Source organism: Pinus tabuliformis, chromosome 4_2 (genome assembly GCF_031772625.1).
Source record: "Pinus tabuliformis cultivar Carrire ecotype Pingquan chromosome 4_2, CPIR1, whole genome shotgun sequence".
Lineage (NCBI taxonomy): Eukaryota > Viridiplantae > Streptophyta > Pinopsida > Pinales > Pinaceae > Pinus > Pinus tabuliformis.
The window spans coordinates 508,256,002-508,328,090 of record NC_142304.1 but is presented as its reverse complement, the minus strand read 5'-3'; the positions used below and the strand labels follow the sequence as shown (position 1 = coordinate 508,328,090).

Here is a 72,089-nt window from a genome sequence, read left to right as displayed (position 1 = left end):
CTTTTACATATTTCCTTTCTTTGCAAATTTAGCAAAATGATTCAATAATCATATTTTGTCTCTCGTTGATGCAGCTGAAAATTATTTCTTGACTCTTTCTTATTTGGATTTATCACAAGCAAAGGAAAATTGCATAAAAATCTTGCAGCAAGTTTTTTTTAACCAGAATTTAAAGTGTGCTCTTAGGTTATCTGACTCTTGGGTTTATGTTATATCGGAGGCATTTGAAAACACATTCCGAGATTTTTCTCCGATATCCATGAGGCCTATTTTATTTCCTTGCTCAAAGTCATATTGAACTACTATCGTATCTGAGTTCCAATATTATGTATTTATCCAATATTAATTTTGGGCTTCCTTTTATCAGAACTCTTATTTGAAAGCTTTATAAGAAATATTTATATCGAGACTTCCGATATCAGAACTGAAGACAATTAAAATCTCCGAAAAGGAATTCCGCGGAAAACATTTTAATAGCAAAGCCTTTATTTATCGGAAATTTGTCTATGGGATAATTTTTCTCATTTCGAAATTCTTGTTTATCAGAGCTCTTACCTTTTGTTTTGATTCTCTCAGAACCCCGTAACCTTAGGATTTTGGTTGTTATCATTAATCAATTTAAATTTCTTCTCGAAATTTCCTTTTCACCTCTTTTCATTTCAGAACTTCGAAATATTGGGTTAAGTATCTTCGTAGGCCTCTGGTCAATTCATTTATTGTTAAATAGTATGATCTGTCACTATGCTCACATGGAGTCCTATTTGATTATCTTTGTATATATATGTTGACTTTCATGTTATCATGGTGTTCGAGAGCTTGGATGTATTTTAAATTATAATTTCATCAAACCCCGAGCTTTCATTTCTCTGGGTGACTAAGTGACTTTTAAGAATATCCATTCTTCATGGTGTGTGCAATGGATCTTATCATTATGCCTTCATTATAGAGTTGGTCCTTCTTGGTAATCTTCCTGAGTTCATCACCTATGGCTTGATTACATTTTCATCTTAATCTTATTATCATATGCTCATCCCATCATCCTGATCATATTTTAGCATGCATCTTTTATTTTCTTTTCAAAGATACTTTTCAGCAGCCACTATGATGATGCAACCAACTAGTAGGAATTTGGAACAGGTAAAAATAATGGATCATGGTTAATGAAAACACAACGCCCCCATTTTTTACTTATTTATTTCAAATAATGGGGATCCTTTTTGTAAATTTTATTTCAAATAATGGGGATCCTTTTTGTAAATTTTGACTTAATCACCTCTTAATATTTTTCTTTTGCTCAAGTGTCCTACAATTTTGTGAGATTTTCATTTTCTTCTTATTTCTATTCTGATTGCTTCATTTCACTCTAAATTCCGCTAGCATTCCATCAATTCTCGTTTCATATCATTTGGTTGCACAATTCGCAAATGGCACTCCTCCTAAGTTTGATCATTTTTACTCCGTGAGCTAAAAAATGTACAAAATGTATATTACTTTAATTTTTGTAAATTAATTGTAAATATTGATTTTTAATTCATTTTTTCTAATTAATTCATTTTTTTTCTAACGACCCTATAAAACTGCCACAGCCAATTTGTAGAACAATTAAAATTATGGTGTTTTTTGATTTCACAAGCCTATGTTAAATCCTTATTTAAAAGAAATTATGAGATCCTAAATCTCAAAATTACCAAGTGGTTGTAGTTTTCTTTCACCTTGGGACTTTTATTATCAAGTGGTTGTAGTTTATTATAGAAGGGACGCACTCCACGCGAGCCCCACTTCACCTGACCTCACCTCCCTTACTTCTTCATTTCTCCCTCTTATATCATATCGGAACATTTTTGCATCGGAGCTCTTTTTAATAAAGCCCTAATGTCATGCTTCTTCCGATACTCCTAGCTTCGTTCTCCTTCGATACTCATCATCCCATCGAAACCTCGGATCATTATAGTATCATAACCTGATTTTCAAAATCCTCTAATAAATTCATTCTTCAATGTATTATTCAACCCCGATGGCTTGTATTAAATGTTGTCATTGTTGCATAAGGATGGTTCTTTTAGTTAATCCTCGACACATCATGGTATCGAAAATCCTTTTTATAAACCCCCAATATCATTAAACCTTTGATGCCACCTCGAAACTTTACCATCGGAACTTTTTTTCAATAGAACCTTCAATCACCTTTCCATATCGAAACTCGGAGCTCGATGGTATCGTAACATTTATTTCATCGACCTTTGATATCCCATTCTTCTGATATTCTGAATTCCTCTCTCTCATCCCTCCTTCACTCCTTATCCCTCCACGTTCCCTTATAACTCCTCCAATATGTTGAAGAATCTAGGGTAATTAGAATTAAAGAGATTCTTCTAGTCATGATAATTATTTGTGAGGTGTTTTTAACTTTTTCATCTTAGCACAATCTTCACTTGTTATTATTAGAGTGTGTCTTATTAATTCATCAAATAGCTACCAAACCAAAAGAGACAAGAACACAAGATATTGGCTTTCTGCCAAGGCCAAAACCTCTCACTCTTTGAGAGGAAAAACCACACAAAATCATTCTTATAGAGATTCCAATTGATGAATACCAAGACCATGACCCTTGACCTATTTAGCCACACCAAGACCAAGATACCAATCCTCTTATTTTTCATTGTTGAGATCATCATCATTGCTACAACATTGAGGCCATCTCTACTACACCATCGAGATCATGATTGCTATTACATCTTTGTTGCACCTTGCTACACTGATATCATTGCTACATCGAGATCTTCATTAGAACACCACCGAGACCATGAGTGCAACTATATTGGGATCATGAGTGTGTCTAGAAGGAATGTCGACATTGAATGATCACATAGATCATCTTCATCATAAATGCACTAGGGCTGTGAGACGGTGATCACTAAGACTGTGACTACATCTGATATATATGTCGAGGCAGTGACTATTACCAAGATCCTTCTTCTAACATGTATTCTGAGACTATGACCTTGTCTTTAGAATGCGATATCTTCATCATTAAGAATGCACTATGGACAGTAATCACCAAGACTGTACCAAGGCATTCGCATACTGCACCACAGACAGACTTTTGAAGTTTCATCATTGTGGCATCTGAGATTGTCTACCCTTCTGTAATGCGGATTTTAGACTTGTACCCATCTGAAGAATTCTGAGAATCTGATTTTTTGTGCCTCTATTTTGCGCAAACCCTAGCTGGGTATATATAGTATTTTGTCATCCATATTTAGCTAACATGAACCAACGAAGAGTTGTGTCATCTTATTTGAGCCGACATGACTGCATTTTATTCATTTTGTTGGCTGACTTCTTCAAGAGGATTGTGCTTGTCTTTGGAGGGTTGTTAGACATTTTTATAGACTTGTATACATTACACATAGGCTCAAGAAGAGCTTCTTCATACATGACATTGACTCTTTGACTTATTAATAAATCCTAAGGCTCTCAATGGGAGCCACTAACAAATAAACTTCTTGCTCATGAAACCCATGTAGCAAGGCATACAAAAATAATTGTATTTCTTTCATTTCATTGTTTACAAATATCCTGTTATTATGAAGATCAAATGTAGTTACACTTTCTTCAACATGATATTCCTCTCCACTTCTTATGCCTCCACTTTATTATAATAAAGTCCCTTATGCCTCCCACTTATCCACCATGGCTCATACGTTGAGCCAAAAGCCACTAGGCCCATTCACTTGGGACCAATAGCTGCTTCATACATGTCTCATGTTGTTTTAAAAATTAATTAATTTATTTTAATTTAAAATTAATTTAAATTTTAATTACTTTAATTAATTTAATTTCAATTATAATATAATTGTAATTTCATAATTATAATTAGTTTGTAAATTAATTTATTTTTTTAATTAATTTGTATATAATTAATTAATTTTATAATTGTAATTAATTAATAATCGTATATTTAAATAAGAATAGATTTTTTAATTAAATTTTCCTAATTTTGGCCCAGACAGAATTTTCTCCAGAATTCTGGCAATTTTGACACTTCAACTTTGAAGGCTCATAAGTTGAGTTTTACTCTGCCAAATGAGGCCTAGGAAGGCTCATTAGATAGATAAAATCATGGAGAATATTTCTGAAGTGGTTACATGACCAAATTTGATCAATAACTGAGTCTAAAATTTAGCAGAAAATTAAGCTCTGAATTTGTAACCAAAACTAATATTCTGAGTTTAGTTTTTTCATTTTCATTTGCCCAAAGTCTCTATTGCTTGCAGATCCATTCAATTTTTTTCTCTTTGATCAACTAGATCTTTATAAGGATCAATGGGAAGCTCAAATTTCTATTTTTTTTATTTAATTAAATTTTGATTGGAGATGTTTGTTTTCCCAAATTTGGTATTTCTGATTTTGATTTGCAATTTAATTTACTTTTGATTGGTTTTTGGCGGGAGATCAGTTGGGGAGATGAGGAAGAGAAGACTTAGATAAAGGGAATTGTTCCAACAAAAGAGGAAAAGAATTTTGGCCAATCAAAATTGTTAAAGCAAATCTATTTCTCCAACAACTCTCTCATGTTAATTTTCTATTGTAATTATAAATATAGCTTTTGTAGAATTGAAAGGGGGGGTTCTAGATCTGAAACATGGAGAGGAAATTCTCTGCAAAGAGTGGATTTTTTGCACTACTATAGGGAGAAAGATTTTTGTAGGGAATTAGCTAATTGGACCAGAGTTATAGAGATTAAAAGAGATGCATTCCATCTCTGAAATTTTCATGCTATCATGAAATTTTCTGAGAATTTCATGCACTCAAAGGTTGTAATCAAATCTTTAATTCTTGTACATTATTGTGAGAGATATAGGATGATTGGTGGCCTACAATTAATAAAATTTGAGTCAATTCTTGATCTAGATAAGTATGTGTTTGTGAACTTTTGCATTATTGTAAATTCATTTAATTACATGTTTGTCTTAATCACTTGAAAGCTATATTTTAATGATGGATCTAATTTCTATCAAGTTATATTATGAATTCGAATAAATAAACAGGACATAGTTGTTAACTATTTAGCAAATTCATGTCAATTTTATCTTGATTTTAATAATGATTATTTTATGAGAACTATTTCCTTAATGCAGTCATATATTTTTTAGTTTGAATTCATTTTTATTTGAATTTGGATGTATGTGTGCAAGAGATCTGATGACTATTCATCAGATAGTTGAATACATGTACTTGCTTGAACTAGTAATAAGTTTTAGAATTATTTCCTTGGCTTATTGACTTCAATTTTATTCCAAATTCAAAATTGGTCCAAATCCCCTTTTACCTTGCTCTTGGTTGAGAGGGGGACTAATCATTCTTTCAATCAAAATAGATTTAGGATTTATTTTCTATTAATTAGAGTAGATTTTCATTTAGCTTTTATTATTGCGTTCTTGAAGTCCTCTTACACAAGGGGTCGACTTCAGAGTGGTCTCGATGAGCCATTAATTCAACTTAAGGATCACTTTCTTGCATGAGCTCTACAAGAGGGAATATTTGATGTATATTTCCTATTGGCAAGTAATAGACATACTATAAGCCAGCAAAGAAGGAGAGAGGATAATTGGACTCAATTGAACCAATTGGAACCACCATTCCAAATGGAAAAGGAGATGCTTTAAGTTCTCAATCGAGTGGTCTCCCTTACATGTTGATATGGTCATTTTGAACCATCAATAGTGTGGTACACCAACATCTTCAAACTCTAAAGAATTTCACACCAAAAGTTCAAAAAGGGTGTGACACAATTATTTTCATGGAGAAAGTAAAATAGATGCAACAAAGGATTTTATGAAAGACGGGGATGCATAAGACAATTTTTTATGAGTGCATAAGACCAACTTTACACTTTTCCTCATTCAATCAACAAATTCTCCCTCTTATTTGGCCTCATATAGGTAAACTTAAGATATCTTTCAAATAATTGTGTTAGTCTTAATGTTAAATGCATAAATGTTGTATCTCACTCGACATTTCTCAACAAACAATACAATTTATATAGGTGTAACTTGAAGGGATAACACTACAATGTATTGTTTGATTAAAGTAATTTTGAATAAATGTGATGTAAAGCACAAAAAGAAACTTTTATCAAATATGTTGTCTCACAACAACAATAAATTTTAGTGCAATATGACACATCATGACAAAAGTAACTTTCAATACAATATGAAGTTTCATGATGAAAGGTATTTTGAGTGTGATATGGCACAAGAAAGAAAATTCCAATGATGTGATAAAGGAAAGTTTTCCCTAGAAAATATTTCTCTAATGATTTGATGAAAGAAATTTTTCCTTAGAAAGTATTTAACTTTGAAGTTTCTCTTTGTCACCATGAATGGAAGTTTATAGCAATGCAATATGTCATGACTAAAAGAGTTAAAATGTGATACACATGCAGTGTCAAAATAAAATAGGTGCGATACGTGATAAAACTAGGAGTGTTAAGTCCCACGTCACAACTATTTTATCCTTAGCTACAAGACACCTATGTCTTTGGAATAATTCCTGCACTCATAAAAATTGGTCTTATGCACCATTGTAAAATTTGATATTTATGCATCCCCATATTTCACAAAATCCCTTTGTTGCCCCCATTTTACTTTCTAAATGAAATTCCTTGTGTTGTACCATTTTAACTTTTTGTACGAGAAATGTTTTAGAATTCAGATATCTTTGTACGTCGCGCAAAAAAACATTTGTGGTGTGACATGTTCTATGTGTAACACCTCCCACCTCCTCATGACATCTCAAGTTATGGGAGTGATACCATCTTAATCTAATACAATTTTATGACATACCCAATTCCTAATGCCGAATTAAGGAGCTACCATCTTGCTCTAATATTACTTTTTCACATACCCAGTTCCTAATGCCTAATTCAGGAAACATGGTAAATCATTTCCCGATTACCACATAACTTACTCTATGTTTATTAACATGCGGTTGTAACTTAAACAAAATTATATTTACTATGTAAATCCTTTACCTATAATTATTATCTCTCTTCCCATAATTGTACTATTTTATTACTTCATATCCACTTTATAATCATGTCAAATTCCAACGAAGATAAATAATCCTTTATTGTCTCTTTTTAATTTACTCACTAAAACTTTATTATTTATCATTTACACCCAAATATAAATACCTCAACCCATTCCCAAAACAATTATAAATTAAACACATAATCTAACTAATAGACAAAATGGCTTTTTTCGCAGCATTTTTTTGGTTAATTTTAACCAAAATTCGACAGATATTTTTAAAAACTTGAATTTAAGTTGTTTAATCTGTATAATTCGAGTTTCCTAGGGGTTTTTTAGGGTATTGAATCCATTTATGCGTTCAAAAATGTATTTTAGACAACAAAAACTCACAATATTGCTTTAAATTGTATCGTCGGATTTCGATGAAAAATATTATTTCATCTATAAGTTTGAATGTGCCTCAATTAAAGACTTCTTTTTTGCCCTACCTTGTACAGAGAAATAGAACTTACCCTTTTACCTCTACACATGCTTTACCTCCACACATACTTTACTTCCGCATAGGATTAACCTCTACACAAGCTTTACTTCCGCAAGATTTAGACTTAATAAGATTGTTCAAGCAGGGAGACTTATCACACATGCCTATAAACATTAATATATACATATTTATTTTCTTTATTGGAATTAATAAATCTTATTTATAGAGATTAAAAGTTCACCTCGTAAGTATAAACTCCTCTTCAATTTTTACCAAGTAAAAAACTGAAAATTGTATTTGAACATACTGTTGGGAACGAGATCCCCCAAGGACAGTTTTGGGGCTAAAAGCCCATGTTTTGGGTCAAGTTTTGTAATAAAGTGTAAAGTCTCCGCATTTTGTGGTCGCGGAGCGCGAAGGTGTCATGATTCATAAAGGGTTGTCCGCCTTTACTTTGTAGTGTAAAGTCGGTTGTAAAAGATCTACCCATGGTCCGCAGACCATGGGATTGTATAAAGGAGCTAAGTAAGATCTAAGAAGTAAAAAGTTTTTGCAGAACTAGGTAGAGGCTCTGCAGCTGAGTGTGCAAAGGCCTAGGGTAGAAGTCTGCAGCTGAGTGCGCGGACCCCTACAGTTGTGTGCGCAGGGCGGATAGAGTCTGTAATCATCTGAAGATATCAATAAAGAGAAGTATTCTACAAATTTGGTGTCTTTGTTTCCTGTCAATGCATCTTGTCCTATTGTGTATGAATTTCATTTATAATGCTTATGTGGTGTGTGAATGTATGTAATTACATTGGTCAATTGAACACAAGTAAGGAAATCTACTTACGCAATTCTAACTGTGATTGTTTAGTAAGATAATTAAACACTTAAAGATAACTTGGAAACCTATTCTATACGTTGCTTTAGCACCGTGAAAGTCCCTGAACCACAGGTTTGTGCGAAGGCCAATCGTACCCCCTCGCGGAGGTACTGAAGGGCGGAATAAAGGGTTAGACAGACAGAGCCCTAGAACTTAACGACCTATGTGAAAGCAGGAATAGGAGGAATAAACTGACATCACGACCATCTCAGGGTGCAGAAACTTGGTTCCAATATCCCTCCATACTGCTTTGGGTGAGACTTCGATCCGCACTCCGCGAGCTGATGCTGAAAGGGCCAGTAGTGTAGGGATTTTTTTGGCTAGCTAACGCTGAACCTGGGTCAAGCCCCACGCAGCCAAAAAATGGTTCCGTTGTCGGGACCAGAATCTGCATAAGAGATGTGTGATGTCGTATCACTGGAATCCAACTAAGAAAGGGATCAGAGACTGGTTGGATAGGAAGATCCACGAATTCACGGCGTAGGAGAATAGAAATCCGCTACTAGCAAAGGAACAGTGGTTGGACAAGTACCTATATACAGAAATCCACAAGATCTTTTTCTGTTCCTTTTCAATTGAGCTATACGAGTGGATTGTGAAGCTAAAGGATAGCCAAGGAAGGTGGAGACTTGACAATCTTATTCTGTAGACCCTAGAGTTAGTACAGAGAATGGAAGCCTCTGAGGATAAGATCGCTTGCATTGTCAATCATTGGCTCGATCACATCATAGCAGGATTTGTGAATGAATTCGCGGTCGATACCTCAGTCAGCTATAGCGAGGCAGAGTGACGCTTTTTCAAAGGTCCACGAGGTAAGTACTTAAAGTCTTTAAATACCTGGATTAAAATTTTATTCTACGAAAAACAGGTTATGCAACTACCTTGATGTTCAGAACTATGCGAAGCGGAAAAACTTACAGGAACGAAGGAGGAAAGGGTCCTGAATATAGTCCATTGATTTCACCTCCACGAGGTGACGAAGAGAGAGTAGCGTAGGCCTCTTCGTGAAGTGTTACTCAGTTAATAAGACAAGGATTCCCGCGACTGCCACCTCCACCCACACCACCTCCAACTTCACCACCATCACCTATGACTTCACCTGTACCACATCCACCTCCACCGCAGTTTAGCATGGCAAACTCAGTGAAGCTGCCTTTGTTTAAAGGCTTGGGAAATGAGGACCCAAACCAGTTCTGTTTCATCGTGAAAGTTGTATGGGAAGCTCAAGGTGTGACAGATGATCACATGAAGAAGGCGACATTGGTTAGTGCACTATAGGATCGCGCTCTAACCTAGGACATTAAATACTCTAATGATAACCCAAATGTTGCAGTGACGGACATCTAGACCGCGCTGAATGATGAATTTAGTAGGCCTAAATCCGAGGCACAGTCGATTGTGGAGTTCTAGGAAATCGCAATGGAACCAGGCAAGACACCTTGGGAATTTGATCAGAGGTTGAAGTGTAAAATCCGCGAAGCTAATATGAACTAAACAGATGGACAGTATTGTGAGTGGTTTGTGGCTTCACTCCTGCCACACCTAATGGTTGGACTGTCATAACAAAAGATAACGACTCAGGCAGAGGCCTTGGATATCGCGATGAGACTGCATGAAACACCGATGTAGGATCTGAATCTGGGGGTTCAGGAGATCCATGTGCAGTTGCAAAATCTTTGCTTTGAAATGCAAAGTTTGAAGCAGGACATGATAGTTCAGCTGGAAGTGTGTGAAGAGGTATGGTGCCTAAAATGCAAGGTTCAAGGGCATGACAAAGACCATTGTCCGATATTTTCAAACTATATTGCAGGAGGAGGACTGATTCCTTTGAGGCCAAAAGCTCAAGCAGGATAAGCGCGATGCCTACATTGTGGTGTGCTATATGTCAAGTAGCGGGAAAACATACGAAAGATAATTATCATTTGCTGTAGAAGTTTGTACAAACATCGCAACAACTATTCTACAACTTCTGTAGGTCAGTAGGGCATGATGAGCGCAACTGCAGAAGTTGTGAATTGATTATGGATAGAACACCCACCTATAGGGTTCAGGCAGAAACACGATGCCCTGACTAGAGTGCACGGATGGCGCGAACAAGCTTTCAGGGGCACGGACAAGGCGAGGCAGAGGAGGACCTAGCAGAGGTCAGCGACAGCTAATCTGCTACAATTATGGAGGACCAGGACACTATGCCCACAATTTCACTAACCCAACACGTCCATCGTGTAAATATTGCACCCTGTTTGATCATGAAACGAAGGACTGTCCTACGCTGATAGCAACGATACGAGAAAAAGGGGAACTACCACCTCAGCCGACTCAGAACCTACATATGATGAGGTATGAGCCTCACGAAGAGGATCCAAATGTGAATATAGTGCTCCAAAGTGGAGTTGCAACAAGGGATGATAAGGGGAAATAGCCTGAAGACAGCACATGGGTTCGCAAAGCTCTGGCAAAGGAGGTTGAATTTGATTTGGAGCGCGCATGTGAAACGTTCATGGAGGCAAAGAAGAGATTTGTTGAGGCCTCTACCTCAATAAGCAAGGATAATATGGATCAAGAAATGGACCCTTCTATGCTTACGACCTTTCTAGACACCAGCATGAAGTTGTTGCGCGACAACAAGGCCGTGAAGGGGTTACATGAGCTTATAAATAGATGTGCCACAAACACTCCTGGCGAACCGCACACGATACGAAAGATTGGTAAGCATAAAACAAGGACAGGACGAGGGATGAGACTGATCGCACAGATAGGAGAGTATGAAATGGAACAGGTTATTTTGGATCTAGGGTCAAACGTGAACATCCTACCAAAGCAGACTTGGGAACGAATGGGAAGACCCACACTGCAGTGGTCTCTGATTCAGTTACAGATGGAAAATCACCAAAAGATCATCCCCATGGGGCGGCTACAAGGGGTGACTGTAGATATGGAAGGCACAAGCACGTAGGCTGACTTTGAAGTAATAGAAATTGTGGATGACAGTAACCCCTACCCTGCGTTCCTTGGCATTGATTAGGCTATTGCTATGAATAAGGTAATCAACCTAAAGAAGCGAAAGATGGTATTTGAAATGAATCACTTCGCGTAATAGTACCCCTAGATCCTGCTGAAGGATCACGCTATACTAAATCAGTTTGTGATTATGAGAGTGATAACGATCTAGATTGTATCTATAAGATAATAGTGTGAGACCAAGATTGGGTGAATCCAACAGCAAATGGACGAATTACATGGGATCGCGCGAGTTCCTGCACCTCGGACTCTAATGAAGAATTAGAGCGCTAGTAGAATCGGTTACATGAAGTAACCACGCTAAGTTGTAACACGATGGCCCAGTCACTACGGTGTGTGTCATCAGAGGTAATAAATCTACCCACTTATGATGGCTTGAATGATGTAGATATATTTTTGGATGCATTCGAATGAGAGGTACCAGTGAAGCAGCGCTTCCAGGCTTTGTTCTGGGCACTACGCGCTATGCCCACAAGGTGGTGGGGTACGCGCAAGGGTAGCTTTGATGACTGGCGCGAATTTAGGAGGATGATGAGAACACACTTTGGGAAGCCGAAGGTATGAATGACAGATAAGTATGATGGGAAGGATGATCCGCACGAGCACTTGGCCAAGTGGGCTCAGGTTTATGGAGTGAAGCCCCAACCTGAATGGGTGAACTTGTTCTGTCACACCCTGGACGTCATCCCGATAAACTGGTACTTAAAAACAGAGCTCCGCCATGGTACAGGTGAATGGGATATTTTGCATGAAGGATTCATAATGACATTCAGCTTTGAGGACGGGTTTGATTGTACTGACGAGGCGCTACAAGAAGTGAAAGCAGCAATCTTTAGGATAGCGCAGGATCTTTTGGACCTGATTCAACCCGATTGGACTACTCAGCTGAGCCACGCACTGGAATGCTATAACGTAACCACTGAAGAAGAAGATGAGGATCCACGAAATATTAACATCCTTGAAACGGAAGGTCACCGCGAGGTTGAAGGACCACAAATTAAGAATCATGATATAACCGCGCCACTGAAAATGAAATAGGTGAATATTGGTATGGAGGCGGAGCCCAAATTCACAAAGATTGAAGATTACTGAGATCATGCGACGGTGGATAAAGTCACTGAATTTCTCCACGAATACCAGGATTTATTCCCTACCAAGTTTATGGATCTAAAAGGTATAATAGGAGACCTAGTTGTTATGAAGATCACGTGGAAGCTCGACGCGAAACCGGTTAAGCAAAGGCCTTGCCGTCTCAATCTGAAGTATAAGGAGAAGGTTTGCTTAGAGCTAGACAAGATGCTCGCAGTAGGAATCATTGAACCCGTAGAAGAATCTGATTGGGTAAGCCCAATGGTGGTACAGGAAAAGAAGTAGAAGGATGAAATAAGGATATGCGTAGATCTCAGGAAGTTGAATGATGCTTGTGTACATGATCCTTTCTCGACTCCGTTCCCTGATGAAGTTTTGGACAATGTAGGTGGCCAGGAAGCATATTCCTTCACTGTTGGGTTCTCTGGGTACCATCAAATCAAAATCGCGCTGGAGGATAGGAGCAAGACGACCTTCGCGACTGAGTGGGGGTATTTTCAGTGCATTGTGATGCCTTTCAGATTAAAGAATGCGCCTTCAATTTTCTCATGCGTAGTCATTGCTGTGTTCAAGGAATTTATTCACAAATTCCTAGAAGTATAATTTGATGACTGGACTGTGTTTGGGTTGGTGAAACGCCATGTGGAAAGTTTGCGCCTGATGCTGGATACCTGTCGAAGATACCAGATCGCACTCAATCTGAAGAAATGTCTATTTTGTGTTCCTTTTGGGACCCTATTGGGGTCATGTGGTTTGTAGGTAGTGATTGATGGTAGATCCTGCGAAGATCGCGGTGATATTTAACTTAGAAGTGTCAAGGAGTGTGAAACAGTTGTGCGCTACCCTAGGACATACTAGATATTACGAAAAGTTTATCAAAGGCTATGCCCAGATCACCGCGCCTATGGAGAAGTTGTTGAAAAAGGATGTTCTGCTGGAACGAGGATTGTAATGAAAGTTTGGATGTATTGAAAGAAAAGATGGTCACCGCGCCGATTTTAGTCTTCCCGGATTGGAAGGAGTTTCATGTACATGTTGACACGTCATGTTTAGCGCTAGGAGCAGTACTAACATAGGCTGGCGAAGGAGACTTAGACCATCCTATAGTGTTCGCACACTAAAGGTTATCCAAGGTGGAGAAGAACTATTCCACCACCAAGTGCGAAGCGTTAGCCATGGTATACGTGCTCCAGAAGTTTAGACACTATTTACTAGGTGGCCATTTTAAGATGTATACGAACCATTCCGCGTTGAAATAATTAGTCAATAAGCCTGTGTTGGGGGCGGGGGGGGTGGGGGCAGGGGAATCTACAAGTGGCTTTTATTGTTCGAGGAGTACGATTTTGAAGTTATTGTGAAACCTGGATGACTTAACGCGGGAACAGACCACCTATCGCGCATCGAAACAGGGGAAGAGCCCACTAATTTGGAGGAGGGATTGCCTGACGCGCAGCTATTTGCAGTGCGTGTCACGGATGGTCATTTTGAAGATATCATACACTTCCTAATGATAGGAACTGCCCCGGAAGGATACATCATCCAGTAGAAGGAGTTAGTGGTGCGTGCAGTAGATTTTTCTATCATTGCTGGGCATCTGTACAAAATGGGGTCTGATGCAATATTGCGATGATATGTACCGAAGTTTGAAAGGAGAAGTATCCTCGCAGACGCTCACGGGGGCGTCGCAGGAGGGAATTATGTAGGGAGAGCAACCGCGCAAAAGATTCTACGCACAGGGTTGTGGTGGCCAACCCTCCATCAGGTTTCAAATGCTTACTGCAAAGTGTGTAATGTGTGTAAAAGAACTAGCAGACCATCGTGAAGGGATGAGATGCCTCTAAATCCACAGATGATTTTACAACCCTTTGAGAAATGGGCGATAGATATTGTGGGACCCATTCAGCCCCAAGGGAAGAAGATAGGATTGAGATACATTATCACCACGAAAAAGTATTTGACTCGATGGGTGGTGGCACAGCATGTAAAGGATTGTACAGGCGCAACTGCTGCAAAGTTTCTCTTTGAGTATGTACTAACGCAATTTGGGTATCCAAATATTTTGATGAGTGATTACAGTACGCACTTTCTGAATGAAACGATCAGCGTGCTAACGGAGGAATTTCAAGTATATCACCAGAAGAGCACGCCTTATCACCCACAGGCTAACGGGATGGTGGAAGCATTCAATGAAGTGCTAGAAAATGCACTGACCAACGTTTGCAATGCTCAACGAAGTGATTGGGACCTACGCATACCCACAGTACTATGGCCCTATCCGACGATGTGCAAGAAGTTCACTGGACAAACACCCTTTAGGCTTGTCTATGGTGTTGAAGTGGTGATGCCCATGGAATACATTGTGCCTAGTCTGCGCAAAGCGGCACTCACAGGTATGACGAATCGCGGAGCCCTGGAAGAGAGGCTCGCGTAGCTCGCTGAGCTTGAGGAAGAGAGATTTTTAGCTGGATTTCACCAACAAGTCCAAAAGCAGTGCGAAAAAGCATGGCACGATTGGCACATTAAGTTGCACACCTTTGAGGTAAATGACCTAGTTTTGTTATATGACAGCAAGTTTGATAAATTTCTAAGGAGATTCAGAATGCACTAGTTAGGGCCCTATGTCATTAAGGAGATTATTGACACAGGAGTGGTTCAGTTGGTTAAATTGAATGGAGACCTCTTCCTAGGAAAGGTGAATGGCAGTCGATTGAAGCCATACACCGGTGGTCTGTCCATGTGATTATATGAAGGTAGCACAGTTTTAGCGCTCCAAGCAGCTGAAAGGAGGCACGGGAATATAAACTACACTACCTGGGTTGGGAGCTGCACGATTGGAGGATTGTGTGAAGCAAGGAAGTGTCACAGGGTTCATGGCAGTGCGAAGGGAGTTGCGCTACCTAGGAAGAAATCGCGTAGGTTGGATGGAAAGTAACCGTTAAAGTCATTGTTCATGATTTGATGGTAGAAATTCAGCCAAATGGAGTAGGCGTCCGGCATTTAAGATAGAATTTATGGGGCAGATCCTTGAAAATTTGCTGCCAATCCGACATTAATGAATTGAATGTTGGATTTGAATTCAAAATTCCCTATAAATTACAAGTGGCTGCCCAGCGAAAAAAACTTTGCATTTTGAGCTTTGAGTTGTTGATCTCTCAAGTGCACAAGAACCAAGACTTCTTCGAGGCTTTGATAGCGAGTCCAGCGTTTGCGAAATTACCAGAGACGTCACTAGCACTATTGGAAATCATTATGTCGGCACCCACAGAAGCTATAGATACCGAAGAAGTAGCTAAGGATTCGGTGCCGAAATTTTTTATGGACGAAGAAGAAGTTGTTCCAGAGGTTGCCGAAGTGTTCGTGGAAGTCCCTAAATCACCAAGGTCAAAGAGACCAAAGCCCACCCCAACCAAGGAGAGCGGAAAGGATAAGAAGGGCAAGCAGCCTGCAATACCGATGTGCACATCGCCGAGAACAAACCCACGGAAGGACAAGCCCACCACACAGGAAAAGGGCAAAGCCATCAATCTAGAGCCGGAGGAGGAAGAAATCGAATACATCCCGATGGATGAGGAGGATGTGGGGATAGACGTGGAGGAATTTGAAGCCCAAGGTGTTGACCCTATCACTCGGTTGCCTAAGTACATCCCTCTGCGCAAGGGAAAGACCAAGGTACCGAAAGATATCGACAAAAGCAAGGTCCCCTTGCAAACCCCTCTACTGTTGGATGAAATTGTTTTTGAAGGACTGTGCTTGGCACGGGTTCCTCTATTAAAACTTGAACACTGGGACTTGGCTAACCACGAGAAGTTCCCACACTTGGAGACCGAGCAACTTATGTGCCTCATTATCAATACAACCACCAAAATGACCGCATTGCAGCCGCGAAGGTGGCTGAGAGGAGTAGACAAGACAGGTATGCTCAACATGTTATGGGTGTCACACTACAACTGCACCCCAATTACAGTCTTGGTCATCAAGTAGCTGCTATGCTTGGTGCATGATGGGTGTTTGTGGATAGAGAAGCCAATACCCATCACTAACAGGTTGATGCACAAGATCACGCGGTTTCCCTACATAGGAGAAAATCCGGCCATGAAATTTGGCGGAAAAGGTGGTGAGCAGGCCCTCGCGGAGGCCATGAAAGAAAAGTTTAAGCTGGTGAAGAAGCCGCGCGGATATGCCATATCCAGCATCTGTGACCCTGTTGTAAAGGTGGCTACGCAGATTTTAGTAGGGAAGGTGATGAGGAAGTGTTGTGTCGATGAGGTTTCGGCGCATGTCGTCGCGCTAACAGCTCAGTGCGCCGAAGGAGTTCAGTTCAATTGGGAAAACTATCTCTGCGGTGAGTTCCTTTCGAACTGCCCCGAGGCACAGGAACTCAGCAAGACGTTCCACTACGCATGGCTCTTGCTGTCTATTGTGTTGGTAGCATGGGAGCTGCTAGAGGACATTCAATTCCCTTCAGTCATGCCAGACCTACTAGAAGCAACGAAGTATGCTTCGCTGTGGGCGACCAAGGATGCACAACGCAAGGACAGCAAGATCTTCTAGATCTTCATGGAGATGAACATCCGCATGGCCATCAATCGCAAACCGCGGTTGTCGCCTACAATGTTTGCCAACCTGCAGGGCTATGCGGAGTTTAAAGCAAATTTTCACCATGTGTCCATCAAGGCGCAGAAGGACCCTGCGCAAACATGGTATGAATTGCCTTACTTGGCAACGGATGACACCATTGACGCAATACTTGATCGCTAGCCGGCAAAATGGCGCACTACAGCAGACTTGGCAGTGGGAGGGAGCAAGTCCATCACGTAGAGAAAGAAGGAGGAGGCCAAGCTCAAGATTACGCAACTAGCCGAAAAGAGAAAGAAGGAGGCCGCTGACAAGGCCCAGGAAAAGCGCGATGCCACTTAGTAGATGATGAAGCAAACAGGAGGAACAAAGTGGGGCTCTAACAAAGACGCAAGGTCGCCTTCACCCAAGATAGAAGAAGAGACAGACGAGCAGACCGAGCAGCACAGCGCAGACCCACAGGCGACATCCACCTGCATCAAGCATCCAAGGGAGAAAGAGAAAGGAGGGTCCATGAAGAAATCCAAGGCCACTAAGACATCGCTGGACCCAATCACCCTCACAAAGGGCGATTTGCATGACATCGGTGACACGGTGCGGGATGTCACTGCAGAGGCCCTACAACAGTTTGAGCAGCAATAGCAACTAATCTTTGGGGCTATCCAGACAAATCTGCAAGAGCTACAGACTCACACGTCATAGGCTAGTACGGTGTCCACCAGCCTTGCTATCGGAACTTCAGAAGCCGTAGAGATGTTATGCACAAAGGTCTCCATCGCGATAGTGCTGCCTGAGGGAGCACTGACCATGAAGAATGAAGCTAACAAGCCCACTGTCAGCGCCCTCAAGGGAGTAGGGTTGAATCTGGCATCGCTCCCTAGTGAAGCACTCCACCTCTTATATTGCAAAGATGAGGGCCCGTGAGCACCATGCCCTACAAGTGATCAGCGAGCAACAGATTAACAATGAGAAGATGGCACTACAGCAAGACTCTTCCATCGTCGTTGTGACCGAGGCGACCAAACAAAACAAGCTTATAATGCAGGTCGTCAAGGAGGCATGTTGAATGGTCCTAGAGTTGGCCATTCCTAAGGAAGAACCAATTGAGGTGTGCATCTGCAAAACTGGCTACAGGGGTGTGCGACGCTCATACAAAAATGGTGAGGGTTTAGTTGGAGTTGAACCTGCAGATCACAGAGTTACAATTGAAGGCCCAGCCTTCAACTCCACCAGAAGTGAAGGAGCACTGTGCAATCGTTGTCACAGAGGAAATAGCGGCGGTTGATAGTGCAATAGCAGACTGCACACAAATTTTTGAGCAGTCTTTCAAGGTCCTGACAAGCTTGTAAGAAGACCCTAATGTACAACAGCTGGAGATAGAAGTGCACGAGCTAGAGCACCTCTATGATGAGGTCAAAGGCACAGCATGAACCGTGGCGCTCACACAGAGACTGGCAAAGCTGAAGGAGGCCAAGCAGCTGAAAGAACAGGTGGATGCAGCGTTGCACAAGGAAGTTTTGCTGAAGGCGCAACTGAAGCCCTGGCTGGATGAGGCTTACACAGTCACAGCCTCTATTAAAGGAAATCTCGTGACTCTGCAAGCAACTTAACAAAAGCTTTAGGCTGACAGTTTAGGAGCAGTGACCGAGCAAATGGTGGAAGACACGAAGCAAGCGGCCACACACTGCACTGCCGAGGTTGCGGTCATAAGGGTTGAGTTGGGAGGTATTCGCACTAAGATCTCCGCACCTGTCGAGTGACTCGAGGGTGAGTCACAATGTTTGTGTTGGGGGCCTGTTGGGAACGGGATCCCCCAAGGATAGTTTTGGGGCTAAAATCCCATGTTTTGGGTCAAATTTTGTAATAAAGTGTAAAGTCTCTGCATTTTGTGGTTGCGAAACGCAAAGGTGTCATGAATCATAAAGGATTGTCCACCCTTATTTTGTAAGGTGTAAAGTCAGTTGTAAAATATCTACCCATGGTCGACGGACCATGGGATTGTATAAAAAGAGCTAAGTAATCTCTAAGAAGTAATAAATTTTTGTAGAAGAAGTCTTGAGTGATAAGGAGAGAAGTCGAAGTTTGGGTCATAGCGTAGGTAGAGGCTTTGCAGCTGAGTGCACAGAGGCCTAGGGTAGAAGTCCACAGCTAAATGCGCAGACCCCTGCAGTTGTGTGTGCAGGGCGGATAGAGTCGGTAATCATCTGAAGATATCAATAAAGAGAAGTATTCTACAAATTCTATGTCTTTGTTTCTTGTTAATGCATCTCGTCCTATTGTGTATGAATTTCTTTTATAATGCTTATGTGGTGCGTGAATGTATGTAATTACGTTGTTCAATTGAACACGAGTAAGGAAATTTGTTTATGCAGTGCTAACTTTGTTTTTTTGGTAAGATAATTAAACACTTAAAGATAACTTGGAAACTTGTTCTATACGCTGCTTTAGCAGCGCAAAAGTACCTGAACCGCAGGTTAGGACTGCGCGAAGGCCAATCGTACCCCCTTGCGGAGGTACTGAAGGGTGGAATAAAGGGTTAGACATACAAAGCCCTAGAACTTAACGACCTGCGCGAAAGCAGGAATAGGAGGAATAAACCGACATCACAACCATCTCAGGGTGCGGAAACTTGGTTCTAGCATCTCCCCATACTGCATCGGGTGAGACTTCGGTCCGCGCTCCGCGGGCTGATGATGAAAGGGCCAGTAGTGTAGGGATCTATTTGGCTAACTAACGTTGACCCTGGGTCAAGCCCCACATAGCCAACACATACTACCTTCTTTCACAAATCGAATTAAATCTAGCACACCAAAAGTATATGGGAAAAATGAAATATGTCCACCAAATGAGGGAGAGTGTTATTATTGGCTTTATGTTTAAATTTTATATAAATACCATTGAAAATATTTTCGTGTGGACTACATCAAATTTAATAAATTATTCCAATTAAATAATTAATGTGAATTTAAGCCCAATTAGCTACTTTAAGCTCTATATTTGTCTTGCATGCATCAAAGTAACTTTATTTCTCTCCACGTAAAGCAGAAAGGAATAGAAATTTACTACTATTGATTGAGTCTTAACTTCTCCCAATATTTTGACATATCTTATGACATTTAATTTGGATTTTATCATGAAAAAGAAAACAAAATAAACCATTTATATCACCAAAGAACATTTACACTAATATTCCATGCTTGTATTTCTATAAAGGTAACTATTATTAATTAAATATGGATGATCATTCATAGATTCATAATAGTCCAAATGGCTCTTAAACTTTATGACAACTCAAAATGTTTTTAAACTTCCCATATGGAACAGAAGTTATGCTCCATGGTTGTGCCTACAATTACTCGCCAATATTTATTTAAACAACTCTACAGGCCACAAATTAATTTTATTGCAAACTTACATACTTCCATCTTAACATTGGTTCAAAATAACCTAATGGAAATTGAAGAAGGGACAATTAGTCTCCACCCAACTATAGGCTAGCTACATAGCAACTTTCTTGCAATTGATCACCCTTGAGACAAATCCATTGTTTTGGGAGATGCTTGTTCAAGGATTTCACACAAAAAGCTTGGTTAAACACTCAAAAGATGGAATCCATTGTCTAAGTGGTTTATCAACTGCTCTCTAACAGCAAGCACCAAGGTGGTTTATCAGTTGTACCTACAACAAGCACCAAGGTGGTTTATGAGCTATTTTTAGCAATAACCACCATAGTGACTCACTCTTTCCTCTAAATTAATTCACAAGGATTCACCCAAGGTTCAGATAGGGTATTTCTCAGCCTCAGTAGTTAGAATACTATCCAGGTGGTTTATCAGCTATCTTTTCATAGCAAGCAACATAGGCATCTACAACTCACTATCCAGGTGGTTTATCAACTACTCAGTAAGCACCACATTGACTCAGCTTGCCCTATCCAGGTGGTTTATCAGCGATGCAACAAGTACCATAGTGATTTAGTCATCCACTGAGCCTCCCAATGACCACACAAGCTTAGACAACATAGTCTAGTGGGCTCACACATTTCACAGGGATTGCACCCAAATTTGCAAGGGTTTAATTATTGCATAAGCTCTGCATAATAGTTGAAAGCCACTCTATCTTCCACTGTCAATAATCCACTCAACAACGAGTGCATTTTGTTTTTAGAGAGAGAGAGAGAGAGAGAGAGAGAGAGAGTCTTCTCTTCATTTGTGCACTCATATAAATTTTCTCTCAGTGTCTGATGCTTTTTTGAAAGCTCTTTAACATGGATTCTTGATGTGCAAGGGGGATGGGCACCGTCCTCTTCCCCACCACCCCAATCCCATCCCATAAATTAACATGTCAAACATGTGGCTTGATTGGGTCTACACCACCTCCAGTCACATATCGTAAATTAGCATCTCAGCTAATTAACTCATCCAAGTCTACAAATGATAGTACAACATTAAATTCAAGGTTGTGTTTGGTGGTCTTTAAAGGCACACAATCTCCCTTAGACATGGAATCCTTAAGGCATCCCTTTATTCAGGCTAACATTAAAATAAACATTTGATTTATTGTATTTACAATCAAGTTTCCTTAACTAATTGTGGCTTCCATGCTAGCTTTCACAGTTATAATTAAATTTACAAAAACAGGGGATAAAAGTGAGGGATGTCACACCATGTCACAATCCTTTAATTTTATGTGCGCCATTTCACATCTTTTGAAACTATAATGATGTGATAAGTTCTATGTGCCATGGCCTTTTGAAACTTTGGAAGTTTCACAATATCACACTTAATTAAACTTTGTGTGTAAAATATGTCTAATTCTTCATGGAGCTTTGTCACTTTGTGTACTTGTTTATGACCTTATTGTTTGTGCTCCCCTTAATACTTTGGAATGATGTGAACCAAAAGAGACCTTGCTTGGAGTTTATTGCATTGGAAATGTTTTGAGTGTGATATGTTTTTTAAACCTTGAAAGCATTGTGCATTGCATGGAAAAGATTTTGGAGAAATAAGGTGTATAGCACAAAATTGTATTTACGCATAATGTGGAAAAGGGTGCTCCAAATTTTGAGAAGATGCAATATATTAAAAAGAAGAAAACTTTTGATTAGTGTGATCTGTCATGATCAAGGAAATTTTGAAGAAATGTGACATAGAACACAAAAGGAATATTTTATGCAATGCATTGTATCGTGACAAAAATAAATTTGAGTGAGATACAATATATTGAAATTTATCTAGATTACATCATTATATTATTTGTATCCATCTTGATGCTTTTATAGTGGAAAATTTGGAGGAATCAACTCACAAGACCATATTTACTAGCAAATCCAAGTTTGGAAAATTGGGGTTTTAAACCTTCTTGAGGCAGCTTGAGGAATTTCTTGATGTTTTTTGGAGTCCAAAATCTCTTTCTTGGGCCATATCCCCTGATATTGTTCTGCACTAGGATATCTTTTCAACGAAACAAGAAACACCTTAAACAGAGATGCCACCCGAAAGTAGACCTTCTTGTTTTCACAACCATGATTTGAGAGGATGCCACATCAACCACATTACTACTATAAATAGGGGTAACTATGTCACCATTGTGAAGACAAATTTAGAAGAGTCGATTTGTAACTCATATTAAGGGTTGAATGGATCAAATTTAACCCATAGTCAGCTATTAGGTTATGTTATAACCGAGCCACTAGGAGAAAAAGGGGTTTGATTCTATTCTAGTGCATTTTTTTCCATTGTTGAACAAAGTCGCTGAGAATGGATAGAGAGAGGGAAGAATAGATAGGGTTTGTGTTATTTAGTATGCTAAGGTCCATAGGTTTTACCCCTTTGTATTTGCACCATTTTCCATTTAGAGAAAGAGAGAACAGAGCAACCTCACCTTCTAGTTGATTTTTCTCCCGAGAGGGTTTTCTATATCATATGTTGGTGTCTTATGGTTTGTGAGATTTTTTTTATATATTTTTTATTTTCTACATTTTTACATTTGGTACACATAAACAAAACAAAATAACTTAATAATCCTTAAATCTAAGGAAAAATTAACCTTGAGAAGAAATTTCATATTCCAGTAAATTTTTATTAGATCTATTATCCACAATAGTTTATGGATCATATTGGCGTCAATATAGGTTTCTTTGGGTATATTATGGGGAATTGCATGGGATATGGATCAGTGAAGCTGAGTTACAAAATATTAACCATGGTCGATGAATCTATCAATAACCATCAAGTTCCGATATATGAGAAATTTGCAAGGCTAGAAAAGCAAGTTGCGGATATCAACCATAATATAAACATTCTCATGGAAGCTTTGGAAAATAAGCTTGGGATAGAAAAACACGGAAGTTACAACTAGGAGGCCATATTAGAGGTAAAATGGGGGGATCAAGTAGAGCCAGAGGAGTCATCTAAGTGAGAACCTAAAAAGGAAAAACCAAGTTCGAGTTCATGAACCATTCACAATGCTTATTCAAAATGGAAGCGAAGGTTGACATCAAGCCATAGCAAGGTGAGGTTGACACTTTGAAATTGAATTATTGGTTGCAATAGCTAAATATTTATTTGAGTATTCATCACATAGAGGATGAATAGAAAATTTCATTTACCCATTTGAAATTAGAGATCTATGCCCTAACCTAGTATAAAATCCATATGGAGACCCTAAGGCTAGAGGGAGATCCTCTAGTGACTAACTAGGGGGATTTCAAAACTCTCATAAAGTCCTAGTTCTACCCTATTGGGTATATAAAGGAATAGTGGATCTCGTGACATTACTTCGAATAGAGACAAGGGTAGATTGTACAAAAGTACACCATAGAATTTAAGAAGATGGTAATAATGCTTGTTATCTCTCCCAAGAACCTAAACGTACTCCTCAAGTATCTGGAGGGTTTACATAGCCATTTGTGGAAGCAAGTGACAAAGTTAAAACCTAGAGATGGATGAGCCTTGTGTAGAGGCACAATACCTGAAAAACATAGGCGAAGAAAAGGAAATAAAGTGGGTCAAAACAAAGGAACGCCAAGAAGATTCTAAAGAAGAGAGGAAAAAATGGAAAAGGGGGAAGGAAAAAAGAACAACAGCCACATGACACCAATGCAAAGATCACATCAACCATTATAACATTGATGGTCATACAAAAGAGAAGTATTGGAAACTACATCTAGAGCTCAACTCGAAGAAACAGAAGAAGAATGGGAAGAAGAAAAATGTCATGGCCACCAATTGGAGTAATCACGAGAAAAGTGGTGCGGATGTGGATGAGAATATTGTTTGCACATTAGTGCAGAAGAGGGTGAATATGAGTAGCCTTCAACAAAAAGAAGATAAGGAGATGACCAAACTCTTCTATATAAAAATACAGGTTAAGAAGATGAAAATTGATGCTCTGTTCAACTCATGATCATAAGCAAATCTCATTGCAGCAAATCCGGTCAACAAAATGAGGTTAGAGGTTTGTGATCATCCAACCCCATATCCATTAAGATGGGTAAATAAGGATACACAAATAAAGATAACCAAATAGTGCAAAATCATATTTTTTATCACCATTGATTTTATTGATGAAATAAAATTGGATGTAGCTCCCCTTGATGTATATGGAGTTGTTTCTGAGAGTCTCTATATATACATATGGGATACAACCTTCATGTGGAGAGCCAACCAGTACCACCTCATCAAGGATGGAAAATCCCTCACCATCAACACGTGTAAGGGAAAGTCCAAAATTTTGTTTTTAGGTGCCAAGAAACTGATCAATTCTAGCAATATGTATGTTTTATTGTTTTTTAGAGAAACTTGGTCTTTAGGAGAGTTAGAGAGAGCAAAGTCATCCCTGGAGGGATGCACTAGGGAACAAAGACAACAACTAGAAGAGTTGCTACAAGTATACAAGGGAGTTTTATACGAACCTAAAGGGATACCACCCAAGAGATGGGAAGTGGAGCATGAGATACAATTGTTTCCACTCTTCATTGCCAAATATTTGGTTATATAGACATCTGCAATAGAAACAAGCAAAAAGAGAAAACAGTTGCAACAACTACTAAAGCAAAGTTTCATCTGACCAACAACCTCGCCATGTGGGTCACCCATCATAACTGTACCTAAGAAGAATGGGACTTGGAATATGTGTATTTATAGGGCATTAAACAAAATTATGCTAAAAAACAGTGATCTCCTACTATGGATAGATGATTTGTTGGACTAGTCCCAACAAGCAAAATACTTCAGCAAGCTAGACTTACAATCAAAATGTCATCGATTTCGAAACAAAGAAGAAGATAACTGGAAAATTTCTTTCAAATCCAGAGAAAGTTTGTATGAGTGGTTAATCATGACGTTTGGTTTATGCAATGCACCAACTACATTCATGAGGTTAATGAATGACATATTGCACATTTTTTTATATTAATTTGTTCTTGTTTATTTGGATGATATACTGGTATACAATGCTACCCGGAAGGAACACATCTCATTTTTGATGCAACTGCTAGAGACATTGAAAAGCACCAACGATTGGAAAATCTCAAAAAAATTGAGATTGCACAGCAATTTTGGGGTATTTAGGATATGTGATTGGTGGAGGATAGCCAAGATGGATGCCATAATTAAGTGGACAATACCTACAATGTTTATGAAATTAGGAGTTTCGTTGAGGTAACATAGTGCCTAAGGTAAATCACAGTCTCATTTTTAGTGATAACAACACTACTCCACGACATAACAACGGGTGGCAATAGTTTTTAATGGAAAAAGGGTCAAGAGAAAGCCTTTGAGTTACAGAGAAAAATCAATAAAACACTAGTTATTACATCACTGAACTTGCATCAGCGTGTTTAAGTGGAAACAAATGCAAGTGGGTATGTTATGGGAGTGGTGTTGACGCAGGGAAAAAGACATGTATGCTACCATTCTGAAGTATTTCATGAAGCGGTTCTTAACTACCTTACCTATGACAAAGAACTCTATGCTCTAATGCAAGCTGTGAAAAAGTGGAAACATTATCTGATGGGAAAAAAGACAATAATCCACACAGATCACCAACAACTATATTACCTATAGCCCAGAATAAGTTATAGTAAACCAAGCATTACAAGCGGATGTTGTTTTTACAACAATTTCATTTCGTGATCAAGTACAAGAAAAGTAACACAAACAAGTTGATGACATGCTTACAAGGCCACCCACAGTAAAAAACACAGTTTTGGGAACTCTTATGCACATGGATTTTTTCACCCATGATGCATATAGAGAGGCATACACAAAGGATGAGGTCTTGAAAGAGGTGTTTCGGTAGTTGCAAAGAAAGAATCAGATGCACGATGGTGACAACACAGTTGACTACCATCTCAAGAATCGGTCACCCTACAATCTAGATAAGTAGTGTTCTAATGAGAGTCTCACACCTCCAAGGTCATAGGGCATTTTAGTGTAGGAAAGACAATGACCAACCTCTAGAGCAATGTGTATTGTCCCAAGAAGTAAGAAGATGTTGCTAGGTTCATAAGATGTATACAGTGTTGTACCAACAAGCCTAGTAACAAAGAACAAAGTCTACACCATCCCTTACATGTACCCACTTGTCCTTGGAAAAGAATTTCCATGAAATTTCTTGAAGGTTTACCAACAACCACGAAGGGGCATGACTACATGTTCATGGTAGTTGACAAGTTCAGTAACATGTGTGTCCTTATGCCCTATAAAAATACTATCAATGGGAAAGATACAACAAATTTGGTTCTTTGGACATGTCTAGGTGCACTTCAGAATCTCAAGAAACATCATTTCAAATAGAGCACAAGATTTCTCAATACATTTTGGAATACAGCATGGGAGAAGAATGGACATGAAGTTGTAAGCGATCTACAACATTCCATTCATATGCAGATGGGCAAATAGAATTGGTCAATAGGACTTTGATGTAGCTTTTGCGAGATTACAATCAGAAGCATCTGAAGAATTGAGATGAAAATCTAGTATATATACAACACTCTTATAACAAAGTAGTTCATCCTTCTACTAATAAGTTCCCATTTAAAACTTAATTTGGATATTTACCACTTTCAATTTTGGAAACTGCATATAGACAACAAGATGGAGTGAAAGAGGATCCTACAAGGGATGCTTTAAGGGTAGAATTTTTTTTGAGAAAAAGCATATCCATCTAAAGGTACAGCAGACATTGCAAAGGCCACATGAAAAATACAAGGCTAGGGATGATCAACATAGAACAGATAAATCATTCAAAGTGGAAGATAGAGTATGGTTACAGTTGAACAAGAAGAGGTTATAAAATCCTGCCAAAAAATGAAAGCTTTGTGATATGGTCTTTTTGATATACTAAAAAAGTGAGAGATGATGCCTATAAACTCAGTGTACCCCAATACATGCAATTTTACTCAGTGGCGAATGTAGAAAATTTAGAACCCTATCAACCTTCCATGTTAGAGAAGCCATGTAACAACCCTAGTTGATTTCCTATGTAAATAAAAAAATAAAAATAAGACCAAGGTCATGGGACATGTATTCCAAGCTGAATGTTGAGCTAATGGGATATCAATGATGATTAATTAATGGCTATGGAAATTGGCAAAGGTAAAGTGGCAATAATTAAAATTTTATTTATGAAATAAAAGAAAATAAGAGAAAAGGGAGATGAAGAGTCATAGATTTGCATGTGAGGAGAATTGAAGGAAAAATGAAGAAAATAAAGGCCTCAATGATAAAAAGGTTTCTGGGGATCAGTTGGCAACCTTTTGTTAGTTCAGTCTTTGGCTCTCTCAATCTATTCTCTCACTCTCTCATATTCTTGCACACTTAGAGTATTCTTTGAGCACTTTGGCATACATCAAATTTGGAGAAAGAAGGCAAGGGAACGCAGGAAAGCACAAGGGGACAATGGGATTAGCAACTACAACTAGATTTCTTTGAAGGTAATAGGTTACATGTGTGATCTCCTTGTTGATTTATGGATGCATGGTATATGCATGTGATTATTTGGTTATGAGTTGTCATTGGCATGTAGGATTGTCTGGATTGACAATGGTTTATAGCCTTGCCTTATCATTTCTTAGATAGCCATGGTGTTGTTGGTTTTTCCATTTGATTGTTTTCTAGTTGGTGCTCATAATTCCTTATGGATGTGGGTTGGGACAAACGCTATGAAAGCCCTGGAACAACTTGGGTTGAGTTACTGGTCCTAGAGCCTAGGTTGGGACAAACACTTTGGAGCTCTTGATGGGTTGAGTTACTAATCCCTGGAGTCGGATTAGACAAACACTCTGGAGCCCTGGAAAGTTGTGGGTTGAGTTACTAGTTCCTAGAGCCCTAGACAACTTGGGTAGAGATCGATCTAGTCGGTGTTAGTGATCTCTGACAGTGAAATGAAATACTTGGTTGAGGGTTGTGGTGGTTTGGCCTCTGGAAGCCCTAGTTTGGTTTTGTTTGGTTTATTCCATGAGATCTCACATTCATTAGTAGAATATGGCGCAGAGGTGATTGGCTGAAAGAGAGATTTGGTTCAACCCAATCTATGGTTGGTTGATACGTGGAAGTCCCTAACTTGGTTGGCATTTTCATATGTTAATATGAAGTATTTTCCTATTTTGATCTATGAATGTGTTGATTATGATGGTTATCTTATGGTTGTGTTGCCATGGTTTCTAAATTGTTTATTTGTTGATTATATGTTGGTTATATGATGTATATTCTCTATGGCTCTAGACATGTTTGATGAATATAATGGTCGATGAATGCATGGACTAACAAGTGTTATTGCAACTAGCTAGAGAAGATTTAGAGTCTTCTCGATGATTCTCGAGTGAAGACTATCAATGTATGATCAAATATGCATTCATGACCTGTAGCTTACATGTTCTCCATGTATTTAACGAAATGTTTATTATGTAATATGCAATCTAGGTCAAGTTTTGCCTTCAAGTTGTCATGTTTAGCCTTATTGTCATGTAATTAATTATTCTGAGAAGTTTCAAGGATTTATGGACAACAGTCTAGAGGTTGGCCTTGAATTTAGGCTCAAATCTCAGAACTGCACCCTCTAAACTAGACAATTTGTGTCACAACCGCACCCAAGCAAGCTTGTATGTGTGGTTGCAAGCCTATAACCACATGGAGGCCTTGTCATGCATGCGATTGAGGGTTAAAGTGTGTGAAAAGGAGCCCCAACTTAGGATTTGGTCACCTAGAGTGGTTCTTTGGCCCCTGAGTGCCCTGTAAACCTGAGTGATGAGGTGAGTTGTCAATTTGTGGTCAGTTTGTCGGCCCCACTTCCATCATTGAAACTTGGAGGTCGAGTTATGTCATTGTAACTCTTCGTCTCATGTTTACCGTGTAAAGCTAATAAAATTGGGTAAATGTGGGACGGGTGGTTACAAGTCATATCTTTTTTAGAGGATATAACACCATATGCTCAAGCAGAGTTGACAAATGATACAATTTTTCACAAGAGATCTAGAACTACAAGATAGGGGCAACATGACCTTTGACAAATTGGGTTGAAATGACAGCTTCCAAACAAGGCTAAATGGTACTTCAGGGACAAGATAAAGGAAAATTTTCTCATTTCATTCAGTAAAATATTTTGTAGACCAAAAGCCTCACAAAATAAGGGGGGTGCATGTATGATCCATATTGAATCATTGTATTATTTTTTATCGATCTTGATGCTTTCCAAGTGGAAGATTTGGAGGAATCAGCTTACATGGTGATTTTTATCAACGGGTATAGTTTAGCGAATTGGGATTTTTAAACCTTCCGAAGGAAGTTTTAGGCATTCCCTGAAGGCTTTTTTGGGTCCAAAAACTTTGATGTTTGTACAAGACCCGCTAGCGTTGTTCTACACTTGGATACCTTTCCAATGGCACAAGAGAAACCACAAACAAAGCCCATATCCAAAATTTATGCCTCCAAAAGTTGACCTCCTTGTTTTGACCACCATGATTCAAGAGGATGCCATGGCAATCACATTACTACTAGAAAATGGAAGAAGAATGTAGAAGAGTTGAGTTGTATCTCATATTAAGGGTTGAAAGGAACAAACTTAACTCCTAGTTAGCTATCAAATTGTGTTATAATCGAGCCACTAGAAGGAAAAGGGGCTCGACTCTATTCTAGTTCATTTTGTTCCATAGTTGAGCAAAGTCATTGAAAGTGGATCGAGAGAGGGTAGACCAAAGAGAGTTTGTGTTTTTAGTTCTTACTCCTTTATATTTGCACCATTTTCCATTCAGTGAAAGAGAGAGCATAACAACCTCACCTTCCAATTGGTTTTTTTCCCAAATGGGTTTCCTAAATCATATCTTGTTCTCGTATGGTTTGTGAGTGATTTCTTTTATCTGTTTTATATTTTCAACATTTTTATATTTTGCACATACAAGTAAAACACAATAACTTTATAATCCATAAATCTAAAGAAAATTAACCCTCATTATATATATTTCTAATTTCAATAATTTTTTATTAACTCTTTTGTGACAAGCTGTACAATGGAATATCCACAACAATTAACACATCAACAAAAGTAACTTTCACTACAATATGTTGTTTTTTACCAAAGACACTTTGAGTGCCATACATTGTTAACAAGGAAACATCCCAATGAAGTATTGCGGGAAAAGTTCGACTTTAAAAAGAAAAAATAAAACACTCACTTAGAAGTTCATCCTTGTCGTGATGAATGGAAATTCGTAGCAACACAATGTATTATGATTAAAAAGAGTTAATGTGCAATATACACGATGTCACGAGAAAAGACAAATTAGGCATGATTAGCATCCTTTAAGTACTCATAATCGATGATGACTTCTTTGGTATAACCATTTACAAAACACCTCACCACAAAGCTATTCTCATCATTATCCCTCATTGATTTATGGCAATCAACTTCATGGTGTCACACTGAAGTGTATCTTCATCTTGTTGCTTCAACAAGCTTGAATATTGAAGTTACTAGAGTAGAAAGGTGGGGTCAACTCATTTTGATAAATTTAATAATGAGATATAGATTTCTTTGATTGGCAATAATGAGATATGGATTTTTTTATTGGCAAGTGTTTTTAACTAGTCATACACATATATTATTTTAACTATGTGAACATAGGCTTCATCCATCTCATTTCAAATTTACCAAGTATCGAGGGGTCAAATCTCTTGAGATGCAAACCTTTTTTCGAGTGAAAAGAGATTTGATCCCTCTTGACACGGGGTAGATCTAGCTTGAGATGCAAACCTTTTTTCGAGTGAAAAGAGATTTGATCCCTCTTGACACGGGGTAGATCTAAAGTTAAAATAGATCTACTCTGTGAATACACACAATTCTAGAGTTAAAATAGATCTAGACTTGTTTAATTTCCCCTCTAAATAAATTATATTCCACATTAATACAAAAAATTATTTTTATTTTTATTTTATTTTTATAAGATTACTTTTATTTTATTCTTTTTATTTTTATTTTATTTTTACCAAATTAAAATATTTATATTACATTACATTCTGGTAGAATTAACTGGAGAACCCCTCTTACTTTTAATGCAATTAAGATTCATACTAATGCAATTATTTTAAATTCATACACTACTTAGATAGGAGATGATATCAAATACAAGAAAGAATAGAATTTGAAATCCAAGGAAAAGTGTTTGTTTATTTGGTTGGTGGCTAAAAAAACCATGTATTATTTACTCTCTTCATGTAGACAGCTGCAAGTGTACTAAAGCCGATCATTCAGATTTGGCATCCAAACTTTGTTGTAGTGGACAACAATCAAAGAACGTAACCCTACAGGACATATGCTTCCTTGCTGGTATGACCATCTTCAACCAACCGTTGGCTGTTACTTTTTCGGAAAGCGCAACGAATGACCGTTAGGGCTATGTCTAACGGGAAAATATAGACTCACAGAATAAAAACGTCCATTTTCAATGCTTTAAATATACGCAACGTGGCTCTCCATTCAAACGGCCTAAAACTAGGCGGTGACCACGCGCCAATGAGGAAAAGTATTAGACTTGCGAATTACGATGAGACAACGACATATATAATCGTTTTGCTTAACTGTATAACGGTTTCTTCGGATCCCATTTTATTAACAATAATGATAGTTAGCTGTAATTTTATTTATATTGTTAACAAATTCAGAAACTCTTAAAAAAGGCACTTTCTTGCATGCACGTTTTGCTTACCCTTGCGTCATGTACAGCTGGCCTCGGCCTCTCCTTTCATGTGCGGCTGTTACAGGTACAGCTGGACTACAGGTTAAATTTTACGTACCGTCCTTTAAATGCAGCAGCGGCCCAGCACTAACATCCATTCATTTGATCTGACTGCTTTTATGATGGGAATGAGAAAGTTTGTCTTAAATAAAAAACAATCAGCGGAGGATCAGTGCCCTTGTATTATTTTGGGGTAACAAACCCCACAGCTGATCGTATCAGTGATGCTATTTAAATCTGTCAGGCCCCTTGATGAGTGAATAATCTGCGACCTTCCATTCCTGAACACAGATATGTAAGACAAATGGCTACAGATGTAAGGAACCTATAATTTATCCAAAAGAAATGGCACCGACACTTTCAGACTTTTCACGGCATTCACTATATAAATTATTTTTAATTTGAAAGTTGTTTCTCATAATCAATTTTATTAATATAAACAAAAAATGCCATAGACCAGGCGGATCTCAAAACGTGGAAACAATAAGAAGAAGATTGAATATATTGGTTAAAAAATTGCCTAAATTAGGCGTTGGAATGAAGACCTTAAATGTGCAATATATGCACACAAGATTGCAGCAATGTCTGCAGAAAACAACTATACATTTCCAAGATTGCCACATTTTTATGTGTAACAAACTGCAGTTAGGAAGACATTCCACTCGCAGGCTGCCCAGTTTAACATCTGAATGTCCTCTCAGGTTTTACCATTATAGGTTAAGCCTCCACAATTCTTGTGGCAGCCAACAAAGGGCACTGCACAGGTTCCTTGGTGCAAGTTCATGGAATAATAAACAATCTTCTAGTAAATCTACTCACTGATATTGCATAGCTGCAAAAATATGTGATCATATTTCACGTACTTAGTCCAGTAATGTCTGTACTTAGGGATGGCTATATCGAGCCATGGTTTCATATTGCCATTGTAATGTATCACTGCTGCTCTTTCAATTTCAGTTGAATCAACATTAGGGTTATAACCAAGACCCAGAACATGCCAAGATTTCTCCAAGACGAATGTCAGGTGATAGAAAGTGATCAGCCCAGGAGGCAGGGTACCCAACTTCCATAACTGTCTATCTTTGTTCTGAGATAAACGCAAGCACGGAGAACAGATAGAATGTTAAATCCAGAGGACAGATTGAAAAAATTAGGCAATAAGCAAAATGTAGAAGGTTAGCATGTACTTACTAGATTTTGCCATTGATGGTAAATCCCTGTTATTCCCTGTTTCCTCCATTCTTCCAGATCAAATATATTCATTCCATATGCCCATCCACAAGCATTTGGATCAAAGTTCTTTGCAATGAGTGCGTTGGAAAAATTGAGATATTTGTCAAACCTATGAAAGCTTTCTCCACAGGTTTCCACTGCACCATTTACCCGCCCTTGCATATCGATATTCCAAAGCTCGGTCAAATCCCTTTGCACCACAATATCATCATCCAGGAAGAGGACTTTATCGAGCTCTGGAAAGATCTGAGGGAGGTAGAAGCGAAGATGGTTAAGGATAGACAGATACTTTGGATTCCGATACTTCAAATTGGAGTCTGCATTCATACGATGTGACCTAAAGTAATAATCCTTTATAGATGCAGAGCCAAGCTGTCTCAAAACTGGGCTATAACTAGAATTTAGCCATGTGAAGTCATCAATGGTCTGAACCTGAATTGTTGCTTTCCCTGGGGGGTTAGCCAAGAACCACATTTTCATTGCTGCGTAGTTTAGCTTATCAGTGACCAAATGAAATACATGCTTTTCTGGCTCCTGCATAGAGAAAACAATTACATCTCAGTCAATAAATAATACCTATACTAACCTCCAAACAGAACTAAGAGGATTCCTTAAGATGTAGTGTAAATCTTAAGGATAGAGGAATCTACCTTAGCATGAAATATAGTAGAGTTCACAACCACTGCTGCTGCAAGAACGTTGTCAGAAAATATTGCATAATGATAGAGAGCTTTGTCACCTAATTTTTCCTTGTGTGGAAAATCTTGCTCGCTAGAATTCAGGGCATAATACTCCGTAGCCAAGCGCATAGGGAGGCAATGTAGGCCTTTTGGAAGGGTTTTTGCAGCTAGCTGAGTCAAATATGTACTCTGCCCCTTGTGCACTCGAAGTTGTTCTTCTGTAGAGTGCACCATGGCCCGGAGCTTCTTTACCATAGCAGAACAGTCATTATACAATTGCGTGCCTCTAGCCAAAGTACGTTCCATGGTCTTCATCCTTTCAGAAGCACTTCACCCATAAAACAAAACCAATACTTGTTACTTCTTAAAGAAATCAAGATTTGTACAACCACCGTAACCTAGCAATTGGAATACGAATTTGCGTATATTGACAATGCTAATAGACAGAAAACCAATCATCCTTTTTGGTATCAAACTGATACAACACTACGACAAGTCATCAAGTTAATATGAGAATTCTATTTCTACAGCTTGCATGATCACTAAATGCACTCAAGTCTCAAACCTCAAAGAATTAACAACAGTAAATCTACCTTCTGGGTAAGTCAGAATCCTTGGTTGCTTCACCCAAGGATCGCTGGACTTCCTTCATCCTCTGCCTAAGCTCCCGTACAAAGTGAGTATTACTCCGTATAGGTGCAAATTTTAGATAAGCCCTAGCCCTAATTAGCTGATCTCGCATCTGCCTCACCAGGGCATCTGAAATTACTTTCTGCTTGTTTGAGACATCAATCTTTCGGAATCCTCCTGAACTTATCTCTCTGGGCCTTGTTACGCCTGGGAGTTCTAGCTTCTTAGAATGCTGTTTGAAGAATCCAAGAAGATTTCCATTGATAAGAAAACAAGGTGTTTAACTGAAATTGATCGTAATGGAACAACGAATTATATCACTCGCAACTTCAAAGGCCAATTTAAATTATTTATTCAAAAAGGGATGTTTTCTTACAAATGTTACCTCTTTTCTAGAAGTAATTCTTTCAGTTTCTCCCTGTTCATAAATTTCTACAACAGGCATTCCTAATGAGATATAGTTATTGAAATTGCAAACAAATATCTGTGCAAGATTAGTTTAGAAGCTTTACCACTTGAATCTTGTTTGAAACTTCTTTTATTCTGTGTAGAATTTTCAATGGGTTCAAACTGTTCCATGTTTACAGATGTTACCTCTTTAGAAGTAACTCTTTCAGATTCTCCCTCTCCGTGGACTGAGGAAATATCCCCGGTATCAAATTCTGCAACATGCATTCTTTAATGAGATATATAGTTATTGAAATTACAAAAAGATATGCTTGCATTCTTTGATGAGCTATATAGTTATTGAAATTGCAAACAAATATCTGTGCAAGAATGGTTTGGAAGCCTTACCACTTGAATCTTGTTTGAAACTTCTTTTATTTTGTATAGCATTTTCAATGGGTTCAGACTGTTCCTTGTTTACAGATGTTACCTCTTTTCTAGAAGTAAGACTCTCAGTTTCTCCCTCTCCATTGATTGAAACAGAATCACCAGTCTCAATTTCTGCAACAGGCGTTCCTAATGAGATATAGTAATTAAAATCACAAACAAATAAATGTGCAAATTTGGTTTGGCAACCTTACCATTTGAATCTTGTTCAAAACTTTCATTTTCTGCAGTATTGTTTACGGCTCCTCTCTGTTCCTCGTTTAAAACATTATGTGAAACTGGAGTATCAGTTTCCTCGTAAATTATTCCAACGGGCTCCTTAAGAAACATCCCCGGTTCCTAGACAATGGCACCAGTCTTACAGTTCAATATCTATGCCTTTATACAATAAAATTAGAAAAGCTATTGATTTTGCTAGAAAACATGTACGGATGTAACGGCAGATAGGGGCATGATACTTAAACTCTAGGCTAAACAACCTAGAAAACAAACAGATAAATGCATACCTGATGAAGGGCATTTAACTTTCTCGAATCGCTGACAAAACTCTGCAGAAGAACAGACATCACAATTTCCAAATTGCAGGTGAAATCAGACATCCTAAAGCATTGCATTTGGTAAAATAAATCCCATGCCACATCAACACACTTACAATGCTCGAAGACGGATCATCGATGAAATCCTTCTTCCCTGCAAGCCATCGAACGCATTCGAGAAATAAAACCATCTAGATTAAATCTGTGAAGAATCTCCGCAATTCTAGTAAAACAAGCAGGCAAAGAATTCACTTGCTTACCTAATGAAGAGCCAAAATTGTGCAATCGTCCTCTAAAAAGGATAAGAGGCGCGATAACTGTTAAGAAGAGCAAAAGCATGACAGGTCTGTAGCATCTTCCGCTTACCACAAAATGACGAGAAGCATGCCCTTCCCCTCTGACGGGAGGCATTGTCAAAACTCCAAACGATTGATAAGATACTTCTTAGGGGCGGTGAGCTTCAAAGTTCGACCCTCTCTTTAACTGTACAGATGCAGATCGAAATCAAACCCCTAAATCTTCTACCGGAAAAGGCCTTCTTTTGGTATTTTGGCCCTAAATAGTCATGATACCTCTACAGGAAATTAAAATAATGAGACGACTGATTTATGTCGCCGTTGAAGAAAAGCAATTCCTGTAAAGAAACCGCTTTGCTTCATTACACACCAAATCTGATCCCAAATCTTGCCAAAATAGCTTAGATTTCACGAAATTCTCGCCTTCAAAGCTACAATCCAAAACCTAAATCCAATCCTTGGTTCTCCATCGAAATTGCCTTTTAACAGAAAGCTTTTCCAAGGAAGACACAAGCCTAAAAGCACAAACCGCTCCAAAAAAGCTCGAAATAACAGCTAATGCTTCGATAGATCGCCCCCTACTCATAGAAATGCCGAAAAAGAAGATTCCAAACAAATGCTATCGAAAGATTAGCTTTTCTAGCCACGGGCGAAAGCTAAGCTACCTTTACCGCATTGGAAGAAATCGGATTATCCGAGTATTTATCACCTACAGGTTCCTCGGTCCGGCACCCCGTCATGGAAAATACAAATCAATGCTGCACATCACCAGATCGCAAATAAAATAATCGGCACAAGTCCACATTTTACATATCATGACCTTATACAAAACACCCAGGTTAAATTTTCCATTATTTATACAAAATATGAATTGAATAAAGAGTCGGCTAATATAGCAAGAAATCTCCGAAGCCTGGCATGTTCTGCATTACCACCAGATACTTGAAAACAACAGCAGTTGAGGTCAAATATCTGTCTGTAAACTCATGTGAACAAGAACTAGTACAAAACACAAACACTTTCGAGTATTTAATGCTTTGGCGTGAAACTTAGAGAAGTTCGCGCTCAGCCTTTAGACCATTCTCGGCTTGGATTTACACTCTGCCATTTAAAATTAAAAATTCCTTTTGGTTTTGCAGTGCCGACAAAGATAAAGGCTCCAAAATCGTGCCTCGAAGCCAGAGATCCCTGTCATCAGCAGGGGAGAAAAATAAATGAAAACACAATTTACAAATTAACATACGTTCGTCATCTCGCGTCCACAATAGTCTCGTCTTCAGCTGCGGCCAATGCAACTCCATGCGGTAAAAGAACTGGAACTGGAATTACCAGCCAAATGAATCCGCCGGTTTCCAGCTGATTTCGTCATTTCCGAGGCCTTCTTATGTTCCTGCTATGCTTACGTGTTTCTTCTTATTTTCCTGCTATGCTTACGTGTTTCTATTACGTGGCAAAACATTTAACCGAAAAACATGGTTGTCACCGGTTTGCTTTCTCTGATCTGCTGACATATACACTGATGACCTGTCATGCGGGTTTTTTTTCAGTGCGTGTTGTCTGGCCGACCGGCTGCGACTGGTCGAGCCAGTTAGGTTTCAAGACGTGTGGGCCCCGTCTATCACGGTGGAATGCTTGCGGATGCTTTTAAAGTTGCGTACAGCTTTTATCGGCGAGATATTTTCCCGATGGCCGACACTTTGTCTTCACGGCTTTCGTCTGGCCACCTTTAGCGATTTTGGTTGGTCTTTAATATATTGTGGTCACACTGGTTAGGTTTTCATACCATCAATGTCACACGAGATTTTTAATTAGTCTCAATTTGCTACATGTGTTTTTTTTTTTTTTAATTCACAATATATAAGTATGAAAAGGCAAAAAAAAAAATAGGAAAAACTTTTATGTGATTTTTTCTAATATATATAATGTGATTTTAATTTAGGAAAATTTAAAAAAAAAATTAAAAAACAATATCATGATTATTTTTAATTAAATATTAAAAACTTTATATCATTTCTGATTTTATTTTTGAATGAAAAGTTCTAAAAGAGATAATCATGATATTCATAAAACCATTGTCAAAAAATTGATAACTTCATATTTGACTTTTATAGATTTTATTATAAAATTTATTATCATGGGTAATGTTCATATTTGTACTAAAAATAATTTTATTATTATTTTGAATTTTTTTAAATAGACTAATATTTTTTTAAATATTTTGTCAAAATATTAATATAAATTGTCTGAGCGGTGGAAATTATGTTATATAAAGTATTATGTAAAATATTATAAGGTCTTTGGTTCGGTTTTTAATTAATTGGAATTAATATTAAAAGTAACATAGTGTAACTAATAGTTGATTATAGTGATAACTAATAATTAAGAGTAACATATTGTAATTAATAGTTGATTATAGTGATAACTAATAGTTAAAGTGATAATAGAGAAAATCAACCTCTGTCATGTAAGTTAAAAAAAATCAATTATTAATTCCACTAATTACCACAAAACATTTAATATAAATTAAAGAATAAAATTAACTATTTTTAATTTAGAAATATATATATAATTTATAAACTATTTTTAATTTAGAAATATATATATATATAAATATAAATATATATATATATATATATATATATATATATAATTTATATTTTTTTATAATATTTTTAAATAAATATTATATAATATTTATAGTATTACATCTTAATATGCTGTGGATCTATATTGTAAATGAGAAAATTTTAATTCGGGAAACTCTCTCATTTACAATATTTATATTTATATATTTGATATAATAATATTTATATTTATAATTTGTCTTAATAATTAAAAAACCTATTATACCTCAATTTCAAATATATATAAAATTATGTAAGATATCTATTAATTTTTCTTATAAAATTATTTTTGTTTTATTTAATATCATTATTATTTTTTAAATATTATATTTTTGAAAATCTATATATAATAACATAAACATTGCCTATATAATAAAAAAATAAATTTATTTTATTGTATTACACTAACTTTATAAGTTTCTGGAAAAAAAATATTATAATTAAAACTAGTGCCATGAATGTTGAATTTAAAGCTAGTCACATGGATGGGGTGGCTTTTTCCTTCAGCTTCAATTTAATATGTATTTGGTGATTTTGGTATACACGGTTTCAATTTTTATGTATTTAATGACTTTGATGTGTGCAAATAATATGTATTTGGTGATTTTGGTATACACAGTTTCAATTTTTATGTATTTAATGACTTTGATGTGTGCAAATATGTTTTTTAGTGTTGAGTTTTTTTACTTTTAATAAAATATTATCATTAATTTTTTTAAATCTAAAAAGTTGTATTTATTTTTAATTTTTAATTTATATGGTTTAATTCATAATATATATGATTTATATTTTCAAGATATATTTAAATTTTATTAATAATTATGGTTAAAATTTATAGATATTATGATAGCATGATTAGACATGGTGCAGGGTTGTGTGGGCTTAATTCTTATTGAGGATGTATGTCATCTTCTGTCGAACTTTTCTCATGTAAATATGGATCTTGTTAATTATAATAGTAACATCTCGTGAGTTGGTTTCTCAATACGAGGTGCACCTAATTCACTCATTGATTAATTTTAGTCCTTAGGCATTGATGTGAAGGAGAGGGTGTAGTGTATGGCCTATCTAGCCCCCCTAGCATCGAATAATGGCTCTAAATTTTCCCTGACTTATGATGTCTTGGGGCTTGAACATCTCATTCTTTCGCTACATTAACAGTCTCATTCTATTGCATGCCCTACTCTGTAACTATTGGTGTTCAATGGTTTTAATGGCTCCATGCTCTGTCAATCATGGGCACCCCCCAACCCCCACTTGCTACACCCACACTAAATCCACTGCAAGAGAGGTTGCTTAACTCTTCCACGGAGTGGCCTCCCAAATAATGAAGAAGAAATTAAAGCTTATAAAGGCCAAGGTCAAAAATGAAAGTGGTTCTTAGGCAATTGAGGAATTGAGGGCTGAGGTGATGGAGTTCCTTCCGAACACTAAAACGAGCCACACTTGTGATACTAAATATTTTAGAACTCTTGAGCTCTACTGGAACATGAAACTAATAGTGGCCCATGCTTTCAATAATCAAGAGGCAGAAAGGGCGAAGATGTCAAAGTGAATGGTTGGGGTGGAGAAGCAAGGCTACATTCTTCTAGCCCTTTGTAAGTTAATGGCCAAAAGGTAGGGTGGTGTCTTGGAATCTGAAGTGGAGCCTAGCACTCCTAATAATCCCATTGACCTCTCTACATATGCTTCAGATTGCTCCACTCCTCCATAAGTTTAATGCTCCAACCGCATGATTGGTTTGCCCAAGTTTCACCTTTTATTTTCTAGTTTATTGTAGGTTGCATATTTTATTTTTCTAGTTTATGTTAGTGTGTTAGGTCAAAGGATACAAAGGGTCTTGCTTTCCTCTTCAGGCAAGAACACCCTTTAAAAAAATGTATATGTCTTATAGCTGAACCAAATTGTTTTAGACTGCTTGGTTTCCCAATGAGCAGTCTTCACAAATTGAATTTCTTATCTATATAGTAGTCTCTCTTAGGATAGCACTAACTATCAAATTGGTATACTCTATAAATGTCCAAATTTCTAAATTTTGGAGAATAGAATAATGTACTTAAAAACAAACAAAAATAATATAATAAACAACACTTTCATTGACTTTATTATTATTGTTCTACCTATTTTTATATTAAAATCGTTAAGCCCATCGACGTGTCTATTTTGGAATAGGTTTATAGAATTTTAATCTAATTATTAGGTGGATGGTAGGGATTTAACCTCCATGGAATATCCTTAAAATATTTTTAGCATATACACTGATCAAAAGTTTATCTGTGAAGTAGTTATGCTCGTCTTGCCCTTTTAATTAAATTGATTAACTAGCACAGCCATTGCGCCTAAACTCAATGTGAAAGAGATGTTTTAAGGTTATGTTATGTAAACATTTTGACTCGATCAAATTACATAAAAAATAAAAAAATAAATAAAAATATATTAATTATAATTACTCTTTCAACATAAAAATAAAATAAAATAATAAAATTATTAATAATAATTAATAATTAAACTAACCTAGATCCAACTTAACTCCATATCTATCATGGGCACAGAGAAATCAAATCTCCTGATGTGTAAACCTTTCTTAAGTTTTGCATCAAATGGTTGGAAAACACCAATAAGCATCAAAACATTTACTCCAGGATATGTCTCATGTTACTAGAATTTAAAAAACAAAAACAAAAAACTAACTCAACTATAAACTTATTATTATTATTATTATTATTATTATTTATAAAAAAGATTAATATATAAATTCAACATATATCCATTTAAAAAAACTTGGAACAAAACTCCTAATTGATAAATAGGCTTTGTTACAATACCATGACTTACCAATAACACATGCCCAAAAAACCATAATTTGTTTCATATGTCACTTGTTCATGTGGCATTCTTTAATTAATCAATTTCATTAAAATGGAAAAAAGCATAATTTAATTAATAATTTTAATTAAAAAGAAAAAATATAACTACTTTGGAAATAAATGAATAAAAACTAGTGTTTCACTTCAAAAAATATTATACAACAATGACTAAAGACAAAGACAAAAAAAAAAAAAAAAAAAAAATATTAAAAGAAAGAAGGGTTTCAAAAAAAATTGAAGAATATATATATAGAGAGAGAGAGTGTTACGACTAAGTCAAACATCAAAGTGGTGTATGAGACCCCTTTGTTTATGGGAAAAGGGATATGTCTTCGTGTAGAGATTTGACTATTAGAGTCTATGTAAGTGTACATACTCTACCTCCCTCTCGATTTGAACTTGTGACCTCTTAAGAGGAAACACATGTGCATATATATATATATATATATATATATATCCATGATAAGGCTCAAGGAGTAGGCTCCTACAACCTCATGGAGTCCCAATTTTTGTTAAGTCACAAATTTTTGGTATATTTGGCTTAGAAATTCCCCGTTCTCATGGAGTCTCGATTATTGCTAAGTCATAAATTCCTGATATATTTGACTTACTCACTGTTAGATATATTGTTGAAATTATTATGTAAAAGCTATAGTAATCTACCCACCATAATACTATATAACTGCAAGGAATTTATAACAAATCCACAACCACATCACCAGTTAATTATAGGAAATCTACACGAGATTTCCAACCATGCCACTAAACAATTGAAGAAAATCTGCAACAAAATCCATGGTCAATAGTCAAGGTACTACATGAGCATGTTATGTCAAAGGGCTACATGAGCATGGTATTGATGTCGAGATATGAAATAGGGGAGCGCAATGCCAACCACTTCCATGATAGACTTGTAGAATGAAGATTCAAGGAAGAAAAAGTAGAGATGCAGAAGTGATCTTACCACAAAAAGGCAATGAACATCAATGCTGTATAAAGTTGCACATCCAAATAGGTGTCCCACATATCCGACCATATCAAGTAGCTTAGTTTAGATTAACGAAGAGGCCACTATATAAGAAGGCATTGCTTCGAAAGGAGAAGAAAATTATAAAGATATTTTAAAGGTTTCTTTATTGCTATGTACTATGATTACATTTTAATGTGAGTTGATGTTTTGGAACCTATTTGTGTGGATGTGAATTTCGTAGAGTAATCATTGCGGTTTTTCTCTTAGAGGCCCCCTCTACAAGACCATCACTATTGTACTTGTTAGTAGTTCTTAGTATTACTTTACTTATATTGGTTGTTTGATTGGTTTTCATAAACAATCCTTTGGTAATTAATTGAATCTTAATAATATGTGAGCATATTTCCAAGATTGGAGTTTTATTCTTTTTAATTTGTTTGGAGAAACTAACTAAATTGTCATTGAATTGGTTGTGTGAACTCAACAATGGTTAACTTTTATGACTTATGCACTCTAGCATTAGATTTGTGTTCTCAATTTAATTAGTGTGGATTTCAATTACAATAGTTTTGTTATAATGTTTTGGTTTTGATTTCAAAGTGACCACATATCTTTTTAAAAGCATAATGAAATAATTATAATCTTACAAATAGGCAATGTTATTACAAATTTTCTTAAAAGCATAATGAAATAATTATAATCTTACATATTGACAGTGGTTAATTATAGAAATTTAATTTCTAGTAAATGTATTTTAATTTCTAGCAAGAATTATTTATTTTTATAGCAAGTATGATTTTAATTTTTTAATAAGGGTGATTACAATTTCCTACATTTGTGATTTAATTTCCAACCAAGTGTGATTTATTCATGTATAGTGTGGTTTAATTTCTTGCAAGCTTTGTTTATTTCCTATAACTGTAATTTAACTTTCTAGAACCTTGCTATTAGTTGTATCTATTTCACCCGCAAGTATAATTTCCTAAAAACTACAAGACCAAATCATTGTGCATATATATTGCATGATAATTTGTAAGTATTATACAAATCTCAAATTAATAATGAAATGTACAATCTTTTTAGTCATCTAATTATGACAATATATATACAATGTTGTTAGTTAGGTTTAACATAGGTTGGGAGGAATGATTGTTATCCTCCTCACACAGATTCAATTCTCAACAAGTGCCATGTTGGCTTCGAGTCTCATTTTTTATGGTCTTAAACCCTATAGAATATCTTATCCTTGCTTATAGCTTGGAAGGTGAGGAGCTTTGTTACATGGAAAGTATATCTATCGCTATAATTACGAAACTAAATAAAGAAATTAATAAAAAGTGTGTGACTGAGTATCTAAATTATAAATATATATAAAAAATACATAAATAGATAAAAATGAATAAATGAAATATAAAAGGACGATAGCTTATAGTTATAAAAGTGAAAAATAAAAATGAAACAAAAAGGAATGGAAAGCAAATAAAGAGAAATAAAACCAAGAAGTTGACAACAAGGGGCATTACACAATAGTGAAATAATAAGGAGGAGAGAGGAAAAAAAACTTAAGTGTAACCAATACGGCCCCCGAGTGCATTTTGAGGGATGGGGATCTGGACTTATGTAGGAACACAACGGAATATAGATATAAACATAAACACAGAGATGCAGCAGGAATAAAATCTCATTTCATTAATATCAAAGAACTGAAATATGCTTACATATATAATGGAAATAAACTAGCTCAGGCGATGGTAGCTTATCTCTAAGAAGAGATGTGGCGGCTACATGCCTCTGAACTATGTTACAATGAGGCTCAAAGGCCTATTTATTATTGAGAAACAATGGAAAACCCTAAACATCCAAAAACCTAAACCTAGGAGATGAAGCACCAAAACTATGGGCCCCGTTTGGGTAAATTGGTACATCAACTTCTCGAGGTCGTAACTTTGGCATACGATCTTCGTTTGGCACGCACAATACCTCGTTAGAAAGATCTATCCTAGGACTACAAATTTTGAATGAAAACATCAATCAAAAGGTCATGTTTGCCATTTTTTTCCCAACAAACGTCGTTTAGGATCTCAAAACGGCTCCAGAAGTTCAGGACCCGAAAAACTGCCAAAAATAGTAAATTGTGCTACAATTAAGAAAACTGAAAATTTGAAAGAGACAAATGTGGGGGTCTAAGTGGAATAGGTAGGTGTCCACCAATATCCTCCTGGAACAGTCGCCCCCCCAGGAAGTAATGGTCCCCATTGTGTTGAGTACCTCCATGAGATGGGGAATTCTGTTGAACATGGTCCTTGGTGAGCCACTTGCCTTGGTGCAGGAGTTGACCAGCTTTGAAAACCCGATATAGTTGGATCTTCTTGTTGCGAGTGTTCTTGATCTGCATTTCCATTATCTGATCAGTTGTGGCATGTTTCATGCAATCTGGATTTAACTGTGTTGGTGTGAGTTGTTCTGCAATGTCTGATGTGTCCAATAATGGTGGAAAGTATGGCCGAAGGCAGTCCACATTGAACACTAGGTGCAGGCCAAGGAATGGGGGAATGTTGAGCTCAAAATCATTGTCTCTCACAGCCTTGGTAATGGTGTAAGTCCCATATCAGAGTAATCTGAGTTTCTGATGGGCTCCGATAAGGAATTTTTTCTACAAATGCAACCAAACTTTGTCGCCCACCTGAAACTTTTGTGCCACTCAATGTTGATCATGTCTCTGCTTGTACTTTGCCTTTGACTTATCCAATATGTAGTGAACATGTTGGCGGATGTGTTGGATGCATTCAATAAATATAGTTTCTTTATCAACCTCGGACAATACGTGTGGATTATGTCTGTGTAGTCGCATGAGGCATGGCAACATCAATAAGACATAATGGTCGAAATCTTAGACTCACTTGAAAGGGACCGTGACCAATCGAGATATGGAGAGCTATATTGTAACTATGTTTCACATGGGGAAGACTCTCATCCCAGGTTCGTGGATGTTTGGAGTTGTACATGTGGAGTATGTGCACTATCATCCTATTGACGACCCCCGTCTAGCTATCAGTCTGGGGATGGAATGCAGACGACTTGGTGAGCTTGGTGTCCAATAGTGTCCAGAGGCTTGGGCAAAATGTGCTCAAGAACTTGTTATCCCGATCTGATATGATGGTTTGCGGGATCCCAAAATGTACCCATGCTCATTCAAAGAAGAGTTTGGCAGTGTCCTTTGCTATGATACTCTTCTTATAGGCCGTTAATATAGCCATCTTAGAAAATATGTCCATGAACACAAATACACATTCATTACCATGCTTTGCAGAAGGGAGGCTAGACATATAGTCCATGGATATGGATTCCCAAGGATGGCTAGAAGTAGGCAGAGGAGTGTACATGCCTTACTTCTTGATGGTTGGCTTGGCGATGGCGCAGACAATGCAGGATCTAATATATTTCCCAACATATAGTCTAATTTTTGGTCAATAAAAGTACTTTTGTAGTACAACCACAGTTTTCTCCACACTAAAGTGTCATTTGACCCAACTATAGTGCGCCTCCCAAATCATCTTGGCACACTCACTTGAAGGAACACAAAGGTGGCATAGGTAGCATAATAATGCATCCTGGAGGTGGAAAGCAGGAACTTGCTTGCCATCTGTTGGAATCTAGTATGTGGAAGCGAACTCTGGATCATTTTTGTATAGTTGTGGTCATCCAGAGGTCTCTTGGCCATGAGAGTTCAGAACAGTAGTTAGTGATACAAATGGGAGCCGACTGAGGCAGTCTGCAACATGATTGGTGTTGCTCTTTTTGTATTTAATGTTCAAGTGGAATTGCTGCATATATGTAGACCACTTCTGATGGTGATCAATCTGCAACTTCCCTTGTGTTTGTATAAACTGAAGAGGCCAGTGATCAATGTGGATGACCATCTCCTTCCCCATAATGTAATGCTTCCATTGTCAACAATCCTACATAATGGAATACATCTCTTTATCATAGGTGGGGTACTTCCAAATTGTATCATAAAGTGTCTCGCTATGATAGGCCACTGGATGCCTGTGTTGGGTGAGGACTGCACCAATAACATAGTCAGAGGTGTCTGTCTCAATTTCAAATTATTGTTGCAAGTCTGACAATGTGAGTATCGGTGCAGAGCAAAGGCGATGCTTCAACTCAACGAATGCCTTCTATTAGGACTCAGACTATGAAAACTTTATTTTCTCTTTGCCCTTGGTAATCTCAATCAAAGGCCAAGTGATATGGGAGAATCCCAACACAAACCTCTAATGAAAAATTGCAACACCAAAAAAGCTGCAAAGCTCTGTTAGAGTGGTCGAGGCTAGCCAATCCCAAATGACTTGGATCTTAGTCAGATCCACATGCATGCCACGCTCAACTATGATGTAACCTAGATATTGGACCTGGCTCATGCCAAATGTGCATTTCTCCAAGTTAGCACACATTTTGTATTGTCGAAGGGTTTGAAGGACCAGTCGAATGTGTTACAAGTGTTGTTCCCAACTCTTGTTGAAGAAAAGGATGTCGTCCAGATAAACAACCACGAATGAGTTGGTGAAGGGCCGCAAGATGTCATCCATTAGCCTCATAAAAGTAGCGGGGGAATTTGTCAACCCAGAGGGCATAACCAACCATTCAAAAAGGTCTTCCTTGGATTTGAAGGCGGTATTCCATATATCTGTGGGCTCTATTGGAACCTGGCGATAACCAGACTTCATATTGATATTTCTGAAATACTTGGCCCTATTGGGTTGGTCTAGAAAGTCATCAATCCGTGGGATTGGATACCTATTCTTGACAGTGATTTTGTTTAGTGCCCAATAATCAATGCAGAGCCTCCAAGTCCCATCCTTCTTTTGTACAAGTACAATCGGGCTCCCAAAAGGTGAGGAACTTGGTCAGATGTGCCCTTTTTGCAACAACTCCTGGATTTTCTGATTGATCTCTTCATTCTCTAGTATGGAGTGGTGATAAGTCGGCCCGTTGGGTAGAGGTGCTCCAAGAGTTAGATCAATTGAATGCTTGACCTGAAAGTGCAAGGGTACCACTGTGGGTGAGGAGAAGATGTCCCTGTATTCTTCCACAACTGTATCCACCTACTTCTGTTGCATGGAGGAACCCTTCCCAGGGGCCATGGATGTGGCTATGATCTTCCCCTTACTTTGAGAGTGAATTAGAAAGAAAACAAATTTCCCAGTCTGGGAGATGATCTTATTGCATTTCTTAGTAGAGATCAAATAGATGGCAGTAGGCGGGGTTACCTCTGGTATCCAGTATAACTTATTACCCAAATAAATAATAACAATGTGAGGCCTTGAATCATATACAACATGACATTTCCACAAGTACGATTGGCCTAATAATACATCACAAACTTCAAGAGGAGAAACATCACACAATACCTCATCTGTGAAGGGCTTGATGTTATATGGAAGGCAACATTGTTGACTAACGCAAAGATCTCATCCTTGGCGAAGCCACCTGATGATGTACGACTGCTGGTGTGGTGTGGTCGGTAGGCCCAACCACTTCATGACCTATGTTGAAATGAGGTTATTTTGGCTCCCGTTGTTGACAATGAGTTGTGGCGGCGAACCCTTCACCCACATCTGTGAGTGGAAGAGACGCCCCCCCTCCTCTAGATCTTCGAGCTCAATCTTCTGGGTCTTGGTGGTGGCAATAATGGTGTTGGGCTCTACATCAATAATTTGATTCCATTTTCGTTCCCCTTGTCAATTTTTGACTCAAATTCGGAACATGCACCTAATTCTGAAGCCTTCAGCTCGACCACCAGTGACTACTTGGCTCGACACTCACTTGTGTTGTGAGTGGGGCTCTTATGGAATTCACACCACTTCCCTGTGTCCTTCTTCATCTTCGTGGTGTTGTTCTTTTCTTGCGTCTTCAACGGGATGTCTTGGGTCACCCTGCCTTGGCTTTATCCTTTGTTCTTCGATTTGGGGGCACCTTTCCCTTGCTTCAGATTCACATATCCAAAGTCTCGCTTCTTCTGTTTTAACTTTTTCTCGATCTTGACAGCGTATCGATAAGTGGCGCCAAAGCAAGAAGATGTCTAGGAACTCCATCTTGTCTTGGATGTCTTTATGCAAACAACCCTGGTACTTCAGTACCAAATTCTTCTCGGAATCCTTGATACCCAACTTCGTGTGAAGGGTATGAAAAAAAATTGTGAACTCTGACACGTCTTGGTCCCTTCCTTGCCGTGGTGTGGGCCACTTTATGTACTTATCTTCATAACTCTAGACAGGGTAATACTGCTCCTTGATCGCATCTCAAAAAGAGTTCCAAGTGGGTGTAGCTGAAAACAGTGAGGGTTCCCTCTCGTCCTTCTACTCATAGTAGGTTTCCCACCAATCCTTGACGTGGGGGGCAGAATTGAGGAGTGCAAAAGTAATCTTTTCCCTACTAGAAAAATCATGAACTGAAAATATCCTTCAAATAGATTTAACCATCTATCTACAACATCTGCATCTATTTGGCCTTCAAATATGGGAATATCAAAGTTGACTTCTACCTTGAAGGGAATGGTGCCTCCAGAGTGGTTGTCGAATGAAGTTGTGCTGCTTGTGGGCATCCGTCGAAGCATCTGGGTAATGTTGTCCATCATGACATTCCTCTGTAGCTCGAGGGATTCTTCGAGAAATGTTTTGAAGGGATCCCTTTCTCCCTTGTCTTTCTTTTCTTCCACCATGGGAGGTTGTCGGGGTTTGCAAAGCTGGTCTTGAAAAGGTTCAATCAGTTCAAGCCCCACCTCCTTATACCCTAACCTCATTGGGGACATGCAAAGAAAAATAAATAAAGAGTAGACTGCTCTGATACCACTGATCCATACTTATACAGGAACACAAAAAATATAGATATAAACATAAACGTAAATATGCAGCAGGAATAAAACTTCATTTCATTAAGATCAAAGAACTAAAATATGCTTACATACAGAATGGAAATAAACTAGCCTAGCTCCGACGATGGTATCTTATCTCTGAGAAGAGATGTGGCTGCTACATGCTTTCGAACTATGTTACAATGAGGCTCGAAGGCCTATTTATTATTGAGAAATAATGGGAAACCCTAAACATCCTAAAACCTAAACCTAGGAGATGAAGTGCCAAAACTATGGGCCCCATCTGGGTAAATTGGTACATCAACTTCCTGGGGTCGTAACTTTGGCATACGATCTCCATTTGATGCACACAATACCTCGTTATAAAGATTTATCCGAGGAATACAACTTTCAAATGCAAACATAAATCAGTTACTCATGTTTGCCCATTTTTCCCAAAAAAAAAATCCTTTAGGGCCTCAAAACGGCTCTAGAGTTTCAGGACCCGAAAAACTTCCAAAAATAGTAAATTGTGCTACAATTAAGTAAACTGAAAAATTGTTGTTAGGTCCCCATACTACTAGTGTAACCCCTTTGATCTGGATTTAAATAGGAACTCAACAAATTACAAAGACAAACATAAACACAGAGATGCAGCGGAAATAATACTTCATTTCATTAATGTAAAATATTGAAATATGCTTACAAATAGAAATGGAAATAAACCAGCTAGGGCGATGGTAGCTTATCTCTGAGAAGAGATGTGGCGGCTACATGCCTATGAACTGTGTTACAATGAGGCTCGAAGGCCTATTTATTGTTGAGAAACAATGGAAAATCCTTAACATCCCAAATCCTAACCCTAGAAGATGAAACACCAAATTGTGGGCCCCGTTTTGGGTAAGTTGGTACATCAACTTCTCGGGGTCGTAAATTTGGTACCCCATCTTCGTTTGACTCGTACAATAGCTCGTTAGAAAGATCTATCCAAGCACTACAACTTTGGGAAGAGCAACATTAGTCCATAGACCCATGTTGCTCCCAAATTTCCCAAAAAACGTTGTTTAGGGCCTCAAAACGGCTCCGAAAGTTCAGGACCCAAAAAACTGCTAAAAGTAGTAAATTGTGCTACAATTACGAAAACTGAAAAATTGAAAGAGACAGTTGTGGGGCTCCAAGTTGGATAGGTGGGTGGCCACCAGCATCCACCTGGATCATTCCTCCCCCCTTAGGAAGCAATGGTCCCCATTGCATTTAGTTCCTCCATTTGCTGAACTTGGTCCCTGGTGAGCTGTTCTACAATCTCGGATGTGTCCAGTAATGGTGGGAAACATGGTCGAGGGCGGTACACATTGAACACTTGGTGCAAGTGAAGGAATGGAGGAATGTTGTGCTCCAAATCATTATTTCCCACGGCCTTGGTAATGGTGTAAGGACCATGTTGGCGTGGTCAGAACTTCTGATGGGCTCTTGTAAGGGGTTCTTTCTGCAGATGCAACCAGAATTTGTTGCACACCTGAAGCTTGTGTGGTACCCCTATGGGTGAGGAGAAGTTGTTCCTATGTTCTGTCATGACCGTGTCCCTTTGCTACTGCTTCTGCGTAGAGGAACCCTTCACGGGGGTCATGGATGTGGCGACGATCTTCCCCTTACTTTGGGAGCGAACCAGACAGAAAATGAATTTCCTAGTCTGGGAGATGAGCTTTTTGCCTTTCTTGGCAGTGATCAAAGAGGTGGCAGTATGTGGGCTACCTCCGGTATCCTGTATAATGAATTACACAAAGAAATAATGATAGCACGAGGTCTTGACTCATATAAAGCATGTCGCCTCCACAAGTATGGCTGGCCTAATAATACATCACAAACATCCAGAGGTGTAACATCACACAATACCTCGTCTGTGAAGGGTTTGATGTTGTAAGGAAGGCGGCACTATTGGCAAACTTGGAGATCTCGTCCTTGGTGAAGCCACTCGATACTATACGGCTGCGGGTGTGGTGTAGTCGGTAGGCCCAACCACTTTACGACTGTTATGAAACCAACTCAAGAAAAGATAGATCAACGCCTTAGAATTCAGCCTCTTCGAGGGGGAAACCTCCTTTACATTACATAAATGAACAATTCTTTGATGATTCAAATGACAAAACCTCCTTTCTATATATAGGAGTCTAAGGAGTCACAATATAATCCAGCCGACCTAACAATAATAATATAAAGCCACAAAAATAACAATAGAGGGATTCTATGGGGCACAGAAATAACAATATGGGGGTAATAGGGGCACAACAATATAAATAAGGGGTATAACTACAATAGTAATGGGGTAATCACTAGTATTATAGGGACCCAACATGCCCCTCTCCTTCAAAAAAGTGTTGTCCTCAACGCTTGAGTAGTTCTGGATACTTCTGCATAAAATTCTCATCCTCCCATGTGGAATCTTCAGCGGAAAAGTTCTTCCACTTGATAAGATACTCTGAAATTGATCGATTTCGTAGCTGTCGAGTTCTTGTTTCTGTGACTGCTTCCGGTTCCAATATAATTTTTCCTTCCTCATCAAGTTCTGGCAATATTGTTTGAACTGGGAGCTTGTCACCTATAACCTTCTTTAAACATGAAACATGGAAAACTGGGTGCAATCGAGAAGCTGCAGGAAGCTCCAATTTGTATGCCATAGTACCAATCTTTTGCAACACCTTGTACGGACCATAATACTTTGGTGATAATTTATTATCCTTCTTAGCTTGCTTTAGGGACATTTGCTTATATGGTTGTAGCCGTAGGAATACCCAATCACCTACATCAAAACTTCTTTCACTGCGATGTTGATCTGCCTGTTGTTTCATTCTATTTTGTGCCAACACGAGGTTATCCTTTAAGAGTTGGAGGACTTGTTGTTGATGTTCGATGTGATGTTCCACTGCCTGAACCTTAGAATTTTCTCTTAAATATGATGTGATGGATGGTGGTTGATACCCATAAAGTGCCATAAATGGGGTCATTTTTGTTGCTGTATGGAAGGAAGTGTTATACCACCATTCAGCCAGAGGCAACCATTTGACCCATTGTGTTTTTTTATCAGATACAAAGCAACGAAGATATCCTTCCAAACATTTGTTTACTATCTCAGTTTGCCCATCAGATTGAGGATGATAAGATGAGCTATGAGCTAACTGAGTACCAAGACAAGAAAATAATTTTGTCCAAAAATTTCCAGTGAAAATGGGATCTCTGTCACTTACAATAATCTTTGGGTTTCCATGTAGCTTTTGAATTGTTTCCATAAATGCAGTAGAAACTGTACTGGCTTTAAATGGATGTGATAATGCACAAAAGTGTGCATACTTGGTAAGTCTGTCAACTACCACCATGATGACACTTTTTCCCTCAGACTTGGGTAAACCTGTGATAAAATCCATTGAAACCTCCTCCCAACGTTGGCTTGGAATGGATAAAGGTTGTAATAGACCCGGTGTCTTAATTGTTTCAACTTTATTTTGTTGGCAAACCAAACATTCCGCCACAAACTTTTGAATATCTGATTTAAGGCCATCCCAAAAAAATTCCTTCTTAACCCTGTGGTAAGTTTTTAAAAATCCTGAGTGCCCTCCTAAGGGAGAAGTGTGCAATTCCATAAGAATCTTTTGTTTTAGCTGGGAATTCTTACAGAGGTATAAGCGATCTTTGTACCATAACGAATCATTTTGCCAGCTAAATGTATCAGATATACTGGAATCTTGTTGTAGCTTTCGAATAAGTGCCCAAACTTCTTCGTCATTCTTCCATTCCTCCCTTGCTTCATTTATCCAATCTGGTTGGATAATAGAAATGGCACACAACAATGCTTCCACATCCTCATCCTTTCTTGAGAGTGCATCTGCCACCACATTTTGCTTCCCTTTTTTGTAGATGATTTCAAAGTCATAACCCAACATCTTTGTGACCCACTTTTGTTGCTCTTCAGAGGATAATCTTTGTTCTAAAAAGTATTTAAGGCTATCATGATCCGTTTTTACCTTGAAGTGTCTTCCCATTAGGTAGGGTCGCCATTTCTTAAGTGCATGGAGTATTGCCAACATTTCCTTCTCATAAATAGCTTTGCTTAAAAACTTTCCCTTGATTGGACGACTTTCAAAAGCAATGGGTCTTTCATCTTGCATTAGAACAGCACCAATTCCATTTCCTGAAGCATCACATTCCACAATAAAGGTTTTTGTGAAGTCCGGTGTAGCTAAGACCGGTGCTTGGCACATTGCCTCTTTAAGATGTTCAAAGGCCTTTGTTGCTTCCAGAGTCCATGAAAATGCATCTTTCTTCAATAATGTTGTTAGAGGTGCTGCTATTCTCCCATAATTCTTAACAAACTTGCGATAATACCCTGTCAACCCAAGAAATCCTCGCAGATGCTTTATGGATGTGGGGATTTTCCATTCCTTAATGGCTTTAATTTTGCTAGGGTCTACCTTAACTCCTTCATGAGATACAATATGACCCAAATATTCCACCTCCTGGACTCCAAAGAAACATTTGGATCTTTTTGCATATAATTGTTTCTCCTCCAATAGTTGTAGCACCCTGTCAACATGTTCAACATGATCCTTCCAAGACTTGTTGTAGATTAGTATATCATCAAAAAATACTAACACAAATTTTCTAAGGAATGGTTTGAAAATTGAATTCATCAAACCTTGAAATGTTGAAGGTGCATTGGTAAGGCCAAAAGGCATGACCAAAAATTCATAATGACCCTCATGAGTTCTAAATGTTGTTTTCGGAATGTCTTCAATCTTCATTCTGATTTGATGATATCCCGAACGAAGATCCAACTTGGTGAAGTAAATTGATCCATGCAATTCATCCAGTAATTCATCAATGACAGGAATGGGGAACTTATCTTTAATAGTGAGCTTGTTGAGCTCCCTATAATCCGGACACATGCGCCATGATCCATCCTTCTTGTGCACCAATACTACTGGAGCAGAGAAAGAACTTTGACTCGGTTGAATTATACCAGCCTCTAGCATTTCTGCAACCATACGTTCAATTTCACTTTTTTGGACATAGGGATATCTGTACGGCCTGATGTTTGGAGGAACACTTCCTGGAATCAGATGAATAGCATGATCATGATCACGCATAGGTGGGAGACCTTTGGGAGTCTCAAATACCTTGGAATGATTGTCCAAGACTTTTTGGAGATCTGGAGAAATAGATGATTCCAATGTGGAAACATCTAGCGAACATAATTGTGCAATTACACCTCTTTGCTCCTTTTTTAGAAGCTTTGTCATACCATTAGAGCTGATTATCTTTCCTGGTTTCCCTGCAATACCCCTTAATTCAACTTCCTTTCCTTCCGTAGAAAATTTGATGAAAAGTTCTTGAAAATTAAAAGCTATTGTACCCAAGGATTGTAGCCATTGGACTCCTAGTACAACATCAGCACCTCCCATTGGAATGGAAAGCATTGGGCTAGTCAATACATATTCTCCCATGGATAGCTTGATATTATGGCACTTTCCAGAGCAATTTATTGTTCCTCCATTTGCAATCATCACTTGACACTCTGGTGCTGGATATAGGAAGCAATTCAATTCTTTTGCTACCCTACAATGAATAAAATTGTGGGTGCTTCCTGAATCAATCAACACTATTACCTTTTTCTTCTTGATTTGTCCTTCTATCTTGATGGTTTGAGGAGTGGTAATTCCCGCCAATGCATTACAAGATATGGTCGGATTTATTTGTTCTTCATCTAGGCTTTGTTCCTGGAGTATATCCTCTTCTTTTGACCTTTCTTGCTCCTTTTCTTCTTCCTCTTCACAATCTATGTAGAATAATTTCTTCTCAGCACACTTATGACCTTTAGTGTATTTGCTATCACAACTGTAACAAAGCCCTTTTGCTCTTTTTTCTTCCAATTGTTGTGGTGTCAACCTTATAGGTTGTGGAAGACTAGGGGCAACAACACTTCCATCTTTATAGTTGTGAGTGGTATGCTTCCTGGTTGCCATAATTTTGCTTTCCATTTTTCTTGCTAACCTGAATGCCTTCTCTAATGAATCAGGTTCCCAAAGGCGAACATCATGTTGGATATTATCCTTTAAAGACCCTATGAACACATCAATCCTATGCTCCTCTGGAATATCTTTTACCCTTATGTTCAATTTTTGGAACTCCTCAATGTGCTCCATTATTGAACCCTTTTGTTTGAGACTTATCAATTGGCTAAAAAAAGTGTTGCTTTTTGTATCCTCATAATGTGCTATCAATTCTTCCGTAAAAATTGCCCAAGTGATAAATTTTTTACGAGAGCAAAGCCATTGATACCATACAAACTGATTTGGTTCCAAATATACAATTTCCATACGTACCTTTTGTGTGTTTTGCACATTATTGAGATCGAAGAATTGCTCCATCTGTAATATCCATGTGGCAGGATCCTTGCCATCAAACTTCCTCATATCGATTTTTGGAATATGGTGAGTCTTCGATCCAACATTAGCATCTATGGAATCATGATTAACATTTCTTTTATTCTCATCATGAGTTTCCTTTAGTACCCTTTCATCCTTAGTGCCCATTTCTTGTAGCAACTTATTCATATTTATCTTCAATTTGTCCATGTTTGTCTTCAAATCTGTCTTCAAATCTGCCATGTCTCTCTTCAAATATGTGTTCAAATCATCCATCTTAGCTTCCATGCCCTTTATCTTAGATTCCACGCCATTTATCTTAGCTTCTGTTAGCTTTTGTGAGCGTGACATTTGTTGCACTTGTTCTTGTAATTTTGATATATCATGTAGCATTTCTTCCTCTTCTTCATGAGTCATGCTAGAGCTTTCAGGTTCCTTACTAGGTGTTTGCATTTTCTTTCCTCGGGGCATCAGTTACCGATAATAATGCTTTACTATGCCCTTTGAATTCCTTCAAACCAAGCTTACGCAAAAATTTAAAAAAAACTACACACCTTTTTTCACTTTGTAGAAGCTTGATATTGAATCTGATGTATCTCTGTAATTACAGATCATCCAATTCTGAAATTGCAACCTGTAGTAGCCTTCTGCGTCCTCTTTCCAATGCCACAATTCTGACCCAAATTGGATTCTCCAAGGAAGAGTTATGCGAAATCTCCCACAGTGACTTGATTATAGACTAGTTCAGTAGAGCGAACTTGTACGACGTGCCACGAGTCACTGTTTCTACCTTTGGATCTGAAAAATGCATACAAGAAACTAAAATCCATCCTCTTTTTGTACCTTCTTACGAAATTTCAATCCGATCCCCAGAGAGAAAGTTATGACAATTTTCCCCAGGTCACCTGTTTTGAATGTAATTCAGGAGTCTGCAAAAAGACCAACTTCCTCAGATCATATCTCCGCAAATATAGTGCGAAAAGCTCTGAAATTCGGACCCAAGGTCAGCGCAATTTCTTCTCAAATGGGTTTTTTTTGCGACTTCTGAAACGTCACAGAAAAAAAGTTATAGCGAAAATGCCACGATGACCTGTTTGGAGCAGCGAAACCCTAGAATCCAAAGCTCTGATACCAAATGTTATGAAACCAGCTCAAGAAAAGATAGAAAAGATAGATCAAAGCCTTAGAATTCAGCCTCTTCGAGGGGGCAACCTCCTTTACATTACATAAATGAACAATTCTTTGATGATTCAAATGACAAAACCTCCTTTCTATATATAGGAGTCTAAGGAGTCACAATATAATCCAGCCGACCTAACAATAATAATATAAAGCCACAAAAATAACAATAGAGGGATTCTATGGGGCACATAAATAACAATATGGGGGTAATAGGGGCACAATAATATAAATAAGGGGTATAACTACAATAGTAATGGGGTAATCACTAGTATTATAGGGAGCCAACAACGACCTCTACTGAAATGAGGTTCTTTTGGCTGCCACTGTCGACAATGAATTGCAGCGACGAACCCTTCACCCACATCTGTGAGTGGAAAAGACGCTCCCCCTCCTCAGGGTCTTCAGGCTCATTCTTCTGGATCTTGGTAGTGGCGACAATGACACTAGGCTCTGCATTAATGATCTGCTTCCCTTTGCCATTCCCCTTGTCAGGTTCTGACTCAGGGTCGGAACATGCATCTAATTCTGAAGCCTTCAACTTGGCCACCAATGACTGCTTGGTCCGACACTCACTTGTGCTGTGAGTGGGGCTCTTATGGAACTCACACCACTTCCCTATGTCCTTCTTCAACTTTGTGGTGTTGTTCTTTTCTTGCGGCTTCGACGGGTTGTCTTGGGTCACCCCGCCTTGGCTTTGTCCTTTGGTCTTCGGATTTGCAGATCCAAAGTCTCACTTCTTATGTTTGAACTTCTGCTCGATTTTGACAGCATATCGATATGTCGTGCCGAGCGAGGAGATGTTTAGGAACTCCATCTCTTCCTAGATGTACCTGTGTAGGCACCCGCGGTATTTGAGTACCAGATGCAGCTCAGAATATTTGATACCCAACTGTGTGTGAAGGGTATGAAAAATGTTTGTGAAATCTAGCACATCTTGGTCCCGTCCCTATCGTAGCGTGGTCCACTTTATGTATTTGTCCTCATAGCTTTTAACAGGGTAATACTACTCCTTAATGGCATCCTGGAATGAATTCCAAGTGGATGTGGCTGAAAATAGTGAGCCTGTACTTTCATCCTTCTGCTCGCAGTAGGTTTCCCACCAGTCCTTGACGTGGGGGGCTGCTTTGAGATGAGCAAAAATAATCTTTTCTTGACTCGAAAATTCATGAACAGAAAAATACCCTTCTAGCAGATTTAACCATTTATCTATGGCATCCGCGTCTAACTGACCCTCGAAGATGGGGATTTCAAAATTAACTTGTACCTTAAAGGGTGCGGCGTTTCCAGAGTAGTTGTTGGAAGCCAATGCATCGCCTCTGGGTAGTCGCTGAAGGATCTGCACAAAGTTGTCCATCATCGCGTTCCTTTGTCGCTCGAGGACTTCTTCGAGCAAGATTTTGATAGGATCTCCTACTCCCTCGTCTTTATTTTCATCCGCCATGGGAGGCCATCGAGATTTGTGAGACTGGCCTTGCAAAGGTTCGACTAGTTCAAGCCCTAACTCCTTATATCCCGACCTCGTTGGGGACATGCAAAGAAAAACTGAGAAAAAACAGACCGCTCTGATACCACTGATCCGGATTTAAACATGAATGCAAAAAATTACAGAGATAACCATAAACACAGAGATGCAGTGGAAATAATACTCATTTTATTAATGTAAAATACTGAAATATGCTTACAAACAGAAATGGAAATAAACCAGCTAGGGCGATGGTAGCTTATCTCTGAGAAGAGATGTGGTGGCTACATGCCCCTGAACTGTGTTACAATGAGGCCCAAAGGCCTATTTATTGTTGAGAAACAATGGAAAACCCTTAACATCCCAAAACATAACCCTAGAAGATGAAACGCCAAATTGTGGGCCCCGTTTTGGGTAAGTTGGTACATCAACTTCCCGAGGTTGTAACTTTGGCACCCGATCTTCATTTGACGCGTACAATAGCTCGCTAGAAATATATATTTGAGCACTACAATTTTGGGAAGAGCAACATCAGTCCATGGACCCATGTTGCTCCTAGATTTCCCAAAAAACGTCATTTAGGGCCTCAAAACGGCTCTGGAAGTTCAGGACCCGAAAAAATGCTAAAAATAGTAAATTGTGATACAATTACGGAAACTGAAAAACTGAAAGAGACAGTTGTGGGGGTCCAAGTGGGATAGGTGGGTGGCCACCAACATCCACCTAGATCACCCTTAGACTCCTATATATAGAAAGGAGGTCTTGTCATTTGTATCATCCAAGAATTGTTCATTTGTGTAATGTAAAGGAGGTTTCCCCCTCGAAGAGGCTGATTTTTAAGTCATTGATCTATCTTTTCTATCTTTTTGTGAGCTGGTTTCATAACATTTGGTATCAGAGCTTTGGATTCTAGGGTTTCGCTGCTCCAAACAGGTCCATCATAGAATTTTCGCTATAACTTTTTATCTACAAAGTTTCTAAAGCTAAAAACAAAACCCATTTGAGTCGAAGTCTTCCTGAATGTTAGGTCCAAATTTCAGATCTGTTCTCGCTATATTTTCAGAGATATGATCTGAGGAAGTTAGGGTTTTGCAAGCTCCAGAATTCCATCTCAAACAACCCATCGTGGAATTTTCGCTATAATAGTTTTTCTACGAAGGTTTAGATTCTGAAATTAAAACTCATTAGATCTGAAATCTCGGTGAAGCTCGGGCCCGAATTTCATATCTTGTTTCACTATATTTTAGGAGATACGGTCCAAGACATTTAGGGTTTCTGCAGGCTCCCAAATTACATCCCAAACAGGTGACCTTGGGAAAATCGTGATAAATTTCTCTCTAAGAATCAGATTGAAAGAAGTTACAAAAAGAGGACAAACTTTAATTTTATGTATATTGTTTTCAGGTTTGAAGGTTGAAATAGTGACATGTGGCACTTCGTACAAGTTCACTCTACTGAAAAAGTATATAATCATGTCATCTTGGGAGATTGGGCATAACTCTTTCTTCGAGAATCCAATTTCGATCAGACTGGTGGCATTGGAAAGAGGATGCAGAGGGATTATACAGGTCACAAGTTCAAACCTTGGAGATCCAAAATTTCATAAATACGACAGATTCAAGGTCGACCGTCTAAAAGAAAGAAAAATAATGACTCGAATCAAGAAAACAGAAACACCTAGTAAGCAAAATTGGATGGATGATTTGAAGAATGCAATCGAAGCTAAGATAAATAGTTTTGTGTGCCATGGAAGCTAATATTGATGGTAGGGAAGCATATTTGAAGAAAGGCATGGAATACTTCAAGAAAGACATGGAAGGTTTGAAGGAAGGTGGGACAAAGTTGCTACAAGAAAGACCTCCTAATGATGAAAAGGTAGTAGAGGAAACTCATGATGAGAAAAAAATAAATGTTAATCATGATTTCATAGAATCTAACATTGGATTGAAGGCCCACCATATTCCAAATATCGATATGAGGAAGTTTGATGGCAAGGATCCCATAGCATGGATACTACAGATGGGGAAATATTTTGATCTACATGATGTTCAAATATTAAAAAAGGTACGTATTGCATCTTTATATTTAGAACTGAATCAATTTTTATGGTATAAAGGGCTTTGTTCTCGTAAACCACTTGTCACCTAGTCAATTTTCATCGAGGAAATGATAGCACATTATGAGGATACAAAGAGCAACACCTTCTTTAGCCAATTGATAAATCTCAAACAAAAGGGTTCAATGGCAGAGCACATTGAGGACTTCCTAAAATTGAATATAAGGGTAAATGGTATTCCAAAGAAGTAGAGGATTGATGTCTTCATGGGGACTTTAAAGGATAATAACATGAGGTTTGTCTTTGGGAACCTAATTCATTGGAGAAGGAATTCAAGTTGACAAGAAAAATTGAAAGCAAAATTATGGCAACAATAAATCCTACCACTCACAATTATAAAAATGGAAGTGTTGTTGCTCCTAGCTTTCCATAACCTACAAGGTTGACATCACAAAAATTGGAAGAAAAATGAGAAAATGACCTTTGTTACAATTGTGATAGAAAATACATTAGAGGTAATAAGTGTGCTAAGAAGAAATTATTTACATTGACTGTGAAGAGGAGGAAGAAAAGGATCAAGAAACATCAAAAGAAGAGGATATACACCAGGAACCAATCCCATAGAAAGAAGAAATGAATCTAACCATATCTTGTAATGCATTGACAAGAATTACCACTCCTCAAACTTTCAAGATGGAAGGGCATATCAAGAAGAAAAAGGTAATAATGTTGATTGATTCGGGTAGTAGCCATAATTTTATTCATTGTACGATAGCCAAGGAATTGAATTTCTTCCTATATCCAGTACTAGAGTGTCAAGTAATGGTTGCAAATGGAGGAACTATAAAATTCTCCAAGAAGTGCCATAATATCAAGCTATCCATGGGAGAATATGTCTTGAATAGTCCAATGCTTTCCATTCCAATGGGTGGTGCAGGTGTTGTACTAGGAGTCCAATGGCTACAATCTTTGGGTACGATAGATTTTAATTTTCAAGAAATTTTCTGGAAATTTTTTTGGGAAGGAAAGGAAGTTGAATTAAGGGGTATCAAAGGGAAATCGGGAAAGATAATCAGCTCTAACAGCATGAAAAATCTTCTAAATATATAACAATGGGGTGTAATTGCACAATTATGTTCACTAGAGGTTCCCACATTGAAATCATTTATTTCTCCAGATCTCCAAAACATTTTAGACAATCATTCCAAGGTATTTGAGACTCCCAAATGCCTCACACATATTCGAGATCATGATCATGCTATTCATTTGATTCCAATAAGTGTTCTTCCAAACATTAGGCCTTACAGATATCCATATGTCCAAAAGAGTGTAGTTGAACGTATGGTTGCAGAAATGCTAGAGATTGGTATAATTCAAGCTAGTCAAAGTTCTTTCTCTGGTCCAGTGGTATTGGTACACAAGAAGGATGGATCATGGCGCATGTGTTCGGATTATAGGAAGCTCAACAAGCTTATTATTAAAGATAAATTTTCCATTCATGTCATTGATGAATTATTGGATGAATTACATGAGGCAATTTACTTCACCAAGTTAGATCTTTGTTCAGGATATCATCAAATCAGAATGAAGACTGAAGACATTCCAAAAACATGATTTAGAACTCATGAGGGTAATTATGAATTTTTGGTCACACCTTTTGGCCTTACCAATGCACCTTATACATTTCAAGGTTTGATGAATTCCATTTTCAAACCCTTCCTTAGAAAATTTGTGTCAGTATTTTTTGATAATATACTAATCTACAACAAGTCTTGGAAGGATCATGTTCAACATGTTGATAGGGTGCTCAAACTATTGGAGGAGAAACCATTATATGCAAAAATCTCCAAATGTTTCTTTGGAGTACAAGAGGTGGAATATTTGGGAACTTAGTTAGATCATAGCTCATCTTATCATCCTCAATCTGATGGGAAAACTGAGATAGTGAACAAATGTTTGGAAGGATATCTTCGTTGCTTTGTATCTGATAAATATACACAATGGATCAAGTGGTTTCCTCTGGTTTAATGGTGGTATAACACTTCCTTCCATATTGCAAAAAAAATGAACCCATTTATGGCACTTCATGGATATCATCCATCGTCCATCACATCATATTTAAGAGAAAATTCTAAGGTTCAAGCAGTGGAAGATCACATTGAGCATCAACAACAAGTTCTCCAATTCTTAAAGGATAACTTCACTTTGGTGCAAAATAGAATGAAATAACAGGCAGATCAACATCGCAGCGAAAGAAGTTTTGATGTAGGTGATTGGGTATTTCTGCGGCTACAACCATATAAACAAATGTCCCTCAAGCAAGCTAAGAAGGATAATAAATTATCACCAAAGTATTATGGTCCATACAAGGTGTTGCAAAATATTGGTACTATGGCATACAAATTGGAGCTTCCAACAACTTCCAGAGTGCACCTAGTTTTCCATGTTTCATGCTTAAAGAAGGTTATAGGTGACAAGATCCCAGTTCAAACAATATTGCCAAAAATTGACGAGGAAGAAAAAAATCATATTGGAACCTGAAGCAGTCACAGAAACAAGAATTCGATAGCTTCAAAATCGATCCATTTCGAAGTATCTCATCAAGTGGAAGAAATTACCCATTGAAGATTCCACATGGGAGGATGAGAATTTTATACAGAAGCATCCATAACTACTCAAGTGTTGAGGACAACACTTTTTTGAAGGAGAGGGGCATGTTAGGTCCCTATAATACTAGTGATTCCCCCATTATTATAATCATTTTAGCCCTTGTTGTTATTGTTGTGCCCCTATTGTCTCCATATTGTTATTATTGTGCCCCCATAGAAGCCCACTATTGTTATTTTTGTCCCCTTATATTATTATTGTCATGTTGGCTTGATTATATTGTGACCCCTTAGACTCCTATATATAGAAATGAGGTTTTATCATTTATATCATCTAAGAATTGTTCATTTGTGTAATGTAAATGAGGTTTCCCCCTCGAAGAGGTTGATTTTGAAGTCGTTGATTTATCTTTTTTTCTATTTTGTGAGTTGGTTACATAACAAACACCATGGTGGCTAAGGGGTTTTTCTCAAGCCTGTGGTAGGCCCTGTTATAGTGGGAAATTTGTGGAAATGATTCTTGTCGTGAAAGGAAATGGTGAGAAATTCAAAGTTAAATATTGAGAAATTCAATGGGAAGAGTTTTGAGGTGAGGAATCTTAAAATGGAATATTTGTTGGTGGATAGAGATTAGTGGATTATTGTGCATTTGGGTACTGCACCAACAAGGATGTCAACAGAAGATTAAACCAAGTTGTTTCAAAAGGAAAAGAGATCAATATGATTGTGTCTCTTAGATTCAATATTATGTAATGTTTCAGGGGAAGATACAACAAATTATTTGTGGAACAGTTTAGGGGATTTGTATCAATCTAAGTCCCCGGTGAATAAATTGTTCATGTAGAAGAAGCTATATAACTTAAGGATGAAGGATGGAGACTCAATGATAGAGAATATAAATGCTCTCAATACTATGGTAAGTCAACCATTATCTATTGATATTAATATTTTAGAGGAATGTAAGTGCATTGGTTTGTTATGTTTTCTACTAAACTTGTGAGATAGTCTAGCTGTGTTATGAAACTAGCTCACAAAAAGATAGAAAAGATAGATCAATGCCTTAGAATTCAACCTCTTTGAGGGGGCAACCTCCTTTACATTACACAAATGAACAATTCTTAGATGATGTAAATGACAAGACCTCCTTTCTATATATAGGAGTCTAAGGGGTCATAATATAATCAAAGCCGACATAACAATAATATTGTAAGGGCACAATAATAACAATAGTGGGCTTCTATGGGGCACAATAATAACAATATGAGGACTATATGGGCACAAAAATATAATAAAGGGGTGGTACTAATAACAATAATGGGTTACACTAGTAGTATAGGGATCTAACATGCCCTTCTCCTTCAAAAAGTGTTGTCCTTAACGCTTGAGTAGTTCTTGAGGCTCCTGTATAAAATTGTTGTCCTCCCATTTGGAATCTTTAGCGGGTAAGTTCTTCCACTTGATGAGATACTCTGAAATTGATCGTTTTCGTAGCTGTCGGATTCTTGTTTCTGTGACTGCTCCGGGCTCCAATATGATTTTTCCTTCCTCGTCAAGTTCTAGAAATATTGTTTGAACTGGGATCTTCTGCAACTTTTGAATGAGTGGCCACACTTCTTCGTCCTTCTTCCATTCATACCTTGTTTCGTTTATCCAATCTAGTTGGATAATAGAAATGGCGCACAACAATGCTTCCACATCCTCATCCTTTCTTGAGAGTGCATCTGCCACAACATTTTTCTTCCCTTTTTTGTAAATGATTTCAAAGTCATAACCCAACATCTTTGTGACCCATTTTTGTTGCTCTTTAGAGGATAATCTTTGTTCTAAAAAGTATTTAATACTATCATGATCCGTTTTTACCTTGAAGTGTCTTCCCATTAGGTAAGGTCACCATTTCTTAAGTGTGTGTAGTATTGCCAACATTTCCTTCTCATAAATAGCTTTCTTGAGGGACATTTGTTTGTATGTATGTAACCATAAAAATACCCAATCGCCTACATCAAAACTTCTTTCATTGCGATGTTGATCTGCCTGTTGTTTCATTCGATTCTGCACCAAAGTGGTGTTATCCTTTAAAAGTTGGAGAACTTGTTGTTGATGCTCGATGTGATATTTCACTGCTTGAATCTTTTTCTTCTTGATATGTCCTTCTATATTGAGAGTTTGAGGAGTGGTAATTTCTTCCAGTGCATTACAAGATATGGTCAAATTCATTTCTTGATGCTCTATGTGATTTTTCACTTCTTGAACATTTTTCTTCTTGATATGTCCTTCTATCTTGATAGTTTGAGGAGTGGTAATTCCAACTATTGCATTACAAGATATGGTCGGAGTCATTTCTTCTTTCTTGATGTGGTCTTTCAATTCTTGAACCCTTTTCTTCTTGATATGTCCTTCTATCTTAAGAGTTTGAGGAAGAGTAATTATTTCCAATGCTTTACAAGATGTGGTCGGATTCATTTCTTCTTTCTCTAGGGTTGGTTCCTGGTGTATATACTCTTCTTTTGACGTTTCTTGATCCTTTTCTTCCTCCTCTCCACAATCAATGTAAAATAATTTATTTTCAGCACACTTATGACCTTTAATGTATTTTTTATCACAATTGTAACAAAGACCTTTTCTCTTTTTTCTTCCAATTGTTGTGGTGTAACCCTTTTAGGATGTGGAAGGCTAGGAGAAACAACACTTCTATATTTATAGTTGTGAGGGGTATACTTCCTTGTTGCCATAATTTTTCCTTCCACTTTGTAACAAAGCCCTTTTGCTCTTTTTCTTCCAACTGTTGTGGTGTTGCTCTAAAGAAGGTGTTACTCTTTGTATCTGTTGGGTTGTGTTATATTCTTTCCACGACTAGCCCACGTAGTTAACTGGGGGGTTAGAAGGAGGGTAGAGCCCCCCCCTTCGTTGCGCCGAGTGCGTAGCGGCGGGGTCATAGGGGATTTGAGGGGTGCAGGGCAGCGCCCTGGAAAATTTTGGTTTTGGAACCTATGTTAGGTTGGGCGGACCCACCTATGGTTTTGTGCATGATTTTTGCACATGTTTTTGGACACGATGGTTTCGGTCCATGGTTTTGGACGTGATGGTTTTCAATCCATGGTATTGGATGCTTCGACATGCATAAATATGTATTGTAACATTGAAAGGAACATAATGAAAAATCAAGCTAGTAGTCCTAGTTTTGGGATCTAGGGGAAAATCTCTGTGTATATGTGTTTTATGTGTTATGCTCTCACATTGTTTATTTTATGTGTTTTAGAATTCGTATGCAGGTAATTTCTGTATGGGGTTAAAACCTACATTTGGTATCAAAGTTATTTTGGCTTCAAGGGGACGCCTTTGTTGCTGAGGGGTTTCGCTTGGGCTTGTGGTAGACCCTGTTCAGTGGGAGATTTGCAAGATAGATTCTGGTGGTGAAAGAAGATGGTGAGCAATGGAAAGATAGAGATCGAGAAATTTAATGGTCAGAGTTTTGAGTTGTGGAAACTCAAGATGGAGGATCTGTTGGTGGATAAAGATCAGTGGATTGCGGTAGATCCAGGTACTAAACCAACGGGAGTGTCCGATGAAGAATGGAAGAAGTTGGATCGAAAGGCAAAGAGCACAATACGATTGTGTGTCTCAGATTTAGTATTTCTAAATGTATCAGGGGAGGCTACAACGAAGGCTTTGTGGGACAAGTTAGGGACTTTGTACCAATCTAAGTCTCTAGCGAATAAACTGTTCCTGCGGAAAAAGCTATATAACTTGAGGATGAAAGATGGAGACTTAGTGACAGAGCATCTGAACACATTTAATACTTTGGTAAGTCAGTTATCATCTGTTGATATTAAAATTTCAGATGAAGATAAGTGCATTAGTTTGTTGTGTTCTCTAATAGGTTCGTGGGATAGTTTGGTTATTGCAATAGGTAGCAATGCAAATGCCTTGTAGTTTGATCAAATAGTCTCATCCTTGCTGATGGAGGAGATGAGACGAAAAAATATGGAGAGCCAAAATGGTGATGCCTTGTTTGTATGAGGATGATCCCAAAACAGGAACAAAAATACGTCATCGAGTGGGAGATCTACATCTATAGGGAGATCTAAATCTCCAAAAAAACCTATAAAGGTGGTATGATGGAAATGCGAAATGGAAGGGCACTACAAAAGGGACTGTAAATCTAAAGCTCCTGACAAAGGAAAGGGATCTGATGATGCTCCTTCTGTAGAGGAGAAAACCACCTCAGATGAAGGTGGGGATGTGTACTTGGCTTCTTCAAGTACACATGTAGATCATGAGGCATGGTTGATTGACTCAGGTGCATCCTTTCACTTCACTCCCCATAGAGAGTGGTTCTGCGAGTATGAGAAATATGATGGTGGTGATGTCTTCTTAGGGGATGATAGAAAGGCTAGAATCATTGGTCGCGAAAAAGTAAAGTTGAAGTTGCAAGGTGGAAGGGTTAGAACACTTCTGGGTGTTTTGCATATTCCTGCATTAGCCAGAAATCTGATTTCTGTAAGCAAGCTGGATGATGCAGGTGTAAAAACAGTGTTCGAGAAGGATACCTACAAGATGGTTCGAGGAGCACTGGTATTGATGCGGGGAGTTCGGACTGGAACTCTGTACAAGCTACAAGGTAGCACTGTTGTTGATGGGTGCAACAGTTCTATGGTTCCTGAAAGTGGAGCAGAAAATCTAGTGGTCTCTGGAGAGAAGACCATGTTGTGGCATCAAAGGCTTGGACATATTGGAGAGAAGGGCCTTCGAATACTTCATGGTAAAGGTATGGTAGAAGGTATGAGTAATAGCACTCTGGATTTTGATTTTTGTGAAAATTTTGTATATGGGAAATAGAATCGGGTGAGTTTCCCCTCTTGTGGTAAGAGGGCGAAACAGATATTAGAGCTTGTGGATAGTGATGTGTTTGGACCTGTGAAGGTTCCATCACTGGGTAAGTCTATGTACTATGTATCATTTATAGATGAATTCTCAAGAAATACATGGATATATTTCCTTAAGAAGAAATATGAAGTCTTTGACAGGTTTAAAGAATTTAAGGCTTTGGTGGAAAACCAGACAGAGAAGAAGATAAAGGTGCTGAGGATAGATAATGGTGGAGAGTTTTGCAGTAAAGAATTTGAAGAATTCTGTAAAAAGTGTGGTATAGCACGACAGAATACTACTCCATATACACCTCAGCAAAATGGAGTTGCAGAAAGAATGAACAAGACATTGATGGAAAGGGCAAGAAGCATGCTCAGTGGTGCTGGGTTAAGACATGAATTCTGGGCAGAGGCGGTGGAGACAGCATGTTACTTGGTCAACAGATCTCCTTCATCAGCGTTGGAGGATAAGACTCCACAAGAGGTATGGATTGGTAAGAAACCCTCTCTTTCACATCTGAGGGTATTTGGATGTGATGCATATGTACATGTTCCAAAGGAGAAATGAACCAAGTTGGATAGTAAATCTGAAAAGTGCATCTTTATTGGGTATAAGAATGGTTTAAAAGGTTATAAGCTTTGGAATCCAGCAACAAGGAAGGTTGTGTACAGCCGAGATGTGGTGTTCAGAGAGGTGAAAGATGTTATTAAACATGAAGTTCAACCAAAGGAACCTGAGAAGATAGAGTTTGAGCTAAAGGAGGAAGAATCAGACTCTACAGCAGAGGAGGAATTAGAAGATGAAGAGCCACAAACTCTGGGTGTAAGAATATCAGTTCGAGAAAGAAGGCAGCCAGAAAGGTATAGTCCATCTGCTTTCTATTCAAATTTTGCTTTATCTATTACTGATGATGATCCCAACACTGTGAAGGATGTAGTAGATTCAGAGGATGGAAAACTCTAGAAAGAGGCCATGGTTGATGAAAAGGAATATTTGCACAAAAATGAGGCTTAGGATCTGGTGGAGTTGCCGGCTGGAAGGAAACCCATTGGCAACAAATGGGTGTTCAAGAAGAAGACAAATGCAGAAGGAAAGGTGGAGAAATACAAAGCTTGGTTGGTAGCAAAAGGTTATTCCTAGGTGCCGGGAATTGATTTTGGTGATATTTTTTCTCCTGTTGCCAAGGTAAATTCTATTAGATTACTTTTATCTGTTGCTACTGCTTTTGATTTTGAGGTAGAACATATGGATGTGAAGACAACATTTCTTCATGAGGATCTAGAAGATGAAATCTACATGAAGCAACCTGAAGGCTTTGCGGTGAAGCGTAAGAAAGAACTAGTACGCAAGTTAAAGAAGTCTCTGTATGGGTTAAAATAGTCACCAAGGATGTGGTATTAAAAATTTGATACATTTATACATGGACTTGGCTTTACCAGAAACAAAGAAGATCACTGTGTGTATTTTAAATTAATTGGTGACTGTGTTATTTGTTTGGTCTTGTATGTGGATGATATGTTGCTAGTTGGAAATGACAAATAAATTATCCAGGATTTGAAGACCCAATTGTCCTCCAATTTCGACATGAAATATATTGGTGCTACAAACTGTATTTTGGGCATGGAAATTAAAAGAGATCAGGCAAAGAGGAAGATCCTCTAGTTACCGGTGAAGGTTCCTATTCATGTAGGTGTAAAGTTATCTGCTGAACAGTGTCCCAAGACACAAGAAGAAGAAGAGGACATGTCCTGTGTTCCATATGCAAGTGCAGCCAGTAGCCTGATGTATGCAATGTCTATACTAGACCAGACATTGCACATGTAGTGGGAGTATTGAGCAGGTTTATGTCAAAACCAGGAAAGGAGCATTGGACAATAGTGAAGCGGGTTTTCAAATATTTGTGTGGCACTAGTGATTATGGTTTGTGCTACCAAGGAAGACCAGGATTGGACAGAGTGTTGAATATTCATGGCTTTGTTGATGTAGACTGGGCTGGAGATCTGGATCAGAGAAGATCTACAAGTGGGTATGTGTTTAACCTATTTGGAGGTGTAGTCAGTTGGATGAGTAAGAAACAATCTGTAGTGGCACTATCAACTACAGAGGCAGAATACATGGCAGCCACTCATGCAAGCAAGGAAGCAGTTTGGTTGTAGAGATTGTGTTCAAGTATGGGGTTAGTACAGGGAGCTATAAGGATAGACTGTGACAGCCAAAGTGCAATTTTCTTAGCAAAGAAACCTACATATCATTCAAAGACAAAGCACATTGATGTTCAGTATCACTTTGTGAGGGATATGATAGAAGACAAGAAGGTGTTGCTGGTAAAGGTGGACACTTTGAAGAATACTACAAATGCATTGACCAAATCCATGAGCTCTGAGAAGTTCTCTTGGTGTAGAGAAACAATGGATGTTGCAGGGCTGGATAAATGACTAAGCTCTCTTGTGGCCCCCTATGGAAAGAAAACAACAAGTGGGAGAATTTTGGGTTGTGTTATATTCTTTCCACAACTAGCCCACGTAGTTAACCGGGGGGTTAGAAGGGGGGTGGAGCCCCCCCTTCGTTGCGCTGATTGCGTAGCAGGGGGGTCATAAGGGGTTTGAGGGGTGCAGGTAACCCCACTGTATGGGGTGTGGGGCAACGCCCTAGAAAATTTTGGTTTTGGAACCTATGTTAGGTTTGGAGGACCCACCTATGGTTTTGTGCATGATTTTCACACATGTTTTTGGACGCGATGGTTTCGGTCCATGGTTTTTGACGCGATGGTTTTTAGTCCATGGTATTGGATGCTTCGGCATGTATAAATATGTATTGTAACATTGAAAGGAACATAATGAAAAATCAAGCTGGTAGTCTCAGTTTTGGGATCCAGGGGAAAATCTCTGTGTATATGTGTTTTATCTGTTATGCTCTCGCATTGTTTATTTTATGTGTTTTAGAATTCGTATGCAGGTAATTTCTGTATGGGGTTAAAACCTACAGTATCCTCATAATGTGCTATAATTTCCTCCGTGAAGATTTACCACGTAACAAGTGGTTTACGAGAAAAAAGCCCTTTATACCATAAAAATTGATCTTGTTCTAAATATGAAGATGCAATACGTACCTTTTGTAACAGTGGTACACCATGTATATCAAAATATTTCTCCATCTGTAGTATCCAATTTACTGGATTCTTGCCATCAAACTTCCTCATCTCAATCTTTCTTGATTTTAGGAGCTCGATCTTGATACGACTGTAACTCTGTAATTTCATATCTCCAAGTTTTGAAATTTATTCCTGCGGTAGCTATCTGAGTTCTCTTTCTAACCCCGCAAGTCTGATCAAAATTTGATTATCCGAGAAAGAGTTATGCCAAATCTCTCACGGTGACCTGATTATAGACTAGTTCAGTAGAGAAACATTGTACAACATGCCACGTCTCACTGTTTTGACCTTTGGATCTGAAAAATATATACAAGAAACTACAGTTCGTCCTATTTCTATAACTTCTTACGAAATTTCAATCTGATTCTCAGAGGGACAGTTATGACGATTTTCCCACGGTGACCTATTTGGAATGTAATTCGGGGGTCTGAAGAAACCCTAACTTCCTTAGACTATATCTCCGAAAATATAGCGAGACAGGATCTGAAATTCGGAGCAGAGGTTCAGACTAATTTCTTATCAAA

General features: G+C 38.1%; 1 protein-coding gene across 1 annotated transcript; it reads right to left on the bottom strand.

Moving 5' to 3' along the window:
- Positions 1–32,780: 32,780 nt before the first annotated feature.
- LOC149170228 (putative galacturonosyltransferase 4) lies at positions 32,781–37,863 on the bottom strand. Its single transcript, XM_089428956.1, has 10 exons — positions 36,477–37,863; positions 36,333–36,370; positions 36,187–36,228; positions 35,875–36,019; positions 35,642–35,794; positions 35,441–35,508; positions 34,810–35,078; positions 34,187–34,544; positions 33,495–34,070; positions 32,781–33,390 (listed from the first exon to the last, which is right to left on the bottom strand). The coding sequence occupies exons 1-10, from the start codon at positions 36,625–36,627 to the stop codon at positions 33,115–33,117; spliced, it is 2,076 nt and encodes a 691-aa protein (XP_089285082.1). The 5' UTR covers positions 36,628–37,863; the 3' UTR covers positions 32,781–33,114.
- Positions 37,864–72,089: the final 34,226 nt, after the last annotated feature.

Excerpts from the sequence above, each read along its gene's own strand:
- LOC149170228 (XM_089428956.1), bottom strand. The coding sequence starts at position 36,627 with ATGCCTCCCGTCAGAGGGGAAGGGCATGCTTCTCGTCATTTTGTGGTA. Across the intron at positions 35,795-35,874 it reads TTTTGAACAAGATTCAAATG|AAATTGAGACTGGTGATTCT; the intron begins GTAAGGTTGCCA and ends CGCCTGTTGCAG. Across the intron at positions 33,391-33,494 it reads ACCATCAATGGCAAAATCTA|AACAAAGATAGACAGTTATG; the intron begins GTAAGTACATGC and ends CGTTTATCTCAG.